Source organism: Schistocerca cancellata, chromosome 4, assembly GCF_023864275.1.
Source record: "Schistocerca cancellata isolate TAMUIC-IGC-003103 chromosome 4, iqSchCanc2.1, whole genome shotgun sequence".
NCBI lineage: Eukaryota > Metazoa > Arthropoda > Insecta > Orthoptera > Acrididae > Schistocerca > Schistocerca cancellata.
Genome location: NC_064629.1, coordinates 625535765 through 625607853, shown reverse-complemented (window position 1 = coordinate 625607853; position 72089 = coordinate 625535765). Strand labels below are relative to the sequence as shown.

The 72089-nt window shown below is 41.7% G+C and overlaps 1 protein-coding gene across 1 annotated transcript; it reads right to left on the bottom strand.

The window, feature by feature from the left end:
- Positions 1 to 11847: 11847 nt before the first annotated feature.
- On the bottom strand, positions 11848 to 59051 carry LOC126184843 (transmembrane protein 177). The gene is made up of 3 exons (XM_049927453.1): positions 58806 to 59051; positions 57857 to 58085; positions 11848 to 12557 (listed from the first exon to the last, which is right to left on the bottom strand). The coding sequence occupies exons 1-3, from the start codon at positions 58958 to 58960 to the stop codon at positions 11988 to 11990; spliced, it is 954 nt and encodes a 317-aa protein (XP_049783410.1). The 5' UTR covers positions 58961 to 59051; the 3' UTR covers positions 11848 to 11987.
- Positions 59052 to 72089: the final 13038 nt, after the last annotated feature.

Below are 72089 nucleotides of genomic sequence, written 5' to 3'. Positions count from 1 at the left end.
TGTCGTTTATTACCCACTGTGTTTTAGTTGCTGGTGTTGTTGTGGTCTTCAGTCCAAAGACTGGTTTGATGTAGCTCTCTCTGCTACTCTATCCTGTGCAAGCCTCTTCATCTCCGAATAACTACTGCAGCCTGCATCCTCCTGAATCTGCTTAGTCTATTCATCTGTTGCCCTCCCTCTACGATTTTTACCCTCCACGCTTCCCTCTAATACTAAATTGGTGGTCCCTTGATGCCTCGGAACGTGTCCTATCAACCGATCCCTTCTTCTAGTCAAGTTGTGTCACAAATGCCGCTTCTCCTCAGTTATATTCAGTACCTCCTCATTAGTTACATGATCTGCCCATTTAATCTTCAGCATTCTTCTGTAGCACTCCATTTCAAAAGCTTTAATTCTCTTCTTGTCTAAGCTGTTTATCATCCATGTTTCACTTCCATACATGGCTACACTCCACACAAATACTTTCAGAAAAGACTTCCTGACACTTAAATCTATACTTGATGTTAACAAATTTCTCTTCTTCAGAGATTCTTTTCTTGCCATTGCCAGCCTTTCTACTTCGACCATCATCAGTTATTTTGCGGCCAAAATAGCAAATCTCATCTACTACTTTAAGTGTCTTGTTTCCTAATCTAATTCCCTCAGCATCACCTGATTTAATTCGGCTACATTACATTATCCTCGTTTTGCTTTTGTTGATGTCATTCTTATATCCTCCTTTTAAGACACTGTCCATTCCATTGAAGTTTTCTTCTATGTCCTTTGTTGACTCTTGTGGAATTACAATGTCATCAGCAATCCCCAAGGCTTTTATTTATTCTCCCTGGATTTTAATTCCTACTCCAAAGTTTTCTTTTGTTTCTTTTACTGTTTGCTCAATATACAGATTGAATAGCATCAGGGATAGGCTACAACCCTGTCTCACTCCCTTCCCAACCACTGCTTCCCTTCCATGCCCTTTGGGTCTTACAACTGCCATATGGTTTCTGTGCAAATTATAAATAGCCTTTCACTCCCTGCCACCTTCAGTATTTGAAAGAGAGTATTCCAGTCAATATTGTCTCAAAAGCTTTCTCTAAGTCTACAAATGCTAGGAATATAGATTTGTGTTTCCTTAACCTCTCTTCCAAGATAAGTAGTAGGGTTAGTATTACTGTGCGTGTTCCTAAATTTCTATGGAATCCAAACTGATCTTCCATGAGGTCGGCTTCTAGCAGTTTTTCCATTCGTCTGTGTTAGTATTTTGCAACTGTGACTTATTAAACTAACAGTTCGGTAATTCTCACGTCTTTCAGCACCTGCTTTCTTTGAAATTGGTATTATTATATTCTTCTTGAAGACTCACACTTGCTCACCAAATGGAAGAATTTTGTCATGGCTGGCTCTCGTAGGGCTATCAGTAGTTCTAACGGAATATTGTCTACTCCTGGGGCCTTGTTTCAAATTAGATCTCTCAGTGCTCTGTCGAATTCTTCACGCAGTATTATATCTCCCATTTCATCTTCATCTATGTCCTCTTCCATTTCCATAACATTGCTCTCAAATACATCACCTTTGTATAGACCCTCTATATACTCCTTCCACCTTTCTTCTTTCCCTTCTTTGCTTAGGACTGGTTTTCCATCTGAGCTCTTGATATTCATACAGGCGGTTCTCTTTTCTCCAAAAGTTCCTTTAATTTTCCTGTAGGCCGCATCTATCTTACCTCGAGTGATATATGCCTCTACATCCTTACATTTGTCCTCTAACCATTCCTGCTTAGCCATTTTGCACTTAATGTCAATCTCATTTTTGAGAAGTTTGTATTCCTTTTTTGCCTGCTTTGTTTATTGCATTTTTATACTTTCTTCTTTCATCAATTAATTTCAATGTCTCTAGTGTTGTGCTAGGATTTCCTGGAACTGCGTGACCGCTACGGTCGCAGATTCGAATCCTGCCTCGGGCATGGATGTGTGTGATGTCCTTAGGTTAGTTAGGTTTAATTAGTTCTAAGTTCTAGGCGACTGATGACCTTATAAGCTAAGTCGCATAGTGCTCAGAGCCATTTGAACCATTTTTTTTTTGCAAGGATTTCTACTAGCCCTTGTTTTATTACCTACTTGGTCCTTTGCTGCCTTCTCTATTTTCTCTCTCAGAGATACCCATTCTTTTTCTATTGTATTCGTTTTGCCTGTTCTTATCAATCATTCCCTAACGCTCCCTACAAAACTCACTGCAACCTTTGGTTCTTTCAGTTTATCCAGGTACCATCTCCTTAAATTCCTACCTTTTTGCAGCTTCTTCAGTTTTCATCCACAGTTCATAACAATAAAATGTGGTCAGAGGCCACATCTGTATCTGGAAATATCTTACTATTTAAAACTTGGTTCTGAAATCTCTGGCTTACCATTACATACTCAATCTGAAACCTTCCAGTGTCTTCAGGTCTCTCTGACGCATACAACCTTCTTTCACGATTCTTAAACTAAGTGTTAGCTATGATTAAGCTATGCTCTTTCACTCCTTACCACCAGTCCGTATTCACCTGCTACATTTCCTTCTCTTCCTTTTCTTACTATCGAATTCCAGTCCCCCATCAAATTTTCATCTCGCATAATGATCTGAATAATTTCTTTTATCTCATCACACATTTCTCCAATCTCATCATCGTCTGTGGAGCTAGTTGGCATATAAATTTGTACTACTGTGGCAGGTGTAGGCTTCATGTCAATTATGGCTACAATGATGTATTCGCTATGCTGTTCGTAGTAGCTTATCTGAGTTCCTATTTTTTTATTCATTATTAAACCTACTCCTGCATTACCTCTATTTCATTTTGTATTTATAACCTTATATTCACCAGACCAGAAGTCTTGTTCCTTGTGCCACCATACGTCACTAATTCCCACTATATCTAAATTTAACCTGTCTGTTTCCCTTTTTCTAATCTATCTGCACAATTAAGGGATTTCGCATTCCAGCCTCTGATCCATAGAACAATAGTTTTGTTTCTCCTGATGACAACGTCCTCCTGCATAATCCCCACCTGGAGATCCAAATGGAGGACTATTTTACCTCCGGAGTATTTTACCCAAGAGGACACCATCATCATTTAACCATACAGTAAAGCTGCATGCCCTAGGGAAAAATTATGGTGGTAGTTTCCCCATGCTTTCAGCTGTTCACAGTACCAGCACAGGCAAGGCCGTTTTGGTTGATATTACAAGGCCAGATCAGTCAATCATCCAGACTGTTGCATCTGCAACTACTGAAAAGGCTGCTGCCCCTTTTCAGGAACCACACATTTGTTTGCCTCTCAACAAGTATCCCGCCATTGCTGTTTCATCTACAGTATGGCTATCTGTATTACTGAGGTGCGCAAGCCTCTCCACCAATGGCAAGGACCATGGTTCATGGTGGAGGGGAGGGGGGGGGGGTGTACTCTGTGTTATTTCTATTATTTTGAATGCAAAATGCATTGTGTGATTTTTCTTTCAAGAAATGCATGAATACATAGTGTTAAAACTGCCAGCAACTGCCACAATTTTCTTCTTCTTATCATCCATACTTTCTAACATATAAACTACTTTCAAAGTGCCAAAATGTACTAGAATAAATAAAATGTCTACAAAATGCCACACTGTACAATGTACTTGCAGTGAGACAGTTGTAATTCCTGAAATCCAATGCCACAGTCCTGGGTCCATGGATGAACCATGAAAATCTGCCGCATTATGCCATACACAAACAGTCCTGGCCTGCGGGGAGATCGGCTAGACTAGATCCGACAAGCAGGGCCTGCACATTAGTGGGAAACTATGGGCTTCAGTTCAGCAGGCCCGATCCGTTACAGATAACCACAGCAATGGCCTGCGGTTTTGCCCCATCATGGAAGTACACTTGTGTCGCCAGCTATTCACTTGAGATGGACACAATGTTGATGAAATGAGACTGTGGTGATCAATCCATACAACAGATTACTTGCACAAATACTCTGAGAATCAATACTAATGAGGATAGGTAGTAACTCATCATAGAGATGATCGCTGAGCCATAGACAGGCACATAGAAGAGACACTCGCAACTAAATTTTCGACCATAGCCTTTGTTAGAAAACGAGAGCGCACACACTTCACACAATCACTCAGACACAACTCGTGCACACACGACCGCCCTCTCCGGCCACTGCGTCAATGGCCTCCAAGAATCAGATCCAAACAAACCACTTCTCACATCTCCCTGCCTCTCATTGGCAGCTGCTAGGCTAGCCACATGAAGTGGTGGCAACACTAACTCCAAGCTGAGGGGAGTAGTAGAAAGGGAAGAAGCAGTAAGAATGAGGGATTAGGGAAGCAGCGCACGTGCCCAGTCAGCAACAGTGTGTGACGTCTCAGTAAACAAACCATTTCATCTACTAAGCCAAAAACGAGGTTTTTCCAGTGTTTTTTCAACTTTCCCTGGCACGTTTGAAATTCCCCAATTTCCAAAACTTGTGGCAAACCTGAACAATGGGTTTGCCACTGTCACCAGCCATAGCTAACTTTTTCAGGGAAGATTCTGAAGAACGAGCACAGAACAGTGCTTCTTTCTGACCATATTGCTTCTTTAGGTATGTTGATGATACATTATTAATCTGGCTGCATGGCACTGCCGCAGTTCATTAATCATCTTAATGGTATACATGCCAACATAATATTTCCAGTGAAGGTGGAGAAGGATGGAGTTACCTTTCTTAGATGTGTTGGTTGAATGGAAATCAGATCAACAACTAGGGTCATTCAGTGTACGGAAAACCAATGCATACACATCTGTATCTCAACAGGCATAGCTTTCACCATCTAGCTGAGAGGAAGACAGTGTTCAGAAGGAATGGGTATTCTGTTCGTGACATCAGATAACACTGTTGAGAAAACCAAGAGATGACACTATTCGAAAAAGCCAAGAGGAGCAACACATAGCGCAGCTTCCATTCTGCAGTGCAACAACTAGCAACATAGGTAGAGTTCTAAACAGGCAAGGAATCAGACAAGTCTTCCGGCCACCCAGAAAAATTAAAGAAATGTTGCAACCTGTTAAAGATAATTTTGGTCTGAGAGTGGCAGGGATTTATAACATTCTTTGCAAGTGTGGCAAGAGTCATGCGGGCCAGTCTATACGGATGGTTGCCGATTGTTGCATCAATGTCACCTTGCATCAATGTCACCTTAAATACAAATATTTGGTTAATCAGCAGTGGCAGAGCACAGCCTGTTAAATAAGCACAAGATTTTGTTTGAAAAAACTCAAATACTTGCTCATACTTTGAACTATTGGGGGTCTAATCAGAGAAGCTTTTGAAATTAGACTTCAAGAAAACAACTTCAATAGACACTGGCTATGCACTTAAAAATGCATGAAAGAGCTCTCTTGGTAAGGAAAAAACATAGATGAATACATCTCGCAGTTCACCGGCTGATGCGATGGACTGTACTGCAAGCAATGCTACATAGAGAACGGAAGCAAAATCTATGTATGCAGAGCATGTCATCTCTGCCAACACCATGATGATGTAATCCAACCAGACACCGTTCTGTCTACATCTACATTTATACTCCGCAAGCCACCCAACGGTGTGTGGCGGAGGGCACTTTACGTGCCACTGTCATTACCTCCCTTTTCTTTTCCAGTCGCGTGGTTCGCGGGAAGAACGACTGTCTGAAAGGCTCCATGTGCACTCGAATCTCTCTAATTTTACATTCGTGATCTCCTCAGGAGGTATAAGTAGGGGGAAGCAATATATTCGATACCTCATCCAGAAACGCACCCTCTCGAAACCTGGACAGCAAGCTACACCGCGATGCAGAGCGCCTCTCTTGCAGAGTCTGCCACTTGAGTTTGTTAAACATCTCCGTAACGCTATCACGGTTACCAAATAACCCTGTGACGAAACACGCCGCTCTTCTTTGGATCTTCTCTATCTCCTCCGTCAACCCGATATGGTACGGATCCCACACTGATGAGCAATACTCAAGTATAGGTCGAACGAGTGGTTTGTAAGCCACCTCCTTTGTTGATGGACTACATTTTCTAAGGACTCTCCCAATGAATCTCAACCTGGTAACCGCCTTACCAACAATTAATTTTATGTGATCATTCCACTTCAAATCGTTCTGCACGCATACTCCCAGATATTTTTCAGAAGTAACTGCTACCAGTGTTTGTTCCCCTATCATATAATCATACAATAATGGATCCTTCTTTCTATGTATTCACAATACATTACATTTGTCTATGTTAAGAGTCAGTTGCCACTCCCTGCACCAAGTGCTTATCCGCTGCAGATCTTCCTGCATTTCGCTACAATTTTCTAATGCTGCAACTTCTCTGTATACTACAGCATCACCTGCGAAAAGCCGCATGGAACTTCCGACACTATCTACTAGGTCATTTATACATATTGTGAAAAGCAATGGTCCCATAACACTCCCCTGTGGCACGCCAGAGGTTACCTTAATGTCTGTAGACGTCTCTCCACTGATAACAACATGTTGTGTTCTGTTTGCTAAAAACTCTTCAATCCAGCCACACAGCTGGTCTGATATTCCGTAGGCTCTTACTTTGTTTATCAGGCGACAGTGCGGAACTGTATCGAACGCCTTCCGGAAGTCAAGGAAAATAGCATCTACCTGGGAGCCTGTATCTAATATTTTCTGGGTCTCATGAACAAATAAAGTCAGTTGGGTCTCACACGATCGCTGTTTCCAGAATGCATGTTGATTCCTACAGAGTAGATTCTGGGTTTCCAAAAACGACATGATATGCGAGCAAAAAACATGTTCTAATATTCTACAAAAGATCGACGTCAGATATATAGGTCTATAGTTTTGCGCATCTGCTCGACGACCCTTCTTGAAGACTGGGACTACCTGTGCTCTTTTCCAATCATTTGGAACCTTCCGTTCCTCTAGAGACTTGAGGTACACGGCTGTTAGAAGGGGGGGGGCAAGTTCTTTCGCGTACTCTGTGAAGAATCGAATTGGTATCCTGTCAGGTCCAGTGGACTTTCCTCTGTTGAGTGATTTCAGTTGCTTTTCTATTCCTTGGACATTATTTCAATGTCAGCCATTTTTTGTTCATGCAAGGATTTAGAGAAGGAACTGCAGTGCAGTCTTCCTCTCTGAAACAGCTTTGGAAAAAGGTGTTTAGTATTTCAGCTTTACACGTGTCATCCTCTGTTTCAATGCCACCATCATCCCGGAGTGTCTGCATATGCTGTTTCGAGCCACTTACTGATTTAACGTAAGACCAGAACTTCCTAGGATTTTCTGTCAAGTCGGTACATAGAATTTTACTTCTGAATTCACTGAACGCTTCACGCATAGCCCTCCTTACGCTAACTTTGACATCATTTAGCTTCTGTTTGTCTGACAGGTTTTGGCTGCATTTAAACTTGGAGTGAAGCTCTCTTTGCTTTCGCAGTAGTTTCCTAACTTTGTTGTTGAACCACGGTGGGTTTTTCCCATCCCTCACAGTTTACTCGGCACGTACCTGTCTAAAACGCATTTTACAATTGCCTTGAACTTTTACCATAAACACTCAACATTGTCAGTGTCGGAACAGAAATTTTCATTTTGATCTGTTAGGTAGTCTGAAATCTGCCTTCTATTACTCTTGCTAAACAGATAAACTTTCCTCCATTTTTTTATATTCCTATTAACTTCCATATTCAGGGATGCTGCAACAGCCTTATGATCACTGATTCTCTGTTCTGCACTTACAGAGTCGAAAAGTTCGGGTCTGTTTGTTATCAGTAGGTCCAGGATGTTATCTCCACGAGTCGGTTCTCTGTTTATTTGCTGTGGGTGTAAAAGAGGGAACTTTGCTAGTTCAGAAGTGTCAGTTTTATGCCCTGACAAAAATAATGGTGGATATCATCGAAAGCTTGGAATTTTATCAGAATTTGATGCGGCAAATGAACTGAGAAATTTTTATGCATTTATTTGTGTTGCTTGAGGCTTTCCTGATGGACTAGTTGTAAATACAGTTCTTGGGTGAGACTTGGGAAGATGGAGAAAAATAGCAAACTACCATTCCCGGATGTGTTGGTGCCAACAAAAGAGGATGGTGCCGTGAGTCATGCTGTGTACCGTAAACCTACATGCAAGAACTTATACTTACAGGGTAGAAACTGTCACCATCCGGAAGTGGTGTGCTTAGAGCATTGGTCCACAGAGCATGAGCCTTATCAGATTCAGACAGCTTATCTGATGAGCTACGCAACCTCTGTACTGTAGTTTTAGAAAACGGATATTCGAGGAGGAGATTTGGCTTGCCTTGTGCCTGGCGTGTGTCAGACAAATTGAGGAGCTGGAAGAAAGTATAGAACCAAGAGGAATGGTCATCTTGCTGTACATAAGTGGTGTTTCTTCCAAAATATCATTTTGGGACAAACAAAAAGTGAAATGTATCTTTCATCTGCCAGCCAAACTTGGAGTTCTCCCAGGTTAATGAAAGATGGTCTTGGTTTAAGAACGTCAGATGTGTGTAAGATCCCCGTAGCTGCGGGATGTAACACACTGAACAAAATTGTTATGATATATGTATCAAACATTGATAACACACATGTTTGGACTAGCCAGAGAAATCTGCAGTGGCTGAGCACTGTCCCAATACAGAACACAGTATGGAATACAGAAACACCAAAATTCTTTTGTCGATTTCTTCTACTGGGACAGCATCATTAAATAAGCAGTGGAAATTTGCAACTCGACTAATCTGCTTAACAGGGACACAGGATACCAACTTAGCACAGCATGGGATCCAGCACTGGCCATGTTAAAATCACAGCTACCACAAGGAAGAACTGCTGGTCGAACAAGGAATGGCGCTGTGGTGGCAACTTAGATATTCATATGACAATGGTGCTGACTGACGCACACCAGCACGAGCACACACATCAGCAGGTGGCTCCCAGCAGAGGGCACTAGGTGGCTGATGGCAGGGCACAATATGACTGACAGTTTCTGTGGGTGTGTCGAAGCTATTGGTTTATCGTCTGTCAGGTGGCCTAGATATCTTTCTTGATACCGATCAGGATATCTGCACTATTGGGCACTGAATCTGGTGCATTCATGTCTGTGCAGTTTCTTCTCAGACTGGCATAGACAGGAGGCTTTGGTCATGGCCTCAGCAGTGTGTTCATCACACCTGAAGATGTTGGTCATTTCCACTGATGAAATATTGTGGAAAAATTTCATGACAACATGTGATGCCTCGCCCAAGAAGCATATCTACAATTATTTATTTATATTCATTATTTCTGACTATTTGTGTATGATCAATGCTTGCCTGTTAAAACTTTTTGCTTAAACAGCTGTTCAGTAGATTTTTTTTTGGTTCAAAATTGGCTTTGTTGTTGAGGTACTGTGGCTGGCAAGTGTAATAACAATTCCAATAGACCTTCTGGGTAAATATTGTTTTCCAACTAGTACAGTTTTATTTAAACTTATGAACTAAAAGTAAAGCTTCTCTGGACAGACTGACTGTCTATATGGGTAGGAGTGATTCAGAGAATACATTCACATGTGTTGCGTATCTCTTAAGAGTTTTGCAATGATGATATATTTCATCCCTTATCGAACTACTGAGGCTAAAACCAAATTAGAACTGCTTCCTTGCTGTGTAAACACACGATACTTCTCAAACATAAATATAGTAAACACACAATTTCAGGAGAGAGGCATTTTTTAAAACAGATATTCCACTGATTCTATGTTTTCCTGATTCATGCATTACTTACACTTCTTTTGCATGTAGGACTGAACTGCATCATTTATACTTTAGGAGATTTCAACAGGAGATATTCATATTGTTGTTGTTGTGCTCTTTGTCCAAAGATTGTTTTGATGCTGATATTCTACTGTATTCTGTACAAGCCTCTTCGTCTCTGAATAACTACTGCAACCTACATTCTTCTGAACCTGCTTACTGCATTCATCTCTTGGTCTCCCTCTACAATTCTCCACCACTTATGCCCCCCCCCCCCCCCCCCCCAAACATGCCTGTAATACTAAATTGGTGATGCCTTGATGTCTCTGTGTCCTATCAACCGATCCCTTCTTTTAGTCAAGTTCTGACACAATTCAAAGGCTACTATTCTCGTCTTGTTTGAACTGTCTATTATGTATGTTTCACTTTCATACCAGGCTACACTCCATAGGAATACTTTCAGAAAAGACTGCCTAACATTTAAATCTTTATCTGATATTAACAAATTTGTCTTCTTCAGAAACACTATTCTTGTCATTGGCAGTCTGCATTGTATATCCTTACTACTTTGGCCATCATAAGTTATTTTACTCCCCAAATAGCAAACCTCCGCTACTATTTTTAGTGTCTTGTTTTCTCATCTAATTCACTCGGTATCACTTGATTTAATTCGATTACATTCCATTAATCTTGTTTTGCTTTAGTAGATGTTCATCTATATCCTCCTTTAGAGACAGTATCCAGTCCTTTGCTGGCTCTGACAGAATTACAATGTCATAGGCAAACCTCGGTGTTTTTATTTTTTCTACCTGAATTTTAATTCGTTCTCCAAATTTTTCTTTGTTTCCTTTACTGCTTTCTCAAAGTGCAGACAGAGTAACATCAGGGATAGTTTACAACCATATCTCACTCCCTTCTCAAACACTACTTCTCTTTCATACCATTAGATTCTTATAAGTGCCTCAGCATTTGAGGCTGACTGCAGTATAATTTTACTGCCGCCAACTTACATTTCGCGGAAAGACCACAAAGATAAGATAAGAGAGATTAGGGCTTGTACAGAGGCATATAGGCAGTCATTTTTCCCTCGTTCTGTTTGGGAGTGGAACAGGGAGAGAAGATGCTAGTTGTGGTACGAGGTACCTTCCGCCACGCACCGTATTGTGGATTGCGGAGTATGGATGTAGATGCCTTATGGTTTCCATACAAGTTGTAAACAGAGTTTTGTTCCCTGTATTTTATCCATGCTACCTTCAGGATTATAATGAGTTTATTCAAGTGAACATTGGTAAAAGCTTTGTCTATGTGTACAAATGCTATAAACCCTGCTTTGCATTTCCTTCACTTATCTTCTAAGAAAAGTTGTAGTGTCAGTATTGCCTTGGGTGTTCCTACATTCCTCTGGGATACAAACTGATCTTCCCCGAGGTCAGCTTCTACCATTCATGTTAGTATTTTGCAGTTCATAGAAAAACAAACTGCCATTGCAGAAAAAGACTATTAAGACATTGAAACTGTTTGTTAACAAGGAACTATTAATTATTATGAACTAGGCTGCAGAATGTCCTTCACCTTTCCTCTTTCCAAACTTATTTAGTATGCATTTATGACAAGTATAAAGTGCGTATTATCACAGTTTTGACATTACCCTGGGAAAAAAATGATTGTCATCATGCTGAAGCAATTTTCATAGTATTTACGAGAGATATGGATAACATAAATCAGGATAGCAGAGCAGAAAGAGACATAGGAATTTGACATTTTGTCACTGATGTCATTAAATAGAGCAAAAGCCCTGACTGGACAGGAAAAGGGTGAGAAAACAGTCTAGCTCCATTTAAAGGAGCCATCTTCATATTCGCCTTAGGATTTAGTAAACTCACAGAAAACAAAGATCCTAATGGCTGAACAGGAATTTGCCCCCTGCAATATGATGACTACATTGAGATGGAACTTTCTCCTCAATGCATGTCAATGTTTGCATTCCATCTCTCTGTGTACTGAGAAAAATGTATGCATCTGGGAGCTGTAGGAACAGGCACACTATTAAACTATTTTTAACAGAAGTAGTTTTTCAAGAAATATGGGAGGCACAAAATTTCCTTTTAATTCAACAATCAAATTTTTATTAAATAAAATTTATTGACTGGTAACAAATGAATCAGTTAGTTAAAATGGCACTGACAATTTCAGACAACTTCAAAGAATAAAATTTCAATTTACACAACAAATTTAAATTGTTAATTCATAAGTATTACACTCTACACTTCAACTGCTTCAGTTCTTTTCTGTAGTGCTACCAACTGATTTTCCAAGAACAGCTTCCTGCTAATCAATGGCAAACTTTTCTGTCGAATGAAATATTGTCTGTTACCAGATACACTGTACAGCTTTTTCCCCTTTTCGCCCAGCAGACTCCTCAATGCAATGTTTCGCTGGAGAATTTTTGAATAAAATTCTAGTCCTCCTTTTGCATAAGTTTCACTCAATGAGCTCACCTCTTCATCACATTTTTTTTCATAGTGGGTACTTGTGACATCTTTCAGGACAGCCCACAGCCCAACACCAAAAATAGCTAAAACGGAATACACCAGTCCTCTTATTGCTTGAGGCTGCTTTTCCATGTGCAGTTTCCTGTTCAAATTTTGTGCTATTGTGTATACTAAGGAAAGAGCAGCAAAGGGATACAACGTATTCAGATACACATATGGTGTGCGTACATAAGCCACTTCACATCCTATTGCAAACTTTTGGGCTGCATCACTTAGTATAAGAGAATCTAAAAACTGTTGTCCTTCTTTAGTACTCCAGGCTACGGGCTCCCCAGACACCTGAAAATTATAAGAAATAGATTACATGGCAAGAAACTACTGTTACGAAGCAAGTGCATATAAATTAATTCATGAAATTTATGACGTCATTTAAAAAGAATATTAGGCATGTAATAGTTATATATTGGCACTTTAAAATGGCAGATGTTCAAAATTCACTGTTATATGCCCTGGTAATTTGTGCCTATGGTAAGGGACTGAATGATGCAACATTTACTGACATTTCATACTTATTAGAGTGAATAGTTTCACAGAAAAGTTTTTTCAGTTTTAACGTCAGCCTGGAGAGATTGGGGAAGTGGAGAAATATACCAAGCGTTGTTAGTGACACCTTATTTTCCCCACACTAAGTATGGTTGCCACCTCTAGGAGTATAGTAGGTAACTGTTGGACAAGCACTGTTGAACCTCAAGCAAGACAGTTTCATACTGCAGTTTTCTGACAAATATCCTGCAGTTCTCCTCAGTGGTGACTGCTGCCATTCCTCTTGCAGCCATCGGCACCACCACCACCACCACCACCACCACCACCACCACCAAGGTCTACGGATGTGAGATAAGGAACAAAATGGAGAAGGGGCGGGGGCAGGAGGGAAGACGGGGGGGGGGGGGGGGGGAGGCGGAGGAAGAGAGACGGGGGGAGACGGAGGAAGGGAGACGGGGGGAGACGGAGGAAGGGAGACGGGGGGGAGACGGAGGAAGGGAGACGGGGGGGAGACGGAGGAAGGGAGACGGGGGGGAGACGGAGGAAGGGAGACGGGGGGGAGACGGAGGAAGGGAGACGGGGGGAGACGGAGGAAGGGAGACGGGGGGAGACGGAGGAAGGAAGACGGGGGGAGACGGAGGAAGGGAGACGGGGGGAGACGGAGGGGGGGAGACGGAGGAAGGGAGACGGGGGGAGACGGAGGGGGGGAGACGGGGGGAGACGGAGGGGGGGAGAGGGGGGAGACGGAGGAAGAGAGAGGGGGGAGACGGAGGAAGAGAGAGGGGGGAGACGGAGGAAGAGAGAGGGGGGAGACGGAGGAAGAGAGAGGGGGGGAGACGGAGGAAGAGAGAGGGGGGAGACGGAGGAAGAGAGAGGGGGGAGACGGAGGAAGAGAGAGGGGGGAGACGGAGGAAGAGAGAGGGGGGGAGACGGAGGAAGAGAGAGGGGGGAGACGGAGGAGGAGAGAGGGGGGAGACGGAGGAAGAGAGAGGGGGGAGACGGAGGAAGAGAGAGGGGGGAGACGGTGGAAGAGAGAGGGGGGAGACGGTGGAAGAGAGAGGGGGGAGACGGAGGAAGAGAGAGGGGGGAGACGGAGTAAGAGAGAGGGGGGAGACGGAGGAAGAGAGAGGGGGGGAGACGGAGGAAGAGAGAGGGGGGGAGACGGAGGAAGAGAGAGGGGGGGAGACGGAGGAAGAGAGACGGGGGGAGACGGAGGAAGAGAGACGGGGGGAGACGGAGGAAGAGAGACGGGGGGAGACGGAGGAAGAGAGAGGGGGGAGACGGAGGAAGAGAGAGGGGGGGAGACGGAGGAAGAGAGAGGGGGGAGACGGAGGAAGAGAGAGGGGGGGAGACGGTGGAAGAGAGAGGGGGGAGACGGTGGAAGAGTGAGGGGGGAGACGGTGGAAGAGTGAGGGGGGAGACGGTGGAAGAGTGAGGGGGGAGACGGAGGAAGAGAGAGGGGGGAGACGGAGGAAGAGAGAGGGGGGAGACGGAGTAAGAGAGAGGGGGGAGACGGAGTAAGAGAGAGGGGGGGAGACGGAGTAAGAGAGAGGGGGGAGACGGAGTAAGAGAGAGGGGGGGAGACGGAGTAAGAGAGAGGGGGGGAGACGGAGGAAGAGAGAGGGGGGGAGACGGAGGAAGAGAGACGGGGGGAGACGGAGGAAGAGAGACGGGGGGAGACGGAGGAAGAGAGACGGGGGGAGACGGAGGAAGAGAGACGGGGGGAGACGGAGGAAGAGAGACGGGGGGAGACGGAGGAAGAGAGACGGGGGGAGACGGAGGAAGAGAGACGGGGGGAGACGGAGGAAGAGAGACGGGGGGAGACGGAGGAAGAGAGACGGGGGGAGACGGAGGAAGAGAGACGGGGGGAGACGGAGGAAGAGAGACGGGGGGAGACGGAGGAAGAGAGACGGGGGGAGACGGAGGAAGAGAGACGGGGGGAGACGGAGGAAGAGAGACGGGGGGAGACGGAGGAAGAGAGACGGGGGGAGACGGAGGAAGAGAGACGGGGGGAGACGGAGGAAGAGAGACGGGGGGAGACGGAGGAAGAGAGACGGGGGGAGACGGAGGAAGAGAGACGGGGGGAGACGGAGGAAGAGAGACGGGGGGAGACGGAGGAAGAGAGACGGGGGGAGACGGAGGAAGAGAGACGGGGGGAGACGGAGGAAGAGAGACGGGGGGAGACGGAGGAAGAGAGACGGGGGGAGACGGAGGAAGAGAGACGGGGGGGAGACGGAGGAAGAGAGACGGGGGGAGACGGAGGAAGAGAGACGGGGGGAGACGGAGGAAGAGAGACGGGGGGAGACGGAGGAAGAGAGACGGGGGGAGACGGAGGAAGAGAGACGGGGGGAGACGGAGGAAGAGAGACGGGGGGAGACGGAGGAAGAGAGACGGGGGGAGACGGAGGAAGAGAGACGGGGGGAGACGGAGGAAGAGAGACGGGGGGAGACGGAGGAAGAGAGACGGGGGGAGACGGAGGAAGAGAGACGGGGGGAGACGGAGGAAGAGAGACGGGGGGAGACGGAGGAAGAGAGACGGGGGGAGACGGAGGAAGAGAGACGGGGGGAGACGGAGGAAGAGAGACGGGGGGAGACGGAGGAAGAGAGACGGGGGGAGACGGAGGAAGAGAGACGGGGGGAGACGGAGGAAGAGAGACGGGGGGAGACGGAGGAAGAGAGACGGGGGGAGACGGAGGAAGAGAGACGGGGGGGAGACGGAGGAAGAGAGACGGGGGGGAGACGGAGGAAGAGAGACGGGGGGGAGACGGAGGAAGAGAGACGGGGGGGAGACGGAGGAAGAGAGACGGGGGGGAGACGGAGGAAGAGAGACGGGGGGGAGACGGAGGAAGAGAGACGGGGGGGAGACGGAGGAAGAGAGACGGGGGGGAGACGGAGGAAGAGAGACGGGGGGGAGACGGAGGAAGAGAGACGGGGGGGAGACGGAGGAAGAGAGACGGGGGGGAGACGGAGGAAGAGAGACGGGGGGGAGACGGAGGAAGAGAGACGGGGGGAGACGGGGGGGAGACGGAGGAAGAGAGACGGGGGGGAGACGGAGGAAGAGAGACGGGGGGGAGACGGAGGAAGAGAGACGGGGGGGAGACGGAGGAAGAGAGACGGGGGGGAGACGGAGGAAGAGAGACGGGGGGGAGACGGAGGAAGAAGGGGGGAAGAAGGGGGGAAGATGGAGGAAGAACGGGGGGAGACGGAGGAAGAAGAGGGGTAGACGGAGGAAGAAAGGCAGCCAAGGTGTCCCACCTGTCACAAGCCCCCAAAAGTGGTGTGCCATAAGGAGACATACATCCCCCTGCACCTGCCATTTACAAGACGTACTCCACTCAGAAATTGCCTAGGAAAGACTAGCAATGCAGACAGGGCAAGAGAAGCACACAGTGACAAAAGATGGGCAAGTCTAACAGACCACATGAGAAGGGAGAAGAAGAGTAAAAGAGCAGGTAGGGTGAAGACGGGGCTGGACCACCAAGCCCAGACAGCTACAGCCTGTTCTGAGCAGAGGAGGCAACAGTATTCTACCAGCCTCTCAATGGGACCATAAGGTTAAGTAGCCCTCCGTTAAAGAGTGGTAAAAGCCCTTTTCACGAATAAAATGTAAAACCAAGTGAGCTGCTGAGGCACTGTTTCCTAACACCAGGGGTAGTGAGTCAGGGAGATTTAGAGGCCACCACTGGGAGTCTAGGCTGGGACAGTAAAGCAAAACGTGGACCTCTGTCAAATGGGAACCACAACGACAGAGGGGTGGTTCCTCCTGATGGAGGAGACGACCACGAGTCAGCCAGGTATGGCTAAAGCGGAACCAGCAAAGGATGGTTGAGTCTTTGCGAGAAGCCTGCATGGAGAATCTCTCAGATATTTAGTCTCCTTTATCACCTGTAGTTATTTCAGTGAAACCAGAGTGAGCCATTCCATATTTCAGATTCCTAAAACTTGATGGTGTAATACTGATCGGAGGTCTGTTTTGGGAATATCAGTCTCCAGAATCAGCTCACTGGTAGCCAGTTTGGCCACGCTATCAGTAAGTTCATTTCTCAGGATCCCAATGTGGCTCGGGGTCCAGATGAAGGTCACTGAGCATCCATACAGAGAACTTTAGATAGCAATGACCAAAAGATGGCAAGGGTAACAATGGTAGAGAGCTTGCAAACTGCTCAAGGAATCGCTGTAGATGAGAAAGGACTCACCAGTGTGGGAACAAATATGTTAAAGAGTACGAGAGATGGCTACCAACTCCACAGTGAGAACACTACAGCCATCTGGCAAGGAGCACAGTTCAGTATGTCCAATGTGAGTATAAACAAAGCCTACATGACCAGCAACCATCGAGCCATCAGGACAGACTACTTCAGAACCCCAGGATGCAACAAGGATGGAGAAAAATTAGTGATGGAGGGCCTCAGGAAGAACAGAGTCTTTCAGACCCTGTGACAGGTGACGAAGTTATTGCCAAGGGATACACCATGGAGGTGTACATCAGTGGGCCCAAACGAGAGATGGAAGAGGAAACAACTGGAGTTCGAAGAGGATGTACCAGACATAGACTGTGATTGTTATCCCTGATCTGGGCCACCATTATGGGAGATGGATTTCTGTGTTTGAAAAGAAAAGATAGGAGCTGCAAATGTGGGTAGCATAATTGACAAGCTGTTGTTGGCACCTGATCCACAATGGAGGGATCCGAACTTCTATGAGTAAGCTGTTCACAGGGCTAGTTCAAAAGGCTCCTGTTGCAAGTAAAACCTCGCAGTGGTGCATTAGTTCCAGAATCTGCAATGCTGAGGATAATGCCAAATCACATGGGAGACTCCCATAATCAAGACAGGATTTTGTAGAGCTGCAGAACGGTAGTGTGATCTGCACCTCAGCTGGTGTTACTCAGGCAGCAAAGTGTATTAAGGTGCAGGCAGCACTTTCGCTTACACTGGTAAATGTCAACCGAGAATTGAAGACCAGTCATAATAGATGATAAGTCTCCACCACATTGAGTAGCTGGTTGTTAAGGTGAAGTTCTGGTTGTGGATGAGTGATACAATGTCAACAGTAGTTCATGACGCAAGTCTTGGCAGCTGGAAACTGAAAGCCATGGGTGAGGGCCCATCCCTGCGCATTTTGTATGGTGCCTCGTGATTGACTTCCAGCAACATCCCCATTAGAGGAGTAATAGTAGAGGCAAAAAATCATCAGCATACAAGGAGGGTGATACTGAGGACCCCACAGCTGCTTCTAGATCATTGATGGCTACTAGAAAGAGAGGCACACTCAGTACAGAGTCCTGTGGGAACCTACTCTCTTGGATATGGGGGGTACTGTGGGAAGCACCAACTCGAACCTGAAACATACAATGCTACAGGAAGTTCTGGATAAAAATCGGGAGCGGACCCCGAAGACCCTACTTGTGTAAGGCAGCAAGGATGTGGTGTCACCAAGGTGTTGACGTCGGGCAAAAGCTGTTCAGATGTCAAACTCTAGGTAAACTGGATTACCAGTAGTGGAATGCCTTGGAAAATACCACCCTGGGATGGAGTCAAAAGACCTCAAGGGTGAAGGAGGCAACACAGCCACTGGCTCACTGTGCACTGAAGCAACTTACAGAGGACATTGGTGAGACCTACTGGGTGAACTCTCCATCTCTTGAGGGTGTTTACCAAGTTTGAGACTGGGACAATGATGTTTTCTCACCATTGTGATGGCAACTGCTCGTCAGTCCAGATGCAGTTAAAGATGGCAAGGATATGATGCTGACAATACACCAGTAGGTGCTTGATCATTTTGTTGTGGATGCGGTCCGGTCCTAGAGCTTATCAGGGCACTTGCTGAATGGAACATTATACGACTCCACATGGCATGTAGAAAGACAATTGTTTTCACTCCCTTTGCTGTTTTAGAACACGAAAGGCAGGTTGATAATTCTCAGGCAATGACGCTCGAGCATAACACAGAGCAAAATGTTCTGTGGTGGCATCTGGGTCAGTGAAGACAGTGGCATTCCAGCTAATACCAGGCACACCTGCAGGTGTCTGCTATCTGTAGAGACATCTGATCTTAGCACATACCTGCAATGGAGAGGTACGTGGTCCAATGGTTGAAATGTACAGGTGGTGAACCCAGGCATGGAGCCACTTAAAGGCAATGAGGTGCTCCATCGATGGGTGCCGCTTGTGGGACCGGAGAGCCCACCTACTATCTCTAACAGCCTCTGCAATTTCTGATGACCACTAAGGTACTGTATTCCATTGGGGTGGGCCCGAGGAGCAGGTGATTGCTAAATCAACTTCTAAAAGAATGGCTGTAGTTGTATTCTAGACTGCCTCATTGATATTTCCATGTGGCAGGGAGCCAAGGGCGACAGCAGCAGTGAAAACACAGCAGCAGTGAAAACACCCCAGCCAGCTCTATTGAGAGCCCATCTGAACTGGTTAACAGGTGTCGAGGGGAGTGACGTTCAGGGAGGGACAAAAATATTGGAAAGTAATCACTACTACACAGGTCATCGTGGACTCTCCAGTGGCTGGATTGTAGAAGACAAGAGCTGCAAATGGAAAGGTCAGGGGCTGAGAAAGTTCTGTGCACCACAGTGAAGTGTATGGGGGGTATCAGTATTCAAAAGGCAAAGGTCAAGTTGTGCCAATAAGTTCTCAAGGTTTTGACTGTGGAAAGTGTTCCTGGTTGCACCCCACAAAGGGTTATGGGCATTGAAATCGGCCAAGTTTAGGAAAGGTGGGGCTAGATGACAAACCAACACAAACAGTATGTTCTCTGGTACTTCACCATCAGGAGGGAGGTAAACATTGCAGATGTTAATATCCTGAAATGCCCTTACCCAAACAGCCACAGCCTCCAAAGGTGTATTAAGAGAGAGAAATTCGCTATATAGAGTGTCCAGAACATTTGTGCCAACTCCGCCCGACACCCTTTCATAGGTAGCACGATTCTTATAATATCCCTGATATCCACAAAGGGCAAGGATCTGCGTTACTTTAAACCAAGCCTCACGAAGGACCATGCACAAGGCAGAGGAAGTGTTTGAAAGATGTTGTAGCTCAGCCAGGTGGTGGAAAAACTATTACAGTTCCACAGGAGAATAATGTTTCCAATGTATTGTGAGGTCATGAAGGGACCAAGGAGGCAGGCTATGTCCTATGGTCACCTGCTGCAAATGGTTGAGGGGTTTCACATTGATATACATAGGTTTCAGGTTCCATTGTGTGGTGTGAACTGGGGCATCAGGGGCTGCCAGAATCTGCCATGGCCACAGGAGTGGAACAGGTGGGATCAGATGGTGTGGTGGCCACTGTGATGACCTACTTGGAGGATTTTTCTTGTCTTTCCCCTTCTTAGATGTTTTCGATAATGGCGAGGGCTTCTTTGAATCAGTTTCAGGTAATGATGATCATTGCGAAGCCCTGTGACCAGCAGCCTGTGGCTCCTTCAGCCACTGACTGGTAGCTCGTTGGAGACCTGTGGAAACCTTGGAAGGAAGTGTCCTAAGGATCCCTTCCTGGCAAGAGAAGCTGGAGGAAGCTGATTTGTCTCTAGCTGGGAGGTAGGGAACAATGTCCCTGGTGGGTGGGAAGCCATCAATCCCAAAGACGTGGTTGAGTGGCCCTGACAGCCTCCTGTAGGTGGTGTAACAGGTGGGAGCACTGTCACCAAAAGAGGCGAGGTTGTCGTAGTTATAGCACATGACATCATTGTATATGCTGGGTGCAACTGCCCATACTACTTCTTGGCCTCTTGGTAAGTTAGTTAGTCTTGTATTTTTTGTATTTCCTTCTCTCTCTGGTAAACAGCGCAATCTGTGAGCACAGAGAATGGTATTTTCCACAGCTGACACAGATGGGAGGAGTGGCAGACGGAGCGTTCGCATGCAGCACTTGTCCACAATCTCTCCAGATGTAGCACAAATACATGTGCCCCAATTTCAAACAGTTTAAGCACCACATGTAAGGGGGTGGGGGTGGGGGAGCAATACGGTTTCAAGATGAAGGCACTGATAGTGACCCCTATTGTCCTTTGGCCCCTATGTACACCCCATCGCTCCAAGTTGGCGCGTAGCTGATCATTGGATTGTAAGAGGAAGTCTCAGTGGAAAATGAAGCCCTGAACCATATTTAGGCTGTTATGGGGAGTAGCAGTCCATGGTACGTCACCCAGCTTGTTACAAGTGAGCAGTGCCCAAGACTGGGCATAGGACGCTGTTTTGATCAAAATTGACCCACTCTTCATTTTGGAGATCATTGCAACTTCCTCAAACTTGTCCTCTATGGTTTTTACAAAGAATAAAGGCTTTGTGACCTAGAAGCAATGCCCATCAGCCCTCATGTAAACCAAGTATTGGGGGGAATATTTCGCCACTTGCCACTCAACCCTACATTTCTCCCATGGTGCAGCCAGAGAAGGAAACATTTTAGGGTCATATCTCTCTCTATTAAAAGAGGACTGCACTTTGATAGAGACAGCTGAGGCCGTATGGCCACCATTGGGAGATAACTTCATCCACTTCATCTGCAGCTCATCTGCTACAGTGCCACCCACTCTGAACGGGGGCTCTCTCAAACGGGTATCACCCAGACTCAGCAACAGCAACCTGGCCAGTAACCCACTGCTTGGAGTCCCCATGCCCCAGTCACGATGGGTACATACTCCTTGGCATACCTGGGGAGTTTTCAGCTCAGGCACCTTCAGTGCAAGCCCTGTGTGGCCAGGGGGCTACCACCATGCAGGTATTTGACGACCCGTCCAAAACAGGATGGCTACCGTAATGGGTTTTTGGTACATGATCCTATTAAATGTATTAAATGGAAGGACCATCAGGTGACCACCTCTGCATGATCTGCACTTCTGGAGAATTTTGAAAATGGGTGCCAGGTCAAATCCAAAAATGGCGACCATGTATTTATCAATGAAAAGGTGTAATAAATGCCAGAAATGGAAGCTAGAGTCGCAATCACAAACCAGGTCTAACCACTGTCTGCACCAAGAAAACCATCTGATGGAGAGAAAAAGAGGGAAGGGATAGTGAAAGTGTAAGCTTGCAGCACGAAATGGAAGTAATGCTGCAAACAAAGGCTGCGGGCTGTGCTATCCAAGCATGTGCTCACAAAGGAGTCGTCAAGCCCCTGGTGGGATAAGGGGGGTGGGGAGGTTCTCCTGCGTTTTCCTTTGTAAAGGAACATTTGAAAACAAAGTTAAGCATTTCAGCTTTTGCATTGCTACTTTCAGTTTCAGTTCCTGCCTCATTCTCTAGGGACTCGACAGTAACTTCAGTGTGAGTAACAGCCTTTACATACAACGAGAATTTCTTTAGGTTTAGTGAAATATCATCTGACAATGTTCTGCTACAGTAGTTATTGAAGGCTTAACACAGTGCCCTCTTGACAGCCAAATGTGTTTCATTTAGCATCTCTCTGTCTGTTGTCCTACGCTTTGTTTTACATGTATTATGCTTTAGTCTCTGTTTCTATAGAAGTTGCTTTACAGTGACTGTATACTATGGAGGGTCCTTCCCATTATGAACTGTTCTACTGGGTACATACCTATCCAGCACATGGTCAACAATTTTTTTAAACTTCAGCCATATATATGGGAGAGATAATCTAACCATCTGGACTGAACTCAATAGCCAATAAAGATAGAATCTCCAGATTACAAAAAGCATATAAGCTCACTTGGAGTCACTATAATAAGAAATCTATTTCGGTCAATGTGAAACTAAGGCATTACAACACAGTAGTCCTACCAGAAGCAGTTTATGCTGCAGAAACTACAGTGATTCAGTGATTCACGGTCATACGAAGATCAGAGAGATTGAAAAACAGGTAAGAAAAATTCTGAGGAAAATATGTGGACCAGTGTTTCGGGAAGGAATTTGGATGAAGAGGCCAACTACAGAGATTTACAAAGACATAGAAACAATAATAGACACCATTAGAAGGAGAAGGATGAAATTTTGTGGACATATCAGCAGGATGAATAAAAGCAGGCTCACAAGACAAATCTTTGTGACAGTAAACAAGAGCAAAAACAAGACAAAGTGGATCACTGAAGCAGAAGAAGACACTAAAGAACTGGGGATCACACAAGACAACATAAAAAATAGAGAACAGTTTAGAAACATCATAAAGAAACACACACTTAAACAAGAACATACGGAGAACAGAAGGGGAAAAAGATGGCTGGAAGAACGCAAGAGTGAACACAGTGAACGTATGAAGAGAATTTGGGAAGAATGAAGAAAGAAGAAGAAGTCATGACTACTCAACTTCAATCGCTCTCTCAAAAGGGAATAATCGAAAATTTTATACATATACACACACATTTTTAATCTAAACTAGATAAAAAAATCTGTAGTATCATTTCTCAATGCTTTCTCTGAAAACTACCTAGAACAGATAGTTCAGAACCCCACTCATGATGGAAATTTATTGGATTTAATGGCAACAAATACACCTGACGTCTACAAGGATATCCACAGCAAAACTGGTATCAAAGATCGCGGCGTGGTTGTGGCAAAAAGATTACCAGAGTTCAAATGACAACCAAAACAAGCAGATATATATCCAATAAATTTCCATCATGAGTGGGGTTTTGAACTATCTGTTCTAGGTAGTTTTCAGAGAAAGCATTTAGTAATGTTTCGCATGATGTCTTATCACACCCACCACTAACAAAACAGTAATTTACCCAATTGATTGTTCAATGATTTAAGTCTCAACCAATGACTACAATGTGGTTGGGGAACTTACATACAAGCAAACTGAGGTTTTCTCTAAATTTTTCAGTTACATCAGGAAATGAGTCTAGTGGGTGATAAAAGGATCCGATTACAATTTCACGACCGCCCCTGATATTAAGTCTTGTCCAAGCAATTCTACATGCAGCTTCAGTTACTACCCTCATGGATTTTGAGTTTCTTGTCTACTACCACAAATACACTGCCTCCATTTTCCATTACCTATCCTTTCAATATGCACTTACATTTTCTCCAAAAATCTAACTGCTGTCAATTTCAAGTTTCAACCAGCTTCCAGTACCTAGTGTTATGTGAGCTTCACTGCTCTTCAGGAGTGCTTCGAACTCTGGCACTCTAAGATTAACCTCTAAGATTTTAATACTCTCACCTATGGGAGCCACTTCTTTTGATCTTACACTGATACTTCTGCATTTCCTACAGCTATCATTATCTGGATTGGATGGAGAGTCGCCTAATCTAAAGAACTTTTGTGTGCCCCAAGATGCAGTCAGCTACCTGGGTAGTAGCCTCTGATGAGTAGTGCACAGCTGACCCACTCAGAGGCACCCTACAGTTCTCAGCCTTATGGCCCAGGTCCAAGAAGTCACAGCACAGCTTGTCAAAGAACTTTCAGTCTCTGGTTCAGCCCAACTACTTGGCTCAGGACCAAGGGGCCACAATCAGTTCTGGGGACAATGCTGTAAATTGCGAGCTTTGATGAAACTCCTTGCACAAGTCTGGTCTTCTCAACCTTCTCTGCCAGTTGCTGAAATGATAAAAGTATGACCTAGAAGTGCAGATAACAGACATCATTTGTTCCAATATGCACCATAATCTGCAGTTGCTTGCATCCTGTTCCCTTTATCGCTGTTGGAATAGCCTCTTGAACTTGTTGAATGAGGCCCCCTGGCATACACACCAAGTGCTCCTGTGTCCTTCCCTCTCCCTTGTTGGCATTTCCCTAAGGGGTACCATCATTTGCTCTATGTTTGAACTGCAGGTGATTAACAGACATCCAACCTTCTGTGTTTTCCACCTCTTGACACTGTACAAAACAGGTTTCCCAAAAACAGATGAAGTGAGTTCCACTGGCTCAGTTACATGTACAGTGCAAGACAGCACTTAAAAACTTGTTGATTAGGGGGATCAGTGTAACACTCCGAGTCCTCCCTGGTCCCTACCCACATCGTAGAGGATGACTAGATCTTCTACTTAAATGCCACTTGCAGTCAAGTGGATGATTGATGGCAGATCCAGTACCTTCTGCAGAGAAGACAGGATTCACAGGAGACGATAATACTTGAGGTACCTTTGGTATCGGTATCACAGGTACATGACTCTCAGGAGCTTTTACAACACACTTATTTGCAGCAGCTGCCAATCATTCGACAGTACTCAGGGTGATTTCCAGTTGCTTATGAATGTCAACCAACTTATTCTGTGTTTCAGAACAGCATTCACAGTGGGGCTACATTCTGGCTGTTGCAATGTACTACAGGACAGTGAACAAATAACTTTAAACTAAGCCTGCTGATCATCTTTTATATCTGTGGAGCTAAAAAAATACTGACTCCCTATAAGAATTCAAGCAAATATGCAAAAAAGATTTCTATTAAGGCACAGAAAAACCCGAGGTAAAATTACTGATTTCCTAAAACTTTTTAAGATTAATTATAGTTATTGACAATAACATATACTCCTCTTTCAGCAAAAACTAGATATAACAATATTTTAGTTATAATATCTACTGCAGTAACTAAATCACAAATGTTAATTTAATACTAATTAGATTATGCAAAGGGCAATAGTAACTTCCGAAAATTCTCAAAAATACGACGAAATTTGGGGTGATCTATTCTTTGGCAGCAACTGTGAATCACAAATGCTGATTTGCTATAAAATAAGTTATCAAAAACACTTGGGCCGGTAATTTAAGCAAATATAGCTTTGTAAACATCCAAAAATTCTTGAAAATAACCTATTTCTCACGTAATTATACAATGATATTAGAGAATGACTGATTTCACGAGGATCTGCCTACTGTTCTCGGAAATTTTAATAGAGCACAAATAAGTTTCAAGCCTATAATTGATGATAACAGTTGGAGTTTATTGCAGCACAATACAAATGGGCACTGATACAACCAACGAAAGACTATGCAGAAGTGATGTGAACAGTAAAATATGCAGATCTTGAATTACAATTGGCACAAGAATCTTGAAAACACTGTCTTGCACATAGGGAAATTCCAAAATCGGCTTTTACATATAAATAAATGTGTGAATTCCATCGATTTTTTATTTAGCTGTTTCTGTGCCAACTTTTACACTGACATGCCAAATAAGAACACTGCAGCATGTGTTCATCCAAGTCAAAATCTACACAAATGTGCAGCACTGACTAAGCACATCTGCCTGTTGCAGCTAACAGTACCTCTCTCCATCCTACCTCTTCTTGATATCACAGCCCTGGCCACCCACTCAACTCCTCACCTTCTGCCTTCCACTATTCACCCCAACACCTACCTTCACCTGAATAGTTTCATACCTTCCAGACCTCTATCTTTTTCTACCTTCAATCCTACAGAACAAATTCCTTCATACCCAAATCCTTATATCCCAGTGCAGGACCTTTGGCTGTTAAGAGATGGTTGGTTGGTTGGTTGGCTGATCTGGGGGAGGGGAGCAAAGAGTGAGGTCATTGGTCTCATGGTCTAGGTTGGCAGAAATCAAGGGAGGAACTACACAAACAGCACAGTTCAGTCAAGGGGAGGTGATAACATGCAAATAGAGAGGGAAAAGGGACATCAAGGCAGAAGGAAGAGGAAATAACAAGAGGTGGGTGGGTGGAAATGGAGAGCATAGGTGCCCCTGAAACACTATGCATGGTGGGGCACCAGCACTACCACTGGCCTGTCATGACACTCACACCATACCATTATCATAAGACAATCGGGCAACACCAGGGGAAGATGACACATGAAAAGGGAAACAACACAGAAAACAAAATGTAGGGAAAAGGTGAGGAGAATGTAGCTGGTGTGCAGCCAAGGTCAAGGCCTCCATAGCCAATGCTAACTGAGGTATTCAAATTCTAGAGAAAAATTTAAGGACTTATACCTGAGAGGGAAAACCTCTTTCATGAAGAAGACTGAGGGCAGATGTAACCATGTGGGGGTTGTTCACTAACACCCACGACAAGAAAGGTGGGAGAGCATATTTAGTGCGAAGGGCCAAAAGGCAGGAGCAGTTCAGCAAAATATGGATCACAATGAGGGTAGCCCTGCAACTAAAAAGGGAAAGGGCTGGGGAGTGCAACTCATTGTGGACTAGAAAACTGTGAGTCAACCTAGTATGGTCAATATGAAGATGGCAGAGGATGGTATATTTCTGCCAGGAGAGCCAGAGAGAAAAATGCATGTGGGAGTCTCCTTGACGGCGCAAAATTTATTAGACGAGGGGAGGTAGCCTCCCAGGAGTTGACCGAAGATAGAGCAAAAAGGGGATTTGACGTAAAGCCGCAAATCTGCCCCTGGAGGGTTCATGGAGAACAGAGGGTAAGTGCTTCCCTCCCCCAGCCAGACAATCTACAATTTCATTACCTGGGATACCTATGTGGCCACGAATTCGAAGGAAATCAACCAAACAAGCTGCATTACCAAGATCAGCAAGGTGGTCATGTATGGCTGAGACCAAGGAGAAACTGAGCGATAGTCTGAAGGCCACTCACTGAGTCTATACATAACAAAACTCAGGTGAGTGAGGACTGTTCATGGAAGCAGAGGACCTGACAGATGGCCATCAATTCTGCAGTAAACAACCCATACGTGGCAGGCAAGAGATGGTGTTCTGTGCAAACAGAAGACGTGAAGGCATACCCCACATGACTGGTAGATTTAGAGCTATAACCAATAAGAGTTTTTGGAACAAACAATGAAACACCTTTAGAGCGACAGAGGCTTTCGGACTCCAGAAGAGATCCATCCAAATCCTGGGCTGAGGGACTAACCAACAGGGAGGGCGGGGGGGAGGGAGGGAGGAGGTTGGGAGAGAACATGGGGAAGAGGACATTGAGGAGAGATGGTGATCACAGCAGAGAGCAGTGAGGTCGAGCCCAACTGGTAAACACACCCGAGGGCGAAAAGTGAGCAGGTGACAGAACGAAACTGCGAAAAGAACAGAATATGAGGTGAGGGGTGAGCAGGGGATGAGTATATAGTGATGGCATAAGAAACCAGAAGCTGGGATTGCTGAATTGAAAGGGGAGGGATTCCTGTATCAACCAGAAGACTATCGACAGGGCTAGTGCAAAAGGCACCAGTGACTAAACGGATGCCATTATGGTGAACTGGGTCTAAGAGAAGCAGCACTGAAGGGGCAACTGATCCATAAACTGGACAGCCATAGTTTACACAACACAAAACTAATGCCCAGTAATGGTGGAGAAGGCTCCAGCAATCCATGTCCCAAAAGGTGTGAGCAAGGAAGCGAAGAACACCGAGTTCATGAAAACAGCTAACCTTCAGATGACAGATATGGGGCAACCAAGTAAGCTTGTTGTCAAAAAGAAGACCCAAGAAATGGAAATGGGGGACCACGGTCAGGCATTGGGTGTCAAGGTAGAGCTCCAGATCAGGATGGACCATAGTATGGTGACGGAAATGCAGCACCCTCAATTTGAGGGCAGAGAATGAAAACCGTGTGAGAGTGCATGCCGGACAGCACCCTGGAGCTGTCATTTGCAGAGGCCACCGAGTGGGAGCTAGCCCAAATACAGAAATCATCCACACACAGAGTAGGGATGACCAATGGTCCAGAAGAGGTCACAAGTCAATTAATACCAATGAGAAAAAGGACACTTAATACAGAGCCCTGTGTAACACCATTCTCTTGGGCCCATGGGAAGCTGAGAACAGTACCAACTTGGACCCTGAACAACCAGTAGGACAGGAACTGGCGAATAAAAACTGGAAGGGGCCACTGAAGACACCACTCATGGAGCACAAGGAGGATGTTATGGTGCCAAGCTGTATTGTAGGCCTTATGAAAATTGAAGAAAACTGCGGCAAGATGACGGCACTGAGAGAAGGTCTTCCAAACTGCGGTTTTCAATTGAAGCAGATGATCAATTGGAGACTGTCCCTCCCAAAAGCCGCACTGGTAAGGAGATAAAAAGTCCCAAAACTCGAGGACTAAACTGAGCCGACAAGCCACCATCCATTCTAGTAACTTGCAGATGACATTCGGCAGGCTGATTCGGGCATAACTATCAAGAGACAATGGATCCTTGCCAAGACTGTCTCTCCACTGAGACAGGGAAATGCCTTGGAGTCAAATATTGTGAAACACCTGGAAGAGAGATGATGTTGTGGAAGATTGAGGTGTTGAGGCAATTAGTTATGAATGGGATCAGGGCCAGGAGCTGAATTGTGGGAAGAAGATATAACGGTTGATTATAATTAAAGTTAAACTTTCAAATTGCTGTAGAAATAACACCACTGGTCAGAATGATGTCAAATTGCAACAGAATATTGTTGGAGACTGGGGAAAACACATGGCTGAAGAAAATTAAATAGTTACAAAATGTAGCAATAGATGGCGCTGTAAGCATCACAGTTTAATACTGGTCGTGTGTGTGTGTGTGTGTGTGTGTGTGTGTGTGTGTGTGTGTGTGTGTGTGTGTGTGTAGGGGCTTATGGGTGCTAAATGTCGAGGTCATCAGTGCCCTGACATACATTAAAAGAATTGAATGTGGACAAACTTAGTAAAATGGAAGCATGCATGCAAAGAAAGCGGGAAATGAAGAAAAATGCTGTATAAAAAAATAAAACATAAGGAAAACGAGAAATAATTGTCAAGGATGCCACAGGAAATTGTCACTGGCTGGCACTTACGTAAAATATGGATGAGCCAGTCAGCCTGTGAATGAATTAAGACCCTCTCCCTGAAATCTTGGTAAAAACATTGGACAAGTCAGAGAACTTTAAAACTTCAACCACATTCGTTTGAGTATTTCCTAAAAGAGATGGCAGATCTGCCAGGAAGTCAGCCGCGGCCTGCTGGTCAGAAAATAAAATGCAATCCAATAAAACGTGGCGCACAGTGATCTGGATGCCATAAGCACCACACATTGGAGAGTCCTCTCGCTGGAGCAGGAAGCCATGCATCATAGGACTGTGGCCTTTCTGAAGCCAAGTGAGGAGAACCTTGTCCCATCTACCGGGCTGGAAGGAAGTACACAACACACGCGTTGTGGGCTTGATTACATGGAGCTTATTGTCAGTAATTTCCAGCCACTCATCCTCCCACTGATGCACGACTTGTGAGCTCAACAGTGAGGTGAGTGCGTGCAGGGGGATGGCACACTGAAAGACTTGTGGATCGAGACATGCTTCCTTGGCTGCAAGATCTGCCCTTTTGTTCCCAGCAATGCCGACACGCCCTGGAATGCAGCAGAAATCTACCTCCTTCCCAGTCCTTTTAGTTGGAAGAGGGCATCCTGGATTGTCTGGACTATTTTATCTGCGGGATACAAATGTTGCAATGAGTGAAAGGCACTTAGCGAGTTGGAACAGACAAGAAATTTAGGATGGGTAGAACATCTCATCTGCTCCAGTGCACGCAAGATCACAGACAATTCTACATCGAAGACAGTAAATGTTTGAGGCAGTCAGACCTTGAGGACATGATCCAGAAAAACAACAGAGCAACCAACAGAATCCTCATTTCGACCCATTCATAAAACCAGCTACATAGTCATGGTGCTCAGATAAAATGGCAGAAAATGTTGCATTAAAAACTGTGGCAGGAATGCAATCTCTCTTGTACTGCACCAAATCTAAAATCACTCTGGGCCTCTCCAGAGACCAGAGTGACAGGTGGTTAAAACCTTGGATTTGGGGCTGTACTGGTTCCATACCGAGGGACTCCAGCACACGGATCCCAAATGGAATTGTGGCTCAGGGATGGTGGGAAAAAAGAGGGTCCAGAGGCAGGTGAGCAACAATATGGTGAACGGGTGAGGTTGGAGCTGCAAGAAACTTACAAGCCTGGCGTACCAGTAGCAGCTGCTGCCGGATGGTAAGTGGCGGTGCCCCAGCCTCAGCACAGAGGCGGGGTATGGGACTGGTCTGATAAGCACCCGTGGCCAGTCAAATCCCTACGTGGTGGACAGCATCAAGGAGCTGCAAATAAGAGGGCCGCGCTGACCCATACACCGTGCACCCATAGTCCAGCTGCGAACGCACAAAAGCCCGATAAAACTGGAGGAGACGTGCCCTGTCTGCTCCCCAAGATCTGTGGCTGAGGCACTTGAGGGCGTTCAGTGCCTTCAGGGTTCTGGCTTTCAAGTCTCGCAGGTGTGGCAACCATGACAATCTGGAGTCAAAAATGAGGCCCAGAAACTGCACTGTATCTCTAAAATGTAGGATAGTGACCTCCCCATATGCAAGGCATGCAAATTATGAGGACAACGAGAATGATTAAAATGAAGACATGCACTTTTCGGCAGAAAACTGGAAACCTGTCTTTACTGCTCACTCCTCTAACCACCACACTGTAAGTTGGAACTGCCGGCTCACCGTTGCAACACTGAAGGAGGAACAGAAAACAGCGAAGTCATCCACAGATAAAGAGCACTGTACTGGACTCCTTACTGGAGATGTTATACTGTTGATGGCTATGGCAAAGAGGGTAACACTTAAAACACTGCCCTGGGGACACCATTACCCTGCTCAAATCAATCAGACAGTCTCTCACCAACTTGGGTCCGAAAAAACCGCTGAGACAGGAAAGACCAAATGAAAATGGCAAGGTGGCCACAAAGTCCCATTGATGCAGTTGTGTGAGAATACAGTGTCTCCAAGTAGTATCGTATGCCTTACTGGTATGAAAGAAGATGCTGATACAGTGATGCTGACGGAGGAAAGCCTGCTGAATAGCTGCCTCTAGGAGGGTCAGGTTGTCGACTGTGGACCGAAATTTTCAGAATCCACACTGAGAGCAGCTAAGGAGTGGCCTGGCTTCCAACAGCCATACTAGACGATGGTTAACCATCTGTTCCAAGGTCTTTCTGACAACTCATCAAGGTGATACTCCGATAACTACTGGGACATCTGCGGTCCTTTCCTGGTTTGAGGAGAGGGATGAGAATTGCCTCCCTCCACGAGTTGGGGAAGACACCTGTCTGTCACATTAGATTAAAATATTCAGTAAGGATTTCCTTTGATGCCACTGGCAGATGTCAACACATGCAGTGCCGGATGTGGTTGTGACCGGGTGCAGTGTCAGAAGTCTCATTCAGTGCTGCTTCGAGCTCCCACATAGAGAAAGGGGAGTTGTAGGTCTCAGAACTGTCTGACCAAAAAGTCCAACTTTTTCCTCTCGACAGTCGCATGGTAGCGATGAAACGCTGGATCCTGGCTTGCAGTGGCAGTGGTTTATACAAAATGCATGGCCAGCATATGAGCAATGTTTCTAGGTGGTGTTTAGAGGCACCCCTGGTTCAGCACTGCAGCTATCAGGAAACATCTGTGTTTACCAGAAATAATCCGGATGGCTTCCCATACTTTTGAGCAACAAGTGGAATGATTGATGGAGTTCAGGAACTTGTGCCATGACCGCTTTTTGCTCTCTTTAATGACACGGCGAGCCTTGGCTCTCACGATGCAAATGGTTGTGAGATTGTCCACTGTTGGGCAGGATTTAAACCATCAATGAGCCACACGCTCATACGGGATAGCTAACTGGCACTCTTCTGTCCACCAAGGGACAGGTCGCCTCTGAAGAGGGCCGAAAGACTATGGTATGGATAGATAAGCAGTGTGATGGATCACATACGTGATGTGAACCACCCATTCCTGGACACTTGTCACGGTGTTCAAACACAGCCAACTGGCTGAACAGTGTACAGTTACCCTTGCCAATCATTGATGTTGGTGGCTTTTGTTCCAGCAACACACCATCAAGTAGCTGAAGGCAGATCGGGAAGTGGTCGTTGGAATGAAGATCGTCACTGATCAGAGTCAGCGAGGGCTGGAGAGCAGAGAGAGAGGTCGATGGCTGAGAATGACCCAGTAGCAGCGCAGAAATGAGTCAGAGTACCAGCGTTTAGGAGGCACAGCTCTCGAGAGATCAGGAGGCTCTCCAAAACTAGACCCCGAGGGCAAGTAGACATTGAGCCCCAAAGGACATGGTGGGCATTGAAGTTGCCCAGGAGGAGAAATGGTCGCACGAGTTGTGCGATAAGATCTGTGAAAGCCTCAGAGTCTAACACATCCAGAGGAGGCAAATAAAGACAACAAACTGTAAGCCTCTGACGTGCAGAAATTTCAACTGCAACTGCTTGTAGGTCGGTATCTAGGGGAAGAGCAGAGGAGTGGTACCCATTATTGACAAACACAGCAACCCCTCCTTTGGCTCTTTCCCCAGTCAGGTCATCCTTGTGATATAGGGTATAGCCCCATAGTGCAGGTGCATCAGATGCTTTGAAATGTGTTTCCTGCAAACGTAAGCACAAAGGATGTTGCTGCATTAGGAATTTCGGTTCCTCCAAGTACGTCCTGAATCCATTCATGTTCCACTGTAGAATGGGAGCCATTTATCAGAGGGGTAGTACTTTCATCCTGACTTTCTAATGGGGAGGGGAGCGCACAATGGGTGGAGGCTCAGTTTTGGAGTGAGATGATTGCCCCAATCTGACAAAGCTCCATAGCCTCTAAGGAAGAATCGACAGACACGTTAGATCAATGTCGACATTGTCAGGTTTTCTGCCCAATTCCACCAGTGGTTGATGATGTGCCTTGGATTTTTTTCCCTGAGTAGACTTTGCAGCCACAATCGTGGCTGTGGCAACATTGGACAATGGACCAGACAGAACCTTTGGAGGGACAGGGAGCTCTACAATGTCAGCAACCACAGCTTTCTCTGAAGTTCTCGGGGGAGGGACAGGTGTAGAAATGACTGCAGCAGCGCAAGTGCATGGACACACACAGGTATTAGTGCCGACACTAGCAGCCTCAGTTTGTGTAGCAGCGTCAGTTTGTGTAGCAGCATCAGCATTCTGCGTGGGCTGTATAACAATGGAAGTGAAGGAGGTAGCAAAACACGGTGGCAGCATGGCTTTATAGAGCTTTTTCGCCTCAGTATAGGGGATGTGCTTAGTAGTTTTAAGCTCCTGTATCTTCCGTTCTTCCAGATACACACTGCAGTCCAACTCCAGAAAGGGTGAGGTCCAGAGCAATTCACACTCTTCAATGGACACCTTAATGGGCGGCCTGACCACACTTGCCACAAAATAGTGGTCGACTACAAATGAATCATGTAACAACGCCTAAGGTGTATGTCTGATGTTAAACAAACTGTACTACTCAGTGTGCATGGGTGTACAGGTGTGATACCATTAGTTACGTAAGCCCATCCACCACGGCAAGGTCATATCACATCAGATGGGAAAAATCAGTTTTTAATTGTCCTAAGGCCAAAATCAGCACAAATAACACCGCATAATTGTTAAGACTTTCGTGGCCACTTGTTGACAAACTGCCTATTGGCTTCTGTCTCGGGTTTTTTGGCTGACGTTTATCTGATGATTTTACTGACGTTTTGCCACAGGCGATTCTCCTCTTGTTACCTGCGACGGTTGTTTGCTGCAGTACGGGAAGCCAGGATCCATTTACCTTCAGGCTTTCCTCTTTCTTGTTGAATCTGTCTGCATGTTTTTGTATTTCTACAGCTTCTCTGAACAAGCGGATGTGATAGTGCTTCTCTACAGCCAAAACTTCTGTCTCGGCAAATTTTATTACGTGGTCAGTCTCAGTGCATGCTCTGCCATGGCCTATTTCTCCACCTGTCCCAAGCTGCAATGTCGCTTATGTTTTTTGATCCTGGTGTTGATTGATCATCCAGTCATTCAAACATACACTTTTCTGCATGTGCATGGTATGCAGTATATTCCCAACATTGTAAGTGGGTACCTTTTCTCCTTTGCCGAACTAAGACACTCTTTGATCTTCCTTGTCAGTTTGAAAATTGTCTTTATGCCGTGTTTGTGCAATATACAGCCGATTCTGTTGGTCACTCTTGGAATGTATGGCAGAAAGGCCGTAGCCGACATTTCTTTTTCTGATTTCTTACTTCACCAAGTGTTTTGCTCTGTCACACTTCTAACATAATTTTTGGTGTACCCATTGCTCCTCAAAACACTTTCCAGGTGTTGCATTTCACATCTGAGGTGTTGCGGTTCACATATTCATCCTGCTCGCATTATGAGCGTATTAATCATGCCTCTTTTCTGGCTCAGGTGGTGGTTTGATAGTTTGTGCAGGTATAGGTCCGTGTGTGTCGATTTTCGATACATGCTGTGTCCCAGGTTTTCGCCATCCCTTGTGACCAGCACATCTAGAAATGGCAGTTTTTTCTCCTTTTCTACTTCCATGGTAAATTTAATGTTGGCATGGAGGCTGCTTAATTGTCTTAGGAAGTCACCGAGCTGTTCTTCACCAGGGTTCCACACTACGAAAGTATCATCAACGTATCTGTACCACACCTTAGGTTTGCAAGTCGCAAAGTCCAGTGGCTGTGCTTCAAAATGTTCCATGATGAAGTTGGACACCACTGGACTAAGAGGACTACCCATGGTGACGTCTTCCAGCTCTTTGTAGAAATTGCCATTCCACATGAAATATCTCATGGTGAGACATGTATGGAAGAGCTTTGTCATGTCTTGCAGGAAAATGGAACTGACAAGAATATATTGGTACTGCCTGCCGATAAGGGGAATGCCACCATCGTAATGAAGACCGAAGATTATGAGCAAAATATCCGAGACCTATTAGATTCGATGATGTACTGAAAACTAAGCACAGATCCAACAGCTTATCACATGGAATAAGAATCGGTTAATCAAGGCATCTACTCTGCTGGGGGACATACAGAGAAACCTGCGCAACACAGAAGCCCTACCATCTCGGCTGTGTGGATTACCTAAGATCCATAAGAACAACTTTCCATTAAGACCAATTGTTAGCTCTCCTGGATCACCGACATATAAATTGGCAAAACACTTGGCCTCTCTGCTCCAGCCACAAGTGGGGAAGACAGACACATACATAAAGGACTCAGGACATTTCATTCAGAAGCTTTAGAAACTGAAACTTGCACCGAACAACATCCTGGTCAGCTTTGATGTTGTCTCTTTGTGTACCAAAGTGCCACTCAGTGACGCTCTGGAGCACATTGGTTCCATTTCCCCACAAGACATCACAAAGCTCCTCCATCCATGTCTCACCACGAAGTATTTCACGGAATGGCAATTTCTACGAACAGCTGGAAGGCATCGCCATTGGTAGTCCTCTTAGTCCAATGGTGGCCAACTTCTTCATGGAACATTTCGAAGCACAGGCACTGGACTTAGCGACTTGAAAACCTAAGGTGTGGTACAGATACATCGATGATACTTTCGAAGTGTGGAGCCATGGTGAAGAACAGCTCAGTGACTTCCTAAGACACTTGAACAGCCTCCATGCCAACATAAAATTTACCATGGAAGTAGAAAAGGGCGAAAAACTGCCATTTCTAGATGTGCAGGTCACAAGAGATGGTGCAAAGCTGGGACACAGTGTGTATCGAAAACCGACACACACAGACTGATACCTGCACAAACTATCAAACAACCACCCGAGCCAGAGAAGAGCCATGATTAATACGCTCATAATGTGAGCAGGACGAATATACAACACCTCAGACGTGAAATGCAACACCTGGAAGGTGTTCCGAGGAGCAACGGGTACTCCACAAATTATATTAGAAGTGTACCAGAGCCAAATTTTTGGCGACGCAATAAATCAGAAAAAGAAATGTCAGCTACAGCCTTTCTGCCATACATTCCAAGAGAGATGGACAGAATTGGCCGTATATTGTGCAAACACGGCGTAAAGACAATTTTCAAACCAACAAGGAAGGTCAAAGAGTGTCTTAGATCGACAAAGGAGAAAAGGGACCCACTTACAATCTTGGGAATATACCGCATACCATGCACATGCGGAAAAGTGTATGTCGGAATGACTGGGCGATCAATCAACACCAGGATCAAAGAACATAAGCAACATTGCAGGTTGGGACAGGTGGAGAAATCGGCTGTGGCAGAGCACATACTGAGTGACACGGACCACGTAATAAAATTCGCTGACACGGAAGTTCTGGCTGTAAAGAAGCACTATCACACCCACTTGTTCAGAGAATCTGTAGAAATACAAAAACATGCAGACAGCTTCAACAAGAAAGAGAAAAGCCTGAAGGTAAACGGATCCTGGCTTCCTGTACTGCAGCAAATGACCGTCGCAGGTAGCAAGAGGAGAACGGCCCTAGAAATGACTGCAGAGAGGCCCTCAGACATTGGCGGGCCAGGTACATATAGTCTGTGGCTGCAAGCTGGGCTCCAGTTCACCACCAGCAATGGAGGGTGAAGCTTTGACAATGCCAGCCACTCGTGCTGGCGAAACGTCTTTAAAATCATCAGATGAACGTCAGCCGAAGAACCCGAGACAGAAGCCAATAGGCAGTTTGTCATAAAAAGCATCACTCACACTGGTTGTTAACTGTCCAGAGCCCAAAAAACGCATAAAAAGGATCGATCAAAATCAAATCAGATTATTTATTTCTGTGTGAATGGCACAAAACATGATCAATATGTTGTCCAAGATTTTCTGCAAGAAAACTGATCGAAGTTTTTCCACTGTCACATTCAGAATGTGTTGCGCAATGCATGCCGTCAATGCAGCTAGGTTTGTAATCGGATCACTGAACACAACATCTTTCAGATAGACCCACAACCAGAAGTCACATGGATTAAGATCAGGTGATCGGGACGGCCAGGCTGTAGGGAAATGGCGCCTGATAATTCTAGCATTTCCAAAATGGCACTTCAGCAGCTGCTTAACTGGATTTACAATGTGTGGAGGTGTGCCATCTTGCATAAAAATGGTCCCATCCACACTGTTGGAGAGCTGGGATGACATAGTTGCTCAAAAGACAATTCTTTGTATTGACATATCCTGTCACATGGAAGTGGGCTTTGTCTGTCCACAAAACCTTCCACGACCAATCATTGTCCACTTTCATGCAAGCAAGAAATTCTAAAGCAAATGCCTCTCTTGCTGGTAGATCAACAAGAAGCAACTTGTGCACATGGGTAATTTTGAATGGATAGCAAAGAACAATGTTTCGTAGGATTTTACACACCATGCTCATGGGTATGTCCAATGTTTGGGCAATTCTCCATGCACTACACATTTGCACACCACCACTTGTCCCCTCCTGTACTGCTGTGGCCACTACTTCCACTGACATTGAATCAATTCATTTCGTCCTTCAAACAAGTTGCACACCAAAAGAACTTGTCTTTACGAATTTCCGAATCATTTTCTCTAGACCCACAGTAGCCATCGGACCAATGCCTTTTATCAAACCCTTCAGTGCCTGGAACTTCTGCAGAGCAACATATATGCACAGTCATCATTCTTGCAATACTGCTTTACAAGCAGAGTGCAATCCTGCATTGAGACAGTCATGGCGAACATCACAGACATGAAAGGAGGAAAAGCTGTCTACACGGTGTGTTTATACCAACTTCAATGTGTCGTGTGCATGACAGGTGTTTTCATTTATGTATTGCGACACATACAGATGCATCTATGCATAAATTTTCACACTATTTTTTTTCTCCTGCCATACATTTTCGCCCTTCTCTGATAATATTCCATTGCAATTTGATGTCATTCTGACCAGTGGTGTTATTTCTAAAGTGTTTTGAAAGTTTAATCACCCTGTATATCTACATTTTTTGGAAAAAATATTGATATATCGATAATTTATCAACAGCCCAAGTTGTAAGGTGTTCTGCGAGAACTGATGGGTCTGTACAAAGGCTACTTGGAAGGGCAAGGCCCAGAATGTAAGACTGCTGCTGACAACCTTGGAGGGTGCAAATTGTAGCCCACAGCCATGATGAACGGACAGAAGAACCAAGAACCTAGAGAGGAGACAAAGCATTCCCAACACATCTGTTTGCTCTTTATGATTATTAAACACGCTATGACATGAAAATGTTTAAATTTAATAAGACCAGCAGAGGACGGATGCCGCTTAAGATGTTTCAAGGTGTGAGAATGATCATGGATAGCGGTGGCATTGGCCAAGCAACACCACAGAACTGGCTGATGGTGAATGGGGCCTGTCAAGCAGGGAACAGCAATGCTGGCAATGCAGATTATCTTACCAGACAGATCACAGACACCTTCATCAATCCAAACTGACTAAGAAGGTAGGAATACAAGCTGGGAGCTGTGTAGAGGCTAATCAGCCCAGCAGTGTAACCTGGTAATTGGGAGATGGGAAGGGAACAAAAGAATCATTGGGAAGTGGTCACTATCAGAGAGGTCATTGTACGGCAACCAGCATAAGGAAGAAAGAAATAAGGGGAGGGGAAGAGGGGAAGAGTGGAAGATCAGTGGCAGAGAAAGCACCATGGGCAGCACTAAAATGAGTCGGGAAGCCATAATTAAGAAGGCACAGGTCGTAGTCCGCAAGAAATTGTTTAATGTGGAGCCCCCGACTAGATGCAAAACTACTGCCCCACAAAAGGCGATGGGCATTAAATTCCCCAAGGAGGAGAAAGTGAGAGGGGGAACTGCTGAATGAGGGCAGTCAGGGCAGCAGATTATGTGGCCTGTCAGGAGAGACATAGAGATTGCATACCATGACTGCAAAGTCCAAGTGGACCCGGACGGCAACTGCTTCCAATGGGGTACGAAGTGGGATCCATGTACTAACAATATCCGTACACACCAATGTCCAGACGCCACTGGACTTTCCTTTTGTTCCATTAGCGTGAATATGTTTCAACTGCATTTTGAATGCTGTTGCCCAAGAAGCTTCTCATGAACAGGCGCCATGTGCATTGTTATCGATTGTTTCTGGAATCTGTAAAGTGACTTTATCAGGAAGAAAAGAAAAATTCCTGCTTCTCTGAACCCAGATATTACATTTTATTGGACGTGATAGTTATATTTTCGAAGGTTTTCTTCAACAACCTGGGAAAATATGGATTTTGTCACCACTCCTCTATTCTTCCTTTTCCAATCATCTAGCACATTTCTCCAAGCAAGTTTTGAAGGTCTAAAAAAGGCCACATAAGGTGGCTGACACAAATGAGTAGAATTAGGTGGTAGAAGCACAAATTTAATGTCCTGTTTCTGGCACAGTTTAATCACGTTATAAGACAGATGACTCTAGAGATAGCGACCTATAATCACTTCAGGTCCCTCCAATTGCTGGGCTTATGGCAACCATGATTCTAACATCGTTAGGTCAAACCAATCACTTTTATTCCTATTATAACCTGCACCAGTTATGTCCTCTTCTGTCCAAGTATTGTAGAGGTGTTTTGCCCTATAAACTGTGTACGGTGGGAGGCCTGATCTGTCGGCAGCTGCTGCTATCACCACACTGATACTTCACTTAGAAATATCCACTATCTTTTCAGGATGTCTTGGGTCTCGCTTCACTATTACTTTCACTTGTCCACGATTGTCACAAAAGTTTGTCTCATCATAGTTTATAATGTTGGAGGGAGGGTCACCACTCAAGGTCACTTCAAGGTTTTTAAAATAAACAATCACTGTTTCTTGGGTAACTGCTGCCTTTGCTCTCTTCACATTTTCACCTGCTCTAACCATTAGTTCTTTCTTTCTTTTCTGAAAAGATTTTACCCACTATGCCCAGGTCGACTGTCACAAAATCTTTTTTCAATACTCCCTGCTCAATTGAGATACACCTGTACAATGTTCCTAGCATCATTATTCTTCAAAGGAAACCCCCATTTTGAACAACACAATAATCCTTCAACCAGGCTTTTCCCCTCACTATTGGTTAATGCTGGTCGGCCGCCCATCTCGTATTTGCAACTTTCCTTGAGTTTGTCATTAATGCCGTATATGGAACTGCGTATTGCTCTGAAGCTTTCTGGATGCTTAATTTTCCCGATTTGACAGCTTTCACCATACTTAGGAGAAATTCTGGTTAGTAGTTGGATTTCCATGTTGGTCACAGAACCTTTGGGTATACTCACATTATCGGATTCACCCAACAAAAATGCAGTTTTGTAATTAGGCCTGCATAGTGACTTTGCAGTATTAGCAATGAACAAAAAAAAATGAAACTATATCACTTAAGACATTCATATGCAAGCAATAATACTGCAACTTACCAGTTAGACTTCGGAAGTAACAGGCACCAGCAGAAGTTTTCACACTATTGTGTTGACTAAATGAGTGCAGCACAAGAATCTCACACCTACTGACAATGCGATTTTCTGGTTGTGCGCACTCCAACATGCCACTGTTGTAAATAGATTAGTCAAGAATTCACAATAATGGTCAGCTGCAATGTAATTGTTAAAATGCTATGCTCAGTTATCCAAATGTGGAAAAACCAGTAAATGATCAGATTGACACCACCTGATCAGATTCATCTCATTTTATTGTATTCTCCAGTAGTGTTTGATCAATGAAAATGGAGGGAGCAAACAGGTTATGCATTATGTGCAAAATCATACTTGAAGATACAATTGTAGTCATAGATTTACTTACCAAATTATGCCTTCCTAAACTCATATAAAGATTTCTGCAGGAGCAGTCAAAAGTACTGCATGGGATCTTGCTCAATAATGACAACATACGTACTACCAGGACTGTGAAGACTCACAAATTTCAGGACTCCCTAATGTACACACTTCGACATTCATATTATAGTGCCCATTAGGACACATGAGGTTGCTCTCATATGCAGACATTGTTTCAACCACTGGATGTGCCTAAGCTTGCCTACAATGCAATCCTCTACAAAGTTTCAAAGAAACCATATAACGAAACTTTGTCCAATACTTTGTGGAGATATGAAGGTAAGTCTATGGTAAAAGAGTTACTTCCTTAAAACTTTCAAAAATATTTTTTTTATTTTTCCTCATACTATCAGTTTCTTTTTGTAATTTGCCTATTCCACTCCTATCGTACATGTTCTTAACACATTCTTCTATATATAAACAAAATGTGGCTTCTGTATTATCACCACCTCTGTGAATATGATTCTTACAAATTTTAAAAGTAGCTATGTAGGTGACTCACATAGTAATTACCTTTCTCTGGAGTTTGTTGAATATCAAAAGTAATACTTACCAACCACAAATCCTTCCTACCAACTAAGCTTATACCATGTTAAAATATTTTAATGAGTCAACATAACACAATTTTGATTATACTTCAAATTTTGGTATACTACTTCAAGGTAAAATAAACAAGACTTCAATTGCTACAACTATTTGTCTTGGCATGTTAATGCATGTCTGTTTTTCAATCCTGAACTGTATCCTTACGCTCTTTGATGCAGTCTACAAGCAGTTCGCTCAAGGCATTCTTGCACCCCACCCCAGTTTATGAGACATAAAAGTCATCAGTAACATATTTCCTATATTTGGTAGTGGAAGCATGAGACAAATGCAGATTTTAATGGTTTAATGAACTGAGGAACAAATAATGTCTCTATGAAGAGTGTGATGAGTTCCACAACAACAGATGATAGCGTGAAAAACCATGAGCTGTCACAGATTTTTATTGAACATCACAGCTAGTTTTGGTCTCATATGATGCCATTATCAAATGACACCAAGATCTCAAGAACAAATAAGAAAGATAAGAATGAAATCACAATCTGATACTTGTCAAAATGACGCATACAAGGCACAGTTTTTATGGAGCATAAGTACAGAAATAGGTAACAAACACAACATAGAAAGTACCTTACACATTCTGTCTGTTGAGCTACATGAAGTGTCCAATTACAAACTGAGAAATAGAATTTTTACTTAAAACTAAGTTAAAAAGTTTAGCATATATGAGCTCAAAATAGTTTAGGTAAGATGCACCAACAGATTGGAGAAAATATGATGTTTCAGAAATTGTGTGTTATATCAGACAGTGTGCTAATGCCACAAGCTAGAGCACCCTCTTGTGCTGACTGGAAATCCTCACATTGAAGTGAAGGCAAGAAGAAGACAGGTTACAGCCATTCATCTTCCTTGGTTGCTTGTAAGAGCTATTGGTTACTGACTGCTAGACATTACTATCTTCGACTACTTCCTTACGCTTGAGTTGTTCATCTGACTGAAATTGTTTTCTTTACTGTCATACTTTTTATTTTGAAACTGTACTTGCTTTACATACAGCACAACTATTGGCCTTATGGCATTCTTAAACACGACTGGTAGGAACTGCACCTTGTGCCACTGATTTAGGTAATTATGTATTACTTGTGATGAATGAAGGGAACTTCATGAGCCAAGATCACTAAAAAGCATTTTATTGGAAGACTGGTTTTGACAAAGCTATGCTATCATCATCTACATCTACATCTACATCCATACTCCGCAAGCCACCTGACGGTGTGCGGCGGAGGGTACCTTCAGTACCTCTATCGGTTCTCCCTTCTATTCCAGTCTCGTATTGTTCGTGGAAAGAAGGATTGTCGGTATGCCTCTGTGTGGGCTCTAATCTCTCTGATTTTATCCTCATGGTCTCTTCGCGAGGTATACGTAGGAGGGAGCAATATACTGCTTGACTCTTCGGTGAAGGTATGTTCTCGAAACTTTGACAAAAGCCCGTACCGAGCTACTGAGCGTCTCTCCTGCAGAGTCTTCCACTGGAGTTTATCTATCATCTCCGTAACGCTTTCGCGATTACTAAATGATCCTGTAACGAAGCGCGCTGCTCTCCGTTGGATCTTCTCTATGTCTTGTATCAACCCTATCTGGTACGGATCCCACACTGCTGAGCAGTATTCAAGCAGTGGGCGAACAAGCGTACTGTAACCTACTTCCTTTGTTTTCGGATTGCATTTCCTTAGGATTCTTCCAATGAATCTCAGTCTGGCATCTGCTTTACCGACGATCAACATTATATGATCATTCCATTTTAAATCACTCCTAATGCGTACTCCCAGATAATTTATGGTATTAACTGCTTCCAGTTGCTGACCTGCTATTTTGTAGCTAAATGATAAAGGATCTATCTTTCCGTGTATTCGCAGCACATTACACTTGTCTACATTGAGATTCAATTGCCGTTCCCTGCACCATGCGTCAATTCGCTGCAGATCCTCCTGCATTTCAGTACAACTTTCCATTGTTACAACCTCTCGATACACCACAGCATCATCTGCAAAAAGCCTCAGTGAACTTCCGATGTCATCCACCAGGTCATTTATGTATATTGTGAATAGCAACGGTCCTATGACACTCCCCTGCGGCACACCTGAAATCACTCTTACTTCGGAAGACTTCTCTCCATTGAGAATAACATGCTGCGTCCTGTTATCTAGGAACTCCTCAATCGAATCACACAATTGGTCTGATAGTCCATATGCTCTTATGCTTTAAAATTTTTTTACAACATACTGTGCAATAGTGTTGCAAGTCACTTCACATTGCATATGCACTTTCCTCTCCTATGAAGAGGGCATGAGTCTACAAGCATGTCAAATATAAAAGTACTATGCTCGGATACAAACATAACTATATTGCACCAAATGCAAATGTTCATGCTCACCACCATCTGGCAACTGACAGACGTGGTGTAAATTCAATGACCACCACATACATCCACCAGGTGGTGCTAGGGCATTTGGCTGGATTATTGTCTTGTATATGTCAATGTGTAGTGATCTTCATGGTAGTAGAATGTACATATGCAATTTGAAGTGACTTGCAACACTGACAATACACTGTAAAATTTTTTTTGAAGCATAAGATCCATAATGACAGCACCACTGTCAGAATTGGTCAGCCAATAAAATGCTTTTATAGCGATTTTCAGTTATCACACATTGCAGATCGCCCCAAGACTGATGATGTCAGGAATATATATATTACTTATTGAGTTAATTCTGATAAGGTATTTTTCATCTGTTCTTAGGTGATTGGTATCACTTGACTGGCAATGGCCTTATATGGGGTCACAAGTGGTCATGGCTTTAAATAAAAATCAATTACAACTGGGGTTGCAATTTTTGTCAGTATTGAGGAACAGGCTATCATTATTGGCAGATCATATTTCAGGAGGAAAAAATGTGCAAATGTTATTGCCACTTACTGAAAAAATAATATCTGCCCAACTGGTACACCTCTTAGCAAATAACATACCTCAATCCAAAAAGAAAGCTACACTTACCCATTCATACTTTGAAATCTGGTCTTGCTTCCCTTTTTAACAATAAAATCACTTTTCATCAAAATAAGAAATTGTGTGACAAATTCCATCACAATGTTCCATACCATATTTTGAGATATATACTAAAACTGTCTTTGTGATTGCAGGAGGCAAATATTACTATGAATAATTTATTCTATAAAAAGGAAATACTAGCCCTGAATATTATTACATTCACAAGGACACTAAAATGTACTTACTTTCATGAGGCACAATGCCAGACAGTGTGACAGTAATACATATGACAGTACTGAGTGTTGATTTTACTGTTAAAATACCAAGCAAACTATCTCCCTCTGAAAGTAATTAATTTGTGGATAATATATCATTCCAAAAACCAACCATGTCCAACTTCCAGCACTTACAGTGAATGTTAACAGTATATAATCAAAGATTATCCCCTTCTAACAGCCGTGTACCGCAAGTCTCTAGAGGAATGGAGGGTTCCAAATGATTGGAAAAGAGCACAGGTAGTCCCAGTCTTCAAGAAGGGTCATCGAGCAGATGCGCAAAACTATAGACCTATATCTCTGACGTCGATCTGTTGTAGAATTTTAGAACGTTTTTTGCTCGAGTATCATGTCGTTTCTGGAAACCCAGAATCTACTATGTAGGAATCAACATGGAGTCCGGAAACAGCGATCGTGTGAGACCCAACTCGCTTTATTTGTTCATGAGACCCAGAAAATATTAGATACAGGCTCCCAGGTAGATGCTATTTTTCTTGACTTCCGGAAGGCGTTCGATACAGTTCCGCACTGTCGCCTCATAAACAAAGTAAGAGCCTACGGAATATCAGACCAGCTGTGTGGCTGGATTGAAGAGTTTTTAGCAAACAGAACACAGCATGTTGTTATCAATGGAGACACTTTTACAGACGTTAAAGTAACCTCTGGCGTGCCACAGGGGAGTGTTATGGGACCATTGCTTTTCACAATATATATAAATGACCTAGTAGATAGTGTCGGAAGTTCCATGCGGCTTTTCGCAGGTGATGCTGTAGTATACAGAGAAGTTGCAACATTAGAAAATTGTAGTGAAATGCAGGAAGATCTGCAGCGGATAAGCACTTGGTGCAGGGAGTGGCAACTGACCCTTAACATAGACAAATGTAATGTATTGCGAATACATAGAAAGAAGGATCCTTTATTGTATGATTATATGATAGCGGAACAAACACTGGTAGCAGTTACTTCTGTAAAATATCTGGGAGTATGCGTGCGGAACGATTTGAAGTGGAATGATCATATAAAATTAATTGTTGGTAAGGCAGATACCAGGTTGAGATTCATTGGGAGAGTCCTTAGAAAATTTAGTCCATCAACAAAGGAGGTGGCTTACAAAACACTCGTTCGACCTATACTTGAGTATTGCTCATCAGTGTGGGATCCGTACCATATCGGGTTGACAGAGGAGATAGAGAAGATCCGAAAAAGAGCGGCGCGTTTCGTCACAGGGTTATTTGGTAACCATGATAGCATTACGAAGATGTTTAACAAACTCAAGTGGCAGACTCTGCAAGAGAGGCGCTCTGCATCGCGGTGTAGCTTGCTGTCCAGGTTTCGAGAGGGTGCGTTTCTGGATGAGGTATCAAATATATTGCTTCCCCCTACTTATACCTCCCGAGGAGATCACGAATGTAAAATTAGAGAGATTAGAGCGCGCACGGAGGCTTTCAGACAGTCGTTCTTCCCGCGAACCATACGCGACTGGAAGAGGAAAGGGAGGTAATGACAGTGGCACGTAAAGTGCCCTCCGTCACACACCGTTGGGTAGCTTGCGGAGTATAAATGTAGATGTAGATTATCGTAATAGGAAATTTTATGGCTACTGCTTTGTCAAAGTGAAATGAATGGAGATCCCTTTACAATGTCTTAACAGAAACTACCGTAAAATGACCAACATAAATTGTACCTTACCTTGACAGATTATATGTATCACTTATTGTAAATTTATTTTTCCACAACTTAACCTCGACCTTGAGCTAAACTACAGATCAGTTGGTCACCATAACATGTCATCCTCTGCCACATTTGGTGGCTTCACCAGCTAACAATCGAACTGTGGAAGTAAACACCAAAAGATGTCACCACAGCATACATTAACATTACGTCACTGGTCAAAACTAAAACTATTATCTAATATTCTCCTTGACCAAATTTGCAATACCAGTTTTTTATTGTGGTTCTGTTGATTGCTCTAGATTTTGTTTGTGTGATTTTTGGGTTACTATTTGTTTTGGTATGTCTTCATTATTAGGCTTGTAGTTTTCCTTAGTCTGGTCTCACCCAAAACCCACTAATCAATGCGGATATCCCTTTAGTTATATGTTGTTTCTGCAATTAAATATTTTTCATATCTGGAAAATTTTCTGCAGACAGGATAACTTGGCATTTTCATTTTATTTCACAATCATCTGTCTTGACAATCTTGCCGTCGTCATCAGATCTACAATGTAAAAAAGTAAAACCATTACATAGAGAATATATCACTGTGTACAAACCTGTATATCGCTGATAAGAAGCACATTAGCATTAGTTTAAATGCCATCGGAAAGATTTTATTAGGATGAATACATGCAACCAATACAATGAGAACACTTCACACTCATAAGAAACACCACCACACTGGTTGTCAAAGACATAAAAAAGAACATATAAAATATCCATTGCACCAACTGTGTGCCCAAGAATGAAGGTGAATAAATGGAATGTGGAGTCATAGCCCAATGACATAACAGGAAAAATTAAATGGGCAGGCAACCTAAGGCAGAGTGAGCCATTACATGATTATTCAATAGGTGGTGTATGTGTGCACGTCAGTACTTGACATTCTCACAGATACACACTGAAGAATCATTGACATTCTTACACTAGAGAAGCATTACACCATGGGATCCAAAACATACCATATGATACACCGAGAACTTAACATCCATAGAGATACCAACTTAAAGCAAAAACTGCTAGTGTGAATGGTCAAACACACTTCATATGCTAATATGGTATGCCATGGTTTGCACACCACATCATGGATGACAACGTACAATCTCACAGACCAGAAATCCACGCACACAACAAAACCTTTCCATACAGGTGAAACAAAGAGATCACCACAGAATAAACTGGGTCATAACAACCATTGTGCTGGGTACTTAATTACGTGTCACATTCATTAAAATTTACAGTTACAAAAACACTTGCTGATAATCATGCTCCCTGTTGCAAGTGCCTCCTATTTGCATAGATTACTCTTTTTACTGCATTATCCAATTGTTAATGATCTCCTCAGCACATACTGTTCTCAAATCAATGTGTTTCTTGAATGTATAGATTATACTAGTCCACTCCATCACCTATATTGCAATGATCTCCAATGCACATGCTGTGCTGATATCACAGGTTAAAAGTTAGACACTGTCATTCACATAAGACATATGTTTTCCACTAACTGAACTAGTAAGTACCATTTTTAAATTATTGTTTTGTAACCCATCCTCATATAATCCACTTATTACAGCACGTGTAGGTTTCAAAGTTGACACGTCTGCACAGTGTTTTGGTCAAACATTGGTATATTGCCCCATGTGGGCTGTTATCTGGTTATATATTTCAGTACCTATAGATATTGTTTCCAATTTGGTGCCCTTTCCTCCTATAGAATATGTCTTATTCTAAGCAATGTCTAATGACAAGTAATCCATGATCTTTATCTTAAAATACAGAGGTTTAATATTATACACTTTCAATCAATATTGTAGTACAATAAGAATGTGGAACGCACCTGAGTTGGTTTGGTTTCACCTGTCATGGTATCTACCAATTCAGAGCTGTGTAAATGATGTCATATTACATACACTGGTGTCCAAAATTAAAGCAACAAACAGAAACTTAGCAAGGTTGCACTTATATTGCCACAAAACAGATACTAAAGTAGAAAAAATTTGAAGAATACTTAAGTTAACCAAGTCAACATGTGTAATGGTAGACATCATTGTTCTTTTTTCCAACTTAACAGATTAGCACACACATTCCTATATCTGGTTAATATGCTCAGGACAGGTTGTGACCACCTCTGGCAACCAGACAGACATTGGTGGAGTATGCTGTGAATGATGTCATCAGTCTCATGCTGAGGCAATAACACCGATTCTTCCTGTAGCACTGATCGCAAGTTTTGGAGAGTAGGTGGTGCAACCTATCTCCCTAGTACATCTCAGACATGCTCTATGGGATTCAAACTGGGAGAGTGAGCGGCCCATAACATTTGTACAATATCTTCCATTTCTAAGCAAATATCAGCCACACGTGCTCTATAACATCGAGTCTGAGCCCACAGCACTTCGCAACAACTGCACATGAGGTCCCAAGATCTCATCACAATACCTGACAACAGTTAAACCTTGCCAACTCAACTGTAAAATTTCATGACTAGGTGTTCGATAGGTAAAAATAAAGCTTTCCCTCCAGATGCGAGTATGTTGAGAATCACTCACGAAACCAAATTGCTATCCTTCTGTGAAAAGAACATTGGCCCACTGTTTGACTGTTGAAGCAACATGTTGACGACTCCACTCTACACGTTCCCTTCTGTAAAGACATGCTAGAGGTACACATACACCAGGTCTGACAGTAAAGGCCACTCTGCTGAAGCCTTCTGTACACTGTTTACCTTGATACAACAAGCCCAGTGAATGCTGCAAGGTCAGATGCCAGTTGCCGTGCTGTACTAAGGTGGTAGTGTTGTGTCCTTACAGCCAAATAACGATCCTCTCTTTCTGATGTCATACGTGGTTGGTCCTTCACTGGCTGTCAGGATACAGTTTTGGTCTCTATAAACTGTCTCTACATCTGAGGAGAAAAAAACAAATAAACAAACAGAAAAATCCACAAAAAGTCATAGGGCCACATCAGTTTGCAATCTCCTGCTTCCATTCTCCATATGGTCCTCCGCTGCAGAGTGTCTGGTAGGTGTCTTCCCTGTGCCATACAGCACTGCCTGTGTCCACAGTGATTGTGGATGTGACACTATCCAGCAAAAACTACCCTGTCTGGTAGGTGACAAGATGTCATCGTGGGTGTGGTTGCCTGTTGACCGGAATGGCATCTACCAGGAGAACACAATCATACAGACATCTGTTGACAGCTGGTATGATTATGTCCTGAGTTAGATGTAGGATAAGGAAGTATCAGTTTGCTGCTTTAATTTCTGTCCCAGTATAGTTGGTGTCATACAGGCTAGTTTTTTAATGATTTGTTTTTCCTTCATAAACACAGGTTAGTAATATTGGTTTTTAGTCTACTTGTAGTACAAGTTTTCGTGCTGTAGGTTCTTATGCTAAGTTATGTAGTTAGTTAGTTGGTTGGTTGCGTGTTCCATTGATCAATCATGCGGTACAGTAGCTGTTATGATGTGGAACGTGTCAAGTGCAAAAGAAATGCACACATGAAAAAATACATACATACATACATACACACACACACACACACACAAACACACACACACACACACACAGAGTTAAAGATTAATGTTTCAATTATTTACCCCATTCCCTTAAATGGCACAAAATGCATATACTATATTTATGGATTTATTTATTTCTATTCAAGAATTCATCTATGGTCTAGAAGAAGTTGTCAAGGAGATATGATTTCAATTTATTTTTGAAGCTATTACTGCTATCTATCAGACATTTTATTTCATCTGTTGTCGAAAATTTTTTATAGCAGCATAATTTACCCCTTTGTGTACCAAGGATAGGTTGAGTAAAGGATAGTGTTAGTCTTTCTTTTTTCTGGTATTATAATCATGGATGTCAAGCCAGGAGAGCAAGCAGACCATAACATTTGTACAATATCTTCCATTTCTAAGCAAATATTAACCACACATGCTCTACAACATCGAGCATTATCATCCATCAATATGAAGTCTGAGAACAACTGCACATGAGGTCCCAAGATCTCATCATGATACCTGACAGCAGATAAACCTTGCCAACTCAACTGTAAAACTGTTGCAGCTTACTTATGTTTCTGTGGCTTCAATAGATCCCTGTCAATCCATGTGTTTGGTTACCAACAGTGTGTGCTATTTTTGTCTACAAATGTGTGCATACATTGTATGCAAGTGTCTGAATACAATGGCCTGTTAGTAAGACAAGTTAGTGTTGGTTATTTGATGCTGCTACTCACTGAATTATTTATAAATGCAGTGTTTCTAGTCTGTCATTTCCATCTCATTGGTTATAGGTTATTACAGCCTGTAAACTTGTGGCAGTTTCCATTAACATTTGTTATAGTATATTTCTATAAAAGTTCTTTGTATATCTGTAGGACACACTTTTCAAATAAGTTTGTTTCAAATTTTTGGAATTTTTATAGGCTTTTGGAAAATATCTGAAACAGTTTTTTAAGAAAGGGTGAAAAATGGTAAAAAGCTTTTGCAATTGCACTAAAAAGTGTTTTGTATTTTTTGTTTTTGTAATTTTAAATTCTAATGACTGTGATGTCTATGGTTATGTACTTATGCACATATGACCCAGACCATCCTCTGGTGATCTGGATATTCCACCTGTAAGAGTCTTGTACATGTGGATTTTTGGTCTGGGGGATCATATTTTGATTATGTCATACACAATATGGTGTGTAAATAATGGTATACTGTACTAGCCATTCACTCTAGTGATGAAAGTTTTTGCCTTAAATTAGTATCTATATGGATGTCAAGCACTCAATCCTACAGTATATTTTGGATCCACAGTGTAATGATTACCTAGTGCAGTTTTTTTTAAGAATTTCAATTGAGGATTCTCCAAGTTTACTATTGTAAGAATGTCAATTACTGATATATGCACTCATAGGCCACCTGTTAACCAATCACCTAATGGCTCACTCTGCTGTAGCGTACCTGCGATGTTGTTTGGCCATGACTGGCATGTTCCATTTGATCACCTCCACTCTTGTGCAATGGGTATTTTATATAGTTTTTTTTCTAGGTCTTTGACAAGCCATTAATTGGTGGTGTTTCTTATGAGTGGAAAGTGTTCTCATTGAATTGGTGGTATGTATGCACGTTAAGAATTTTCCGAAGGTATCAAAACTAATATTTATGTACTTCGTATAACTGGTATACAGGTTTGTAGACAGTGACAAATTCTCCTTGAAATGGTTTTACTTTTGGTATGTTGTAGATCCGATGATGACAGCATGACTGTCAAAATAGGTCACTGCAAAATACAATGAAAATGTCAAGTGATCTTGATATGAAAAATGTTTAATTACAGAAACAACATATAACTAATGGGATAATCACATTAATTGGGGGTTTGAGTGGGGGCAAACTAAATAATACTATAAGCCTAATAATGCAGTCATACCAAAACAAATACAAACTCAGAAATTAAGCAAATAAAATCCTCAGCAGTCATCAGAACCACAATACAAAAACTGAAATCACAATTGGGTCAAGTAGAATATTTGACACTATGTGTTGGTTTTGACTAGTAACGTAATTTTAATGACTGCTGTGGTGACACAGCTTTAGGTGTGTATTTTCGCAGTTCAATAGTTAGTTGGTATCAACACTGAAATGGGGGGGGGGGGGGGTGTTTACATATTGTGGAGAGAGACCAATATACAGCTTCTCAGGGTCAAGGTTAGGTGGTGGAAGGTGGCAGTTTGGTTTTGAGTTGGCAAAGCCAACTAATGTGAAAGCAAACACCAGGTCATGGTGACATACTGCTCAGTAGGTTAGCCTGTTTGAAAGAATTGTTTCACAAGCAGCACTCAAGAGGTCCAATAAATTACTAACATCACTCTCAAACAATTTAGATACTTAAACATCCCACACTGGAGAGCACCACTACATACTCCAACATTCCCCTTACAAACACGATCCATTTGAAATGTGCTGCACCACCATGACATCACACAATACACTTACATCACGGGTCGGAGCAGACAAGTGATACTGCAAACTTTGGTTCACTCTTGTTTTGCATGGATACTAAGGTCACTTGAGCTTTCTTGAGCAGATTATTGTCAGAGTTGCTTGAAAAGTGATGTTAACAGGCCAGAGAACAAATGAGGACGAGCTTCTTGCTCCTTTTTTCCTTTTTAAATATCAGTGCACACATTAAAGAGCAATGTGGGCACCATCTCGTATTAGCAGCATGACATGTCTTAAAAAAAAAGAAAAGAAAGAAAGAAAGAAAAAAAGAAAGAAAGCATTGAAGGTGGCGGTGGTGATAGTGAACACGAATTGAAAATTAAATTGACACTAACTGAACACATAATCTATCATGGTAAGGTACAGTTTATGTTGGCCAGTTTACAGCAGTCTCTGTTAAGACACTGTAAAGTCTTCTCTCTCTTTCATTTAACTTTGACAAAGCAGTAGCCCTAAAATTTCCAAATACGATAATCTTTGGTCATGTATTGCTCACATTACTCAAAAATGCTAAAAGTTGGATACGGTTGGTTTTTGGAATCTCACATTATCCACAAATTCATTAAATATAGAGGGACATAGTTGCTTAGTATTTAAACATTAAGATCAATTCTCAGTACCGCCACATGTATTGCTGTCAAAAATATTTGGCGTTGTGCCTTCTCAAAGTAAGTACATTTCAATGGGCTAGTGACTGTAATAATATTCTGAGCTACATTTCCTTCTTATAGAATAAATTATTCATAGTAAGATTTGTCTCCTACAAGTACAGCAGCAGTTTTAGTATGTATCTCATAATATGGAATGGAACAGTGTGATGGAATGTCTCGTCACACAATTTTTTATTATGATGAAAAGTGATTTTATTGTTAGAGAGATGCAAGACCTGATTCACTACGCGTGTTAAACATAAAAAATTGGTACGTGTAGTTTTCCTTGTGGACAGAGGCATGTGATTTGATAACAGCTGTATTAGTTGTGCAGATGTTCTTGTTTCAATAAGTGGCAATAAGTGTTGCACTTACTTGTCCTGAAATATCATCTGACAGTAATGACAGTCTATCTCTCAATACTGACAAAAATAGCAACCCCAGCTGTAATAGATTTTTATTTAACACAAAGACCACATTTGACCTCATACAAGGGCATCCTAAAGTGATATCAGTCACATAAGATCAAGTGAAAGATACTTTACAAAATTAATTCAGTTGGTGTGTAAGTAACACACAAATAGCTAAACCTGTAAAGGTACAGTTTTTAGTAATCAAGTGTAAGAACAGCATGAGGTTAATAATTTTCCTGTATGTAGAACAAAGTACAGTATCTCATAAAATAGCAAGTATGATAGTAAGAACAGCCATTTAGTCACATGAACTACTTAAGTGTATGGAAGTAATCGAAGATAGTAATGTCTCACACTCAGTGACCAATAGCTCTTACAGACAACCAAGGAAGATGACTGGCAGTAGCCTGTCATCATCTTGCCTTCACTTCAATCTGAGTGTTTCCAGTCTGTACAAGAGTGTGCTTTAGCTCGTGGTATTAGCACACTGGTATAACGCATAACTTCAGGAAAGTTATATTTTCTCTTACCTGAACTATTTTGAGCTAAAATACTTCACACTTCTGAATTTATTAATTTCATTAATTCAGTTCTAATTAAAAACTTATACACGAAAGACTGATCGCTCACTACAAACATGTGCAATCTATTTGGTTGCTGCATAAGTTCACAGTATTTTTTCCCATAAGTTTAATAAACACAACAGATACATGTAACCGACACTTTAGTCATCAATAATATATTCTCCTTCATTATTTACAATAGTCTGCCAATGCTGGGATGACTTGTTTTTTGTCAGTCTATCAGAATGCGGATGGACGTTAGTGTGGAGTAGCATCACTTCACGCAGTTTTCCTGGTTATTGTTCCTTTATTGCATCTGCACATCATCTCAGTAGTCGAAAATAAATGTCAGGAGTGATGGTTACATCTCAGGGAATCAATTTGTAGTATACCACACACACACTTTTCCACCAGATGCATAACATTACCTTTTGTGAGTGTGTGCAGGTCTTTGCATGGGGAATTGCTGTTTTGTTTGGGCTCAACCATTCCTTTCTTTTCCTTATGTTAGAATAAAGACATAATTTCTTGTCACCAGTAATGATGCTGGATAGGAATTTTTGGCACTTTTCATGAGCCAATGGATGACGAGCAAGCAGAGATGTACACCACCTGCTGATTTTTGTGATTCTGGCTGGGCTTGGAGCCACAACCTTCCCCTTCCACATTGCATGCAAATGTCTCACGATGGAAGAATCATTGCAGTTCATCACATTTGCCAGTTCTTGAGTACACTGACACGGGCCATCATTGATTAATGTGTTTCAATCATGTTCATCTCATCAAACCCCCATTTGGTTTGTGTGTGTGTGTGTGTGTGTGTGTGTGTGTGTGTGTGTGTGTGTGTGTGTGTTTTCGACTGGTGTTATTGGTTTTCTGTTTGTGGTGCAGTTTAATTTATTGTGTAGCTTCTCTTGGTAGGTATGGATATGACAATCAAGTTCAATAGCGCAAGGCTGCAGGCGGAGACAGGGGGAGGACATGATGTCCTTGATCAAGTTTCTGCAGATGCTTGTATTAATAGCAGAGATTGTCAGATGTAGTGTCTGCTGAGAAAATATGAGGCTGGCAAGAGTTCCATCATCTTGGACCTGGGACGGGTACATGTTTCGGTGTCGGAAGGACAACCTTTGGTGTTCCATTAACGTGGCACCTGGTTCGAGAAATCCAGGTTGGGCACGAGAGAGATTGTTTTGATGACTTACTATTTTTGTTATAGGTCCTCTATTAGTTTTTGTGCACATGAAACTGGAGTGAGTGAGAGTATGGTGTTACACTGGTTTTCTTTTTGTAGGGAAATGTGTTCTGAGTATGTGAAGTATAGGGGTATGTTGGGTGGACCGGGGGTGTGGTTTGAGATAGACAAATCACAGTTTGGGAAGAGGAAGTCTCTGGATGGTTTATGGGTGTGGGGAGCCGTTAGTTGCTTTTTTTCTTTTTTTTTGTTTTTTTTTTTTTTTTGGGGGGGGGGGGGGGTTTGCTGATTGTGTTTTGAGGGTTTTGGAGGAGTGCACTAAGAGGCAATTGGTGGGGTCAATTGAAGAGTATATTTAGGAGGGTAGTCTGTAGTTTCAGATGCTTTTTCATTATACAGGGGTTGGGGAAGAGGGTTATGATCATTTAATTGTAAATCATAGTTTACAGCTTAAAATTTACAAACTTGGGGAATGTATTAATACAATAGAGTGGTTTTGGCGGGTGGTTAAATCAGTCAGAGGGAGGAGGAAGAGGTGCTCTTCTAACTTGCAATCTCATTTAGATGAGTATTGCTGGCAGAAGAACGTCCCTGGGCATTATTGTACTTTTCAGAGGGTAGTGAGTAAGCTGTACAGGCCAAGGATGGTTAGTTGACTGGGGTTTGGTTTTGTGTGTGTGTGTTTTCCTGGGATAGTTGTGGAAACTAATGAGTCAGATTTTGGTAAGTGAAATTGGGTAAGGTGGTGGTGGGGGGGGGGGGGGGGGTTGTGGATACTTGTAGGGTTAATCCCCTGCACTGAAGAGAGGTTGACTATTGTTTTTGATTCTTTTGCTTCATATAGGGATCTGAGGGAAGGGTGACAACCAATTAACCGTAAATCATAGATTAGTTTTTTAATTTTGAACCTGAGGTGTGTGTTAATAAAAGCTCCTGGAGGTGGCGAATTCAAATTGGTTTCAGGAAGCATTAAGACTGGCTCCCCTGCCTTACAGTTTCATTGGATGAGTTGCTCGGACTGCCCCCTTCAAAAGCTCTCAAATTCTAGTAGGTGATATATTAGTTTCTATATTATTTTAAATATTTTGTACAAATAAATTATTGTTGTGTGTACATAATGTTTGCCCAAGTGACACCATGCTTGCCATATTGGATTTAGACAAGTCTGAGGCACTGACACTCAGTAGCAAACACTTCAATATTTCTTACTACTAAAACCTGGATTTCAGAATGCCTCTGTCAAACTTGGTATGTGATATCCTAGGATTAAGATTCATTTCTGTCTTCAAATAATATCTTCTAATATTATTGAGTCTCAATAATTGACAAATTATGAAAGAATGAAGGAGATACAATACAAAGAAATGGAGGATGCAAGTTAATCCAATCTCTCACTGGGAAGCCACAAAAACCTTCAAATACACAATCATGGCTTCTCCTCATGCTATTCAAACTTATTGAAGGACATGAAATGAATTTGACAGTCAATTTTTGTGAAATTTCTGTCATGGATGCACCAAGTGGGACTGAGAATAGTTCACACATCATCAGCTCTAGAGCAGTCACTATGGCATGATTAGTGCTAGTCATATTAGTGACTAGCTAAAAAATTTTAAAGATGTAGTTCAAAACTCTCGTTACACTTCTGTGTGTTGATTTTCTAATTGTTCCAATTTTTCTGATGAAGTTTGTCATCTTCACAGAAAAGAAATGGTACGCTACTATTTTCTTGTCTAACATTGTTATCAATAATACAGTAGCATTTATGATAATGATTTGAGATGGGGCTATAGATAATATGAACAACAGTAAATTGAGGAAGAAACAGTCACTGATTAGGAGCTCAGGCCCAGACACACAAAACGTTACTTTGGATTAAATACATATAAAGCCAAAAGTATTGAAGAATATGATACAGCCCATTCAACTTCTATCAGTGATGCTATCAACCAATATGGAAACTGACATCACAGAACCATGTAAATTCTATCAAAGTATCAGGATACAAGTGGTAAAACAAAGGTAATGGATGGGGGTGTACTTGTTACAAAGAACTTCAAGTATATTATGAACTTCAAATTACTCATAGTTTAACAAGTATATGAATACAGTTCAAGAGAGGCAAAACTGACTTGTAGCTACAAGATTTTTCATTTTCAACTAAAATGGAGTAGGCATATACATTGTACTCTACCATTGCGTACTACTGTCCCCAAAGCAACAATTTTACTACACCAACAACAAACTGGATAGAGCTGATATGTTACTTGCCTTAATGACTGTCTTGTCCACTTGATCTACAGAGGAATAATGGAAAAATGATGGTATTCCAACAATTGCCCCTTGTTTAGTGTATGTTGATCCTGCATGAAATGTGTCAAAACCATACACAGTAAACGGCTTTATTAATGATCTTTCGTTTGAAGAGACTTTCATATCATCCATTACTACCTGAAAACGTTTCAAGACGTCTTCTGGTATAGGGACTGCTAGGCCATGCCTGAAAAATGCAATATACCTGTCAGCTAACATTCCACAAAATCAAATCACGTTAAAGAACTTGCACGTATGTCTAGTAAAATGCAGACACTACATAAAAAAGAGCACTTATTGACATTGTTGTTACCCAAAATAAAAAACACCTTTGTTACAACGTGTAGATGCTTTCCCATTTCATTTACTGGATATCATGCTAAGTAATCAGTGTCTCATCTGAAATTGCTGAGTTGAGTGTGGGCAAATGAACGTAACGCAGCCCACAGTGTTTTTTTTTAAAAAAGAAAAAGGCCACTTAAAATATAGCTCGCCCTTCAATACTGTAAACAGTGATTCAAAACATTTTTGACTTATATATGTATTTAAGATAAGTTTCTATACAGAATTTTTTCTAAGGCTACGATAGTTACTCCAGTACTACTGTAATTTGTACTTTCCCACGCAGAAACAAAATTATCTCTGTTTACGCTGGTACTTGCTGAGACAAATTCTTTTCTTTTACATGTCTAACCATTAGATGCAAAATGAGTTTTTTCCGTTTGAAGTGTGTATGAGACTCTGTTTAAAAAAACGTTATTTTCTGCAACTCTAATTTCCACACAACGAATCACAGCTGGGCATCCCTAACGGTGTGAAAAAAAGTCCAAGAAGGTGAATATTAATACAGCCTAGAGCTCAAACAAAATACCTAATTCCAAAAGTGGCAGCTAAAGTGAATAGTCACCTGTATAACTGCATAAACTCTCGAAAATCATCAAGAAAAAATGTATTTGGAAAATAATTAATTGACATGAAACTCATTCCGGCAGTAAATACTCCTGCAAAAACTACTTTACGCCCCATTGGCGTCGTAAACCATGCTAAACGTCTAGCTATCATTTCATTAATTTCCTTCGACTTAGCAGAACTCGTCCGCCTCCTTACGCTCCCGTTGCCTTACACATGTAAACAAACCAAAGTTTAACTTCACAGTTTACAGTTTACACCAGTGATCTCAAGCTAACCATCAAAGATATGTTCGCTACAAGCATATACAGACGAGTAGCTCCGCAACGCAGATGATGCCAATGGCCGATATTTAGTTCCTTGGTTTTCGTGTTCTGTCACAAATTCTCATACAGAAATAGACTGGATCAAGTTTTTTTGGGACTGGCAGCAGCGTGATATGCCGCTCTGCATCCTACAGAATAGTTATAAACAAAATTAGGAGATATCATAAAAATAAAAACAGGCGATAAAACGGTGACTGGTTAAAAGCGGAACAAGGCGAAAAATTGCTAAGAGAATATAAAAACAAAGGGTAGGTGATGCTGATTAAAGCACATAGTAAATAGACAGATACAATTAAAAAAAAACACAGCAACAGTCTGGTTTCTGTTCGCAACAGTTTAAAAACACACCTAGCGACAGTATGGTGTCCGTTCGCAACACTGACAGGAGACGCACAACACTGAACACGCACTTAAAATAGCACTTTAGAGGACACATGCTGGCAGAATGGGGGGGAGGGGGGAAGGACCCGGACCGATGACGGGAAAAAAGGGTGAGGAGAGGAAAGGAAAAAAGGGGGGGAGCCGATGGAGGGAGATGACACAGGAAAAGGGGGGTCAGAGTGGACGCGAGAAGGAGTGGGGAAGTTAGTGGAAGGACTTGATCAAGGAGGTTAGAATCTATTTATTCTATCCTTGAAAGAACGGAAATAACACGAGGTCTAGCAATATCCTCAACACGCTTTCTGAGGTCTAACCAAGCGACCAACGAAAAATCGGTGTGGAAGGCCAATGGAAAAGCACTATGTCTCACCCACGTGCAGGTTTAAATTTGTAAACTTAGTTACACATGTGTTATATTCTCGCTTCGTTTCTGCATGTTTGAAGTTATCAGCAAATTCAATTTCTACTGTATTTTTAGTTTCCTGTCTAGCCACATCTTCTAAAATACTGACATATTCGGAAATAAAAAATCAAGTAGCAGTGATAAGCGAAGAGTACAAACGTCGTAATTTTAGGTGTACTTTCGTTTAGATGGGCCATATTTTATGGCAATACTTACCCTCAACATTGCTGCAATGTATGCCCAGTAGACTGTAGTTTTTCATTATGGCTGGACAATATTGCTTATGTTGCAGGCCTTTGCAGGTAGCTGCCGACACATTGTCGAGGGCTTGCCAAAGGTGGAGAATATTTCGTATTGCAGGACAATATGTACATCTGTCCTTGTCTATAAACAGTTCTCTCTCGCTCTCACCTTTGTTGTCTACTTCTCTCACTGACAGCGCGAATACCATGTGCATGTAGATAAAGCCACATATTTTGTAGTTGTTTGTTGTGTACAGAAATGGAGAAGTGGACAAACGAGGTAACTATGAATATTATGAATGCAATTTATCTACGACCAGAGCTACTGGATGTGGAAGTTAATGTATACAAATATTGCAATCTGTAAAAACATTTGGCAAGATATTGCCAATGAGCTCAGACTCACGCTTGATAAAGCATACAAATAATTCAGAAGTCTTTAAATCTATGCCAAATGTGAAGCAAAAACGTTGCATAGGAATGGTGAAAGTGCAGATGGGTCCTCAACCACATATGATGCTGTGAGTTTCGTATTATCAATAAACATATTGGAAGTAGGAATTGGTAATGTAAACAGTGTTGTGTGCTCACCGAATTGTCCTTTTTCTTTATTGTGACTATTGGATCCCCTCCCTCCTCCCCCCCCCCCCATGAACCATGGACCTTCCCATTGGCAGGGCATCTTGCGTGGCTCAGCGATACAGTGATATCACAGGTGCAACCACAACAGAGGTGTATCTGTTGAAGACCTTCCTGAGCTGATACTGTGAATAGCTGAAATCAAGGGGAAACTACAGCTATAATTTTTCTCAGTGGTATCCAGGTCTACTGTATGGTTAAATAATGACATCGTCTTGTGTAAAGTGAAGCTTGGTGGCAGAAGGAACAGGACTTCTGGTCAGGTGAATACAAGGCTATAAATAAAAAATAAAATTGGGGGTAATGCATGAGTAAGTTTAATGATGAATAAGAAAATAGGAATGTGAGTCAGCTACTATGAGCAGCACAGTGAACACATCATTGAATGCAAGATAGATATGAAGCCTCGACCCATCACAGTAGTACGAGTTTATATGCCAACTAGCTCCACAGATGTTGAAGGGACTGAAAAAATGTGACGGGATAAAAGAAATCCAGATAGTTAAGGGAGACGAATATTTAATAGTGGTGGGGGACTGGAATTCGATAGTAGGAAAAGGAAGAGAAAGAAAAATAATAGGTGAATATGGACTGGGGAAAAGGAATGAAAGAGGAAGCTGCCTGGTAAAATTTTGCACAGAGAATAAGTTACTCCTTGCAACCACTTGGCTTAAGGACTATGAAAGAAGGTTATATATATGGAAGATACCTGGAAATTTCAGACTAATTATATAATAGTAAGACAGACATTCCAGAAACAGATTTTGAACTGTAAGACATTTACAGGGGCTGATGTGGACTCTGACCACAAGTTATTGGTTAGGAAATGTAGATTAAAAATGGAAAAAGGTAGGAAATTTAATAGATGGGATCTGGATATGCTGAAAGAATCACAGGTTGTTGAGAGTTTCAGAATGAGTATTAGGCACTGATTGACTATGACAAGGGAAAGGAATACAGCAGAGGATGATTGTGTTGCTTCGAGAGATGAAATAGTGAAGGCAACAGAGGATCAAATAGGTAAAAAGACAAAGCCTAGAAGAAATCCTTGGATAACACAAAAAATACTGAATTTAATTGATTAAAGGAGAAAATATAAAAATGCAGCAAATTAAGGAAGAGAAAGGGAATAGAAATGTATAAAATATGAGATTGACTGAAAGTACACAATGGGTAAGCAAGAATGTCTAGTGGACAGATGCAAGAATTTAGAAGCTCATATCACGAGGGGAAAGACAGATACGGCCTCCAGTAAAAATTAAAGAGGCCTCTGGAGAAAAGAGAGGAAACTGTATAAGATCAATAGTTCTGAGAGAAAACCAGTCCTAAGCAAAGAAGAGAAAGCTGAAAAATGGAAGGAGTATATAAAGGATCTACATAAGGGAGATGTACTTGAAGGCAGTATTATGCAACTGGAAGAGGATGTAGATCAAGATAAGATGGGAGATGTGATACTGCAAGAAGAATTTGACAAAGCATTGAAAGACCCAAGTCGAAACTGGACCCCAGGTTTATGTCAGATTCTGTCAGAATTACTGTCAGCCTTGAGAGAGCCACCCATGACAGAACTCTTCCATTCAGTGTCCAAGATGTATGAGAAAGGTGATATAACCTCAGAGTTCAAGAAGAATATAATAATTCCAATTCCAAAGAAAGCAAGTGCTGACAGGTGTTAGTGTTACTGAACTATCAGTTTAATAAATCATGGCTGCAAAATACTAACACCAATTCGTCACAGAAGAATGGAACAACTGGTACAAGCTGACCTCATGGAAGAACAGTTTGGAATCTGCATATTTATAGGAACACATGATGTAATACCAACCCTATGATTTCTCTTAGGAGATAGGTTAAGGATTGCAAACCTACATTTTAGCATTGGTAGATCTAGAGAAAGCTTGTCACAGTGCTGATTGGTACACTCTTTGAAATTCTGATGGCAGCAGAGGTAAAATACAGGAAGCAAAAGGCAGAAACCAGACTGCAGTTATAAGAATCATGGGGCAAGAAAAGGAAACACTGGCAGAGAAAAAAGTGAGCCAGCGTTGTAGACTATCATCGGTGTTATTCAGTCTGTACACTGAGCAAGCATTAAACGAAACCAAGAATAATTTGGAGCAGAAATTAAAGGTCAGGGAGAAGAAATAAAAGCTCTGTGGTTTGCTGATGACATTGTAATTCTGTCAGAGACAGCAAAGGACTTGGAAGAGCAGTTGAACAGAATGGACTGTGTCTTGAAAGCAGGATGTAAGATGACCATCAGCAAAAGCAAAACGAGGATAGTGGGATGCAGCTGAATTAAATCAGGCGATGCTGATGTAATTAGACTAAGAAATGAGGCACTTAAAGAAGTAGATGAGTTTTGCTATTTGGGCAGGAAAATAACTTAACGGTAGCCAAAGTAGAGAGGATGTAAAATGTAGACTGGCAATGCTAAGAAAAACGTTTCTGAAGAAGACAAATTTGTTAACATCGAACACAGGTTCAAATTTTAGGAAATAATTTCTGAAAGCATTTGTACAGAGTGTAGCCATGTATGGAAGTGAAACACAAATGATAAACGGTTTAGATAACAAGAGAATAAAAGTTTTCAAAATGTGGTACGACAGAAGAATGCTTAAGATTCGATGTGTAGATCAGATAATTTTTGAGGAGGTACTGAATAGAACTGAGGAAAAAGAAATTTGCGGCACTGTCTGACTAGAAGAAGGGATCGATTGATAGGACACATTCTCAGCCATCAAGAGATCACCAATTTAGTGTTGGAGGGAAATGTGGAGGGTAAAACATAAAGAGATCAAGAGATGAATTCAGTAAGCAGATTCAGAAATATGTAGGTAGCAGTTTTTTTAGATGTAGAGTCCTGTACAGGATAGTGTGGCACAGAGAGCTGCATCAGACTAGTCTTTGGACTGAAGACCACAACAACAACATTCTTATTTGAAACCTCTGTTAATGATACCTTTCAGGCCGTCTATCAAAGCATTGCATACTTCTGGTACCATGAGGTTGTTGATTACTAGTGCACTTTAAAGAGATACATTTAATTCATGTAGGAATCACTAGTAGTTAAAAACCGAAGGATGATCGCTATTTGTCCTGTAACTGGTATACACATCCTCATATCTGCATTGGTTTTAGCTATTCTTGCACAAATCGCTTGTACGAAATATTCTATATCATTTTCCAACATTCTGGTAAAATTCTGAAACAGGTATCCATTATCAGTTCACTAGATAAATTTTCTGAAGAATTTTGCTTACTTAAAAAAGAAAGCATCCACAAAGCCCAATTTCTCTTGTTGTTTCTAACTTGCTTCCTTGTGTGATGTAAAAGTAATAGAGCCACAGTGACTTTCACTAGCTATCATTCGTCCATTTTGTGGTGATAGAGTGGTCCCTCACAAACACTTTTGGCTCAGAAACGTAGTGTCACAAACACTGCTGGACAACAGTGGCCACTGATATTGTAGTACATGTGACTGCTATTTGTGTGGCCGCAGTGTTGCTGGAGAACATTATTGCGGTATACTCTCATCAGTATACAATATATGGCCCATGTAAACGTGCCTTAATTAAGGCACACACCCTCGCAATTCACGATATACTCGGAAAAAACGGCCAGATATTTTTGAACAGGAAGGATACAAATGTCATCGGTGGTCCCAATATCTGTTATAAATGCAAAAAAGAAAAAAAAGTGTTAGCACATATATCATGATGGGAACTTACTACCTTCAATTCTGCCTATAACCACGTCGGTACAATGAAGAGCAGCATAAGTTTTTTTTCTGTTATCCTTCATACTGGAGTCTCCTGAACGCTTTTACTGCCGATAAGTTGTTAACTAACATTTAATTATATTCCGTTCATCATACGGATATACCTGATATAAACACTGCACTATGTATTCTTCCGCATTTGCTCGAACCTCATTGGATTTCCGTTACACATCGGACTGCAGCCAAGTTATCTCGAGTACAGTCAAGTATGATCATAAGGAAACGTTTTATGGTGTGTAACGTGCACATAGACTGAGCGATCATGCGGGACAACAGATTTAACAGCGCATTTAAGTTGGACAATACAGGCCAGTCAGCTGGTACACCTAGCCTGCAGTGACGTGGCCAGCTGCAGTTCACACGCAAAAAGAGACGAGCAGAGGAGTAATAAAGCTTCGAATGTGATTTAATTTTTAAGCAGAATGAAATAATACAATGCAAATCATCCCGACTAGAAGAAAACGGTACCACCTTATCGTTATTAGTTAACTTACTATTATAATTAAAAACAAGAATGATAAAAATTCCTGGCTTATTAACAGAGTAATTTTTCTGCATTAGCTGTGTTTAACATAAGAGAGTGTTGAAGGATTTCACCGTACAGTTAAATATTCGAGCCACTGAAGGTATTACTTACAGTCATTCATCTGGTAATCTATTAGCCCCTTCCTTATCCAAATCCGAGAAATACATTTCAGTTCTGGAAGTGTCACCTGCTGCGTTGATAACGAGTCTATCAACAACAGAATCCACGTCGAAGCAACCAGGCGCAGCATTTTCTCTTCTGCTTTTATGATGAGCCTTTCTACAACCCTCCAGCATTCAGCAGTGACATGTGAAAAAGCGGTGTGCGTTTAATTCCAGTACGTATGGCAGCTTAACAATCTTGTTACTTCTCGGGTCAAATCCCGCAGCTTGGCTCCACATCAGTTCTGTTGTGCTCATACTGTATTGGTACAGTTGCAAATGTAAAAATGCAGCGTTTGTATCATGTGCTCGATGCTGTGAAAATGATTGTTTTTCATGTTTCTGCAATACTTCTCTACCTCTGTGGTATAAAACGATGGACATAGTCCAAATAAAGAGAATTTGATTTTTCATTTCTGCCTTAGAAAATTAAATTGTTATGTTTTCTTAATTTAAGCAACTTTTATGAACAGTCTTTCATAAAACATCGATAATTAAGAACTTGTATTTGAAATGGATACAGGAATTTCACGTCCAATATGTGATTAGAAACAAGAAGACGTGCATTATTCATAAAAAATGATGATGAGTTTTATAATTACGAAATATTAGTATTTCAAATTGAACGAAGAAAAAGAAATGGTTCAAGGGAGTTTTTTAATTATTTTTTTAAATCTCATTTTACTCTATATTGGTCAACGAAACTGTTCGTGGTGGACGTCCAATGACCGCTGTTCAGGTTCTTTGTTGATCCGTTCACTCAGTTTTGTATTACAGAGGGTAGTTAACCCTCTGACCGTGCACGCTGGGCTACCGTGCTGGCAGGGAGTTTTGAACCAACACACAAACAACCTCACTTCGTTCTCATCGCATTACGCTACCGACTGCGCTACATGCTCAATGAGGGATTTGTAATCAACTGCAGTAAATACACGAAAACGTCAAAGCCTATTATCTCAAAATTTAAGAAAACATTAAGAACAGCCTATTTCTTGGCACTTTTTAATCGTGTTCCACGCACGTGTTTCACTACCGAACAGAAAACAGCCTCAGCCGTTTTTATACTGCGCATTATCAGCGCGAAAATCAGGGCACAACGCTGCAGAGGCTGTGACTGCATACGATTTTTAAAATATAAACTGTGTGGCTATAGCGTAATTAAGAAAAACGTTGATAGCTGTTAATACATTTAAATTTCTTAAAGTTCCATTTAGCGTAACATAGTAATAAAACATCTAATACATAAGTAGGACCTCCTTCCAAGAGCGTAACAACACCAGTGTACGTGTGCTATGGCTTCTGACCAATCACCCCGTTTGTGTGCGTTTACATCAGGTTTATTCTAATGATGAACGAATTATGTAAGAAATTGTACCAAGGTTGCCGTGTTTCTGATAAATCTTTAATCTGCTAAAAACAACATTTAATAATGTAAAGAACACATGGGTGAAACACAGCGCTTTTCGATTGGCCTTATGGTGCTGGCTTTCCATTGGTCACTTTGTTAGAGCTCAGGTGACGTGATGGAGATAGTGCTAAACACCGCGTTATTTCTGTTTTTGCAACCCTCCTGGCCTGGTTCGTGGTCTGGAAGTCATCTTTAACAAGTGTATACTTTTTGTTTTGTTTTGGGGTTTTGCAGATTTCAAAGAACACTGTGAATTACGACCAGTTCACATTGTCGTAGTGTCACGTCACTTCAGTCCACTCAACCAAGTACTCAACGGTGAAACTGAGGTTATGAGTGGTACAAAAAGTCAGAGTATAGTACCGAAATTGATGAGCTACGAAGTGCGATTGGAAAGTTTTAAGAATGGATCCGCTACTGCTTTGGTTGGCAGGTACACGGAGGGGGGGAGTGAGTCATTGCCTTGTCCTTGAACGGCCTCTGACAGGAAACTGCGTTTCCTTTATTAATTTATTTGTGACAATGGTTGAGTGTGGGTCTGTTAGGGCTTGTTGCCAGATTCTGTCTGCGTGAAAATGGACATAAAGATGGAGCAACGAGTTTGTGTGAAGTTTTGTTTTAAAACCCGGAAATCAGCTTGTGAGACTTACAAACTATTAAAAACAGGTTTAGGAGATAATTGTATGAGCCATTCAAATCTTTTTGTTTGGTTCAACAGATTTAAAATGGCCACGAGTTATTACTACTATATAAAAATCTACATCAGTTTTGAGTCCACTACAAGTAATTAAAAAAAAATCAGATGGAAAATTAAACCACACGTAAAAGTAGCACTTTATTTACCTTCAATTGCAATTTGAAAACAATTAAATTATATGAATTTTATCATCTCTAATTCTATCTACCAAGTTGGTTCATTGGTGCATCTGGGTACAAATATGTTAACATTCTTCTCAAGTGCCCAAAAACTAAAAAAAAAAAAATCAAGTTTTAAGAAGAAAGGTATACAGAAATAAGTAATTACAGTTAACAAATTTATTCACATTTACCGGAAAATTTCCTTTAATAAGATTTCAAAAAGTGCAACACAAAGCTCACATTGCTCTCCACACAGCCTATATGTATCTGAGACTCTTCTAATACTATGTACTTGGCCTTACATGGAGACTAACTTCTGAATTAATAGAAGTGCTCCATTTATTTGGTCCATTATTAAACAGAAAGGCAAGATTGTTGGTTGTTTTAGCCAAATGGCACCAATCTCTACACATTATGTTATAATGACCTCTGGTAATGCAGTCCCCCTTTGGTAAATGTATATAGTAGAGTTTGGTGGAAGTGGAGTCTTGAACATTGTACGTATAGTTGGTATGTGAGTGACAAAACTGGTTCAAATTAAGTCATTTTCAACTGTTTGTTTTGGTGTAAATAAATTATTTTCTTCATATTATTGCATTTTATTAGAAGAGACTAAATGTAGACAACATGTAATGTCAATTGCAATACTCAAATTAACAGTAAAAAAGTATATTTTGTGTTTATAATGAGGTACATTCCCCTATTAATTTAAATGGAGCTTACCTCAAAACCATCTGCTGACAGATTTTCCCACCACTATAGCTCAGACTTTTCTGAAATGCCAAGTTCAAAGTACGTGAAATTTGGTTTCGTTATAACGTTTATCTTTCGAGATAAATGAATACTGATTGCTTTTTTGGATAAGACCCTCACTCCTCAAAAGCCGCTACCTGATATACATTGAAGTAAGTTGGCTTGCATAACTCACAGGGCAAGGAGCAAAATCTTCATTGTTAATTTCTCAGCCAAATATTAACATAATCTACAGGAAAAGGGCTATCTAGAAAAAATATAATGAATAAAATCGAATATCATCTATTAATTAAAACCTCCATTAAGTATTCTGTGTTGACAATCGCATTTCCTATTTTTGTTAAAGTACATGACTGTATAGAGAAGTGTGTCATTTGGTACCTTGTCATTAAATGTAAGCACCAATTTCATCATTGTCTTTTGACTTGTAAGAACATTTTTCTTTACATAATAGTAATCACATATATTGGGTAATTTGTTATGAAATTATGGCCAACAGCCTCGCCACAGTGGTAACACCAGTTCCTGTCAGATCACCAAAGTTAAGCGCTGTCAGGTTGGGCTAGCCCTTGCATGGGTGACCATCCAGTTTGCCGACAGCTGTTGGCAAGCGGAGTGCACTCAACCCTTGTAAGGCAAACTGAGGAGCTACTTGGTTGGTTGGTTTGGTTTGGGGTAGCAGACCAGACAGCATGGTCATCGGTCTCATCGGATTAGGGAAGGATTGGGAAGGAAGTCGGCCGTGCCCTTTCAGAGGAACCATCCCGGCATCAGGATCGCTGGATGCGGGATTGAACCGTCGTCCTCCCGAATGCGAGTTCAGTGTCTAACCACTACGCCACCCCGCTCGGTAGGAGCTACTTGATTGAGAAGTAGTGGCTCCGGTCTCGATAACTGACATAGGGCTGGAAGGGTGGTGTACTGACCAAATGCCTTCCATGTCTGCATTCAGTGACGCATGTGGGTTGAGAATGACATGGTGGCCGGTCCAAGGCCTGTTCGGACAGAGTTTAGTTTGTTTTAGTTATGAAATTATAAGGATTTACATCAACATCTCCTTTCAGTTGAGTAACTTGTTTAAAATCGAGAAAAGCGTCATAAGCTTTCAAATACTTATTTGGTGGTTCTAAATTCCATGCTTCTAGAGGAAATACTTAGTTTCTTCCCGTTTTACAAATATAGATCATCCAGCTTTATGTGATCATATAGTGATGAATGTGCCAACTGGTTATTTTTACGATTAGTTTGAAACACAACAAAAATAAAATAAGGCATATGAAATTCTACTAAGGTGTACAAATTTATGGGATCCATTTAGCTCAAAATTTTTCTTATTACTTAAACCAGCAACTTTCTCAGTTTGTAGTCCATAGAGAGAATAGAACCTTTAGGATTTTTCAGTATGTCTTCTCATTGTTCAGGCTCATAATTCAGTTCACTTTTAACAATAGATACACGTATTTCCAAAGATTCTACTGTTTTACTTTCTTTTGGAAGTGTATCTTTTATTTCAACTCCAGTATCATTGTGGTCATCACATCTAAGGAGAGCATCTCCAGCACTGGAACTCCAATTAAAATTATTCTTCCCAGAAAATTTCGTATATGTCCTTACATACTTATTTTATAATTAAGTTATGAAGTCAACTACAACAAAACTAACGAGGAAATATCAGGATACTCTTTTCTAGACACAACATTATTTCCTTTCTTTATGGTAATAAAATCAAATAGCTTTGCTACATAATTATCAATTAATTTTTTATGAGATTTTCCATTGTAAATTGGATAATTGAACCATAAACTCCAATAATACCAAAGCTCACGTACCACTGAGCATGATTAGGGAGTACCCATCCATCAACAACATTTATATTAATCTCAGTATCCTTGTTAGCTGTATTTGGATTATTTTTACTTTTCTCATTAACAGGCAATGAGTATAACCGATAGTTCTTTATTTTAATCATTATTTGTTAAAGAATACAATTTTATTAAGGAATTTCTATAACAACTGCCACACAAGCTCCATTCAAGTCAGTTACAGTAACAGTATCAAAAATAGGAATATACACAGGATAATGTGGCTGATGAATTACTGGTCCACCAAATTCTACATTAGGTTTGAATGAAGCAATAATGTTAGTTTATCGATGAAAATGTCAGTATCTTTCACAAACATCCCTCCAGCTAAATCAGAATTAATATTAATTAACTTAAATGGAATAATTTTAGGAACATTGTTAGCAACAGTTTTTTTAGGAGCTTAAATAATTTGGTTACTAAATCCTAATACACTTCCACCATTATGTTTTATATCATATATAATTTCACATCCCTCTCAATTATAATTCTATTTAAAATTTTGATCTGCTTTAATGAGTGTATTAGGGTTTTTGAATGAATAAATTTTTCTATGCTTTTCAAACTCTCTTAACCAAGAGGAATTTCTATCGTTTCTCCATCACAATATAATTTATTATTTTTTGTGTAATATTTGGAATCAGAAATGTATAAAGCCAGCTAGTGCAACATTATTCAAACTTTCTCTTATAGGTATAGTCAGTCTCTTTTAACAACAAATGACTTAACACTCAGTTGAAATAGGCAACTCATTTAATATTACTAGAAATTTATATAATTGAATGGAAGCTGATTGGGAACCAAAAATAAGAATTCCAGAGAAGAAATCAAATTCTGTTTGATGTGGAATAATGGGACCAAGTCGTTGTGGTAAAAGAACCTTAATGATTGACATTTATATTCTTGCTCCAGGATGGTTAAACTGGAATAATGTAAATCACTTGTATGTTTACTCAAAAAGTTTAGATCAACTGAAATATGAAGAATTTATAAAAATGTCCAAAAAAAGTTGAAGATAAAAAATGAGAAGATTACTACATTTATGGAAAACAGTGATAAAATTATACCACTAGATCAATGCCAAGATAATTAACTTGTAGTGTTCGATTATTTCATTCTTGAAAATCAAGATGTAGTTAGAGAATATTTACTAGAGGTAGACATATAGGAACAGACTGTTTTTATTTTGCTCACATATGTTCTAAAAATACTGAAACAATTAGTTAGAGATAATCTAAATTCTTAAAATTTTTTAGGCGAAATCATACAAATTTAAATCATATTTACCATGAGTTTGTCTGCGCAGATTTGAAGTTTGATGTTTTTAAAGAAATATGTTAGAAATTCTGGAATGATGAGTTTGGATTTTTTTCAGTAGAGAAGACTAGGAAACTTAATGAAGGGAAATTCATTTGTTGTATAAAAGATTTGTAATCTAATGTTTTTTTATCCTTATTAAATGTGCACTCTAAATCATATAACAGAAAATTGAAAATTAAAAAAAAATACTAATCATTGATGAGCTAGTAAAGAAGCTAAATGAGGGCCAGACACAGGTGGGTGCTATTTTTTTAGAGGTGTAAAAGCAGTATCATTATCTTATTAATGTTCATAAATATGTCTTTCTTAATATAATATAAATGTTATTTGTTAAAATAAATTGTATCAACGTTTTTTATGTTTTCCATTGTAAGCTGAATAATGGTACCATCAACTCCAATAATACCAAAGCTCATATGACCCACTGGTTGTAAAAAAAAGCTAAACTAAATAGCAAAAACTGAAGAACTGAAAGAAGAATTTAGAAAATGGAAGAAACAAACAAGAACAGAATATGAAAAATATAAAAAAGAAGGCCAGCCTGTTACTGATGTAATCAAGCAGGTAATACAAGGGATAGAAGGATTAGGTGAGGATGTTCTGAAAGCAAATGAAGAAAATA

What these genes read in the sequence shown, in the direction of transcription:
- LOC126184843 (XM_049927453.1), bottom strand. Translation starts at nt 58,960, where the DNA reads ATGATAGCTAGACGTTTAGCATGGTTTACGACGCCAATGGGGCGTAAA. An exon ending in GAGTTTATGCAGTTATACAG is followed by an intron (nt 58,086 to 58,805) that starts GTGACTATTCAC and finishes TGCATTTTTCAG; the next exon opens with GCATGGCCTAGCAGTCCCTA. An exon ending in TGGACAAGACAGTCATTAAG is followed by an intron (nt 12,558 to 57,856) that starts GCAAGTAACATA and finishes TATAATTTTCAG; the next exon opens with GTGTCTGGGGAGCCCGTAGC.